At 42.4% G+C, this 72,089-nt stretch overlaps 1 protein-coding gene across 2 annotated transcripts; it reads right to left on the bottom strand.

Annotated features, from left to right (window-relative positions):
* Window positions 1-17,000: 17,000 nt before the first annotated feature.
* Window positions 17,001-45,572, bottom strand: MYB (MYB proto-oncogene, transcription factor). Of its 2 annotated transcripts, XM_068279489.1 has the most exons (16): window positions 45,374-45,572; window positions 41,649-41,763; window positions 39,199-39,270; window positions 38,575-38,667; window positions 37,188-37,408; window positions 36,514-36,751; window positions 34,650-34,718; window positions 33,795-33,899; window positions 32,891-33,133; window positions 31,807-32,124; window positions 31,262-31,404; window positions 30,238-30,352; window positions 30,024-30,149; window positions 29,077-29,175; window positions 27,058-27,165; window positions 17,001-18,269 (listed from the first exon to the last, which is right to left on the bottom strand). In XM_068279489.1, exons 1-16 carry the CDS (start codon window positions 45,394-45,396, stop codon window positions 18,159-18,161), a joined length of 2,199 nt encoding a protein of 732 aa, XP_068135590.1. In that variant the 5' UTR covers window positions 45,397-45,572; the 3' UTR covers window positions 17,001-18,158. The 2 variants fall into 2 exon arrangements, with proteins under 2 accessions (XP_068135590.1, XP_068135591.1); XM_068279490.1 differs by lacking the exon at window positions 31,807-32,124 and having other exon boundaries at window positions 45,374-45,569.
* Between the last annotated feature and the right edge of the window lie 26,517 nt (window positions 45,573-72,089).

The raw sequence follows: 72,089 nt of genomic DNA, 5'->3' as shown, positions 1-72,089 counted from the left end.
ATTTCCTGTTTGGCTTCCCCCATCGCCATGGCGACAATCTGGATGACTTCATCGACGTCATGGCGTTGGAGGGAATCCCGATCCACCCCTTAGTGCTGCCTGGCGGTTATTGGCCAGGCTGCGCATGGGGTATCGGGGGGGGGGGGGCGCCCTCTAACGCGGCGGGTAGCGGCGAATCGGCGCGGAGGCGATCGGCATGTACACGCAGCTAGCAAAGTGCTAGCTGCGTGTAACTAAAAAAATATGCAAATCGGCACACTAGGGCCTGAGAAATCCTCCGCGGCGGCTTACCCCGAGCTCAGCTCGGGATTATCTCCCAGGAGGTTAAATCCTCATCAATTAGAACTCCCAGGCTACGCACATGCTCCGAACTGTGTAGATCTGTGCCTCCAATTCCCAGTGGTGAAGACTGCAAGTTAAGTTGTTTTGTTATCATGCTCTGCCCTCCGATCAGAAGGACTTCAGTTTTGTCTGGATTTAGTTTCAGCCAGTTGTCACTCATCCATTGCTGTAGTTCGCGTAAGCAGGCGTTTATAGTTAGAGTTGGGTCTGTCACACCAGGCTTGAAGGAAATATATAGTTGGGTGTCATCCGCATAGCAGTGGTATGTCAGGCCATGTTTTTGGATTAGTTTTCCAAGCGGTAACATGTAAATTATGAAAAGTAGAGGAGAAAGAAATGAGCCCTGGGGCACTCCATACTTAAGTTGTTGCAGAGGTGGACAGGAAGGGCCCCATAGACCCTTTTTGGGTTCTGCCCCTCAAGAAGGATTGGAACCACTGAAGAACTATGCCATCAATGCCACAGTATTCCTGTAGTCTGTTTATCAACATGTCATGGTCAACTGTATCAAAGGCTGCAGAAAGGTCTAGCAGTATCAGGATGTCCCTCTCTATGATTCCTCCAGTGCCATCTCTCATTTCAATCCCAAATAAGCATTATTGGCAGGACCAAATACATTTAGCATTGGCAAAGCACAACATTAGCATTAGAATGTGGGGGGGTTGGTTGTGGGGATAAGGAAAGCATATGGGGGTTGGGGTATATGAGTCCATAAGGGTGTGGAGGATATAAGAGACAGTATAGGGGGATGGGTGAGGCAGGTATAGAGGGCAGTATAAGGGGTATACAGTCCATACAGTCTGTGGGGGTATCATGTTCTTCTCAGTTGTGGCAGACATATCGGGCAGCTATTAGCACGGTTGTTTCCTCTTCCCCCAGTAGGATGTAAAGTTTCCTCTCCTCATCTGTGGAGGTAAAATCCTGGATGTGGTCGGAGAGTCTCTGGAATTGGGCAGTCCTCACAGGTGCATATTTGCTTCAGTGTAGCAGGAAGTGGGTCTCATCCTCCAGGACCCCCGGTCACATTGTCTGCACAGACTCTCCTCCCGGTGCGTTCATGTCTGTCTGTGCTGCCTTGTCTCTATCTCCAGGCTGTGGGCGCTTAGATGGCACAGGCTCAGGGTCTTTCTGTATTTGGGGGTGGTGTAGGCTCTCCAAATACGGGGCCATTGTGTACTCCCTCTACAGAGATTGGTAGACGGTGAGTTTATGGGAGATCATTATGGCAGTTCTCCATTCCTCTAGGTATGATTCCTTGCAGCTTTCTATAGTCCTTTTTTCGGGCTTTTGTCAGGCTGTGTTGGTGGTCTTGGCTTGGCTGGATGCAGACGCTTTGCTTCAGAGCGTGTGGTATGGCCTCGGCCCCATAGCTCAGTGAGGCTTTATGGTGGTAAGTGTCAGGGCTGCTGCTCTGTATTTGCACCCAGCATGAGAGAGCCCTCTGCTGGATAGTTAACCATAGTGGGAATCTGCCTAGCTCTGCCCTTGCAGGCTGAGTTCAACGTTCTGCAATGGACTTAAGAGAAGATACTTGAAGAACTCTAGATGGAAGACTTCTGTTGAGCTGGAGTCCCATTTTTATTGATCAGGGTAGGTGACTGGGCCTCACGCCTCAATGCCATAGAGCAGGATTGGGGTGATGATGCTATTGAATATCTTTATCCAGACTCTCACCGGTGGTTTTAAGTGGTACAGTTGCCTTCTGATGGCATAAAAGGTTCTGCAGGGCCTCTACTGCTGGCTTAAAGCTGTCTGACTGGTTAATCTCCAGCCCCAGGTAGGTGTAACTGTTGGTGGTCACCAGTGTGGAGCCATTTAATGCACTGTATATTTTGGACTATAAGACTCACTTTTTCTCCCCCAAAAGTGGGGGTAAAAAAGTCACTGCCTATTATAGTCCAAATGCAGGGAGTTCCTGACTAGTGAACACCTGCCAATACGAACTTCCAACCCGCTACAGCAGCCCTGTCCAACTGGCGACCCGCGGGCCGCATCCGGCCCGCCAGGCCTCCTGTTGCGGCCCGCTCCTCTCCCCGAGATGCAGGCATGGCGTGCGCTATGGGCGCCATGCCTGCTCCCTCTTGTGTGGCCTCTCCTGTGTCCCCGCTGCCTCACAGCTCAGCTCAGACCTCACAGATCGCGGCGACAGGAGGCAGACAGAGCGCGCGCATAACACCCGCACAGAGTACGTCACATGCGGAAGTGAAATCAATCACTTCCGCATGTGACGTTCTGCCGCGCGAGTGTTATGCGCGCGCTCTGCTTGTTTTAGTCGCCGCAATCTGTGAGGTCTGAGCTGCAGCGGATCACAGGAGCGAGGCAGTGGACGCTGACTGGGGGGGCACCTGTCACTTACTGGGGGGCACCTGTCACTATCTAACTGGGGGGGGGGGGGAACCTGTCACTCTAACTGGGGGGGGCACCTGTCACTCTAACTGGGGGGGGAACCTGTCACTCTAACTGGGGGGGCACCTGTCACTCTAACTTGGGGGGCACCTGTCACTCTAACCTGGGGGGGAACCTGTTAGAGCTCTCCACCATGAACCTTCGGCCCTCCACCATGGGGTCTGAAAAAAAAATGGCCCTCCATGCCCATAAAGTTGGACAGCACTGCACTACAATGTCAGGGACTCCCTGTATTGTGCCCATGCAGAGGAGGACACAGGAAGACTAACGGAGGACACAGGGGTACACAAAGGGGCATAGAGGAGGACACAAGGGGGACAGAGGATGACACAGGGAGACACAAGGTACAAGGGGGCATGAGGTACAAAGGGGGCATAATCCACAAGATGTCCCTTCACCATGGATGCACCAGGTTTAGTATTTTTTTTCCCCTGGTTTTTGTCCTCTAAACATATGTGCGTCTTGTGGTCAGGAGTGTCTTATAGTCCAAAAAACATGGTAATTGAGCCTTTTAATGTGATTTAAAGGAGGTGGAGTTTTTATTTAGATTTTTCTTCTGGAACACCACCTCTTTTGTCTTCTTTGGGTTGATAGGCAGTGTCCATGTGTTGCAGAAATTCTCCAGTACTGCCAGGCTATCTTGTAAGCCGCTCTCTGTTGGGGAGAGCAGCAGGAGGTCATCTACATACAGCAGGAACTTCACCTAGTGGTCATGCAGGGTGAGGCCTGGTCCTGGGGAGGATTCCAGGACTACAGCCAGTTGGTTAATGTATATGTTAAAGAGCGTTGGGCTCAGACCGCAGCCCTGCCTGATGCCACTACCAGGCTTGAAGAATGCGCTTCTCTTCCTGTTCACTTTCATACTACATTGGTTCCCAATATGTGAACTCTTGATGACATCATAGGTTCTTCCTCCTATCCCCCTGTCTAGTTTTCGGAAAAGGCAAGGGGGCCACACTGAGTCAAACACCTTTTTACAATCTGCAAAGCAAGCATGTATTTTGTCATGAGCTGTGGACTTGATGAATCTGTGCAGTGTGTAGATACGGTTAGAGTTGCAGTGGTTTGGCATGAACCCGGCTTGGCTTCTGTTGAGTGCAACCTGCTGTGTGAGGAGGGAGAGGATCATTTTATTGCTGATGCTGTTGAACAGTTTCCCCGGTGTGCTGCTGACACAGATTCCTCTGCAGTTTGTTGGATTATATCGGTCCCCATTCTTGTGAATGGGTGTTATGAGGCCTTCAATCCAGGCCTGAAGAAAGGAGCCAGCACTCAGGATGAGGTTGAATAATCTTGTGAGTGCCTCATGTATGTCTGGGGGGCTGTATTTGATCATTTCTGGCAGGATGCCATCAGTACCACTGGCCTTCTTACCTTTTATCAGCTTTATTCTCTCTCTTATTTCCTGCACCGTTATTTGTGTATCCAGAGGGTTTTGAAAGTCCTTTATTGTCCCCTCTTTGTCCTTATGCAAGGCCACTGCAGGAGCCAGAGAGAGGGGCTAAAGAGAGATCCTGGCACCAAGATGTGAATTAATTCTGTAGCACACTCCCCTTGCGACTCTGCATATTGGGGGCTACCTCATGCTGGAGGCACATATGACTGTGCCTATTGTATACTATATCTGTACTAGGGAGAGGGCTGCCTACCACAGGGAATATCTGGTTTCCTATTCCTATATACTGTATATATAATTTAGTTTCTTTGTCGCAAATTGTGTAACTCTAGGTGCTGAAATTTATCTTCTTTACCGCATCTCGCAGCCATTATAAAAGACGTGATTCGCGGCAAAGAAGGTAAATTTGAGTGCCCAATTGCGGATGGCGCTGCCTGCCCAGATTTCTGTTCTTTGACAAAAAATTGCAGCTTTTACAGTAGGCTCCTATGGCAGTGCCATTTTTGCCATAAGGGCTCCTGTGCACCCTTTTTTCCTGATTCGACCTTGAATACCTTCTACCTATTCTCTACACTCAGTTTGCTCCCCTCTCTTTCTGGCCTTGTTTTCTACATGCAGCTTAAAACTAGACCAATTAAATGCACTTCATGACTAATTTGATTGTCCCAATTTTAAGCTGCATTCAATCTGCATAGCAAATCTACAAGCAAGCTTTAAATATTCACATCTCACTGACCATCACTAGTGCCCAATAAAGAATAAATGGTTTTAACCGCTTTAAAAAATAATGGTGTTAATTGCACTTTAGAAAAATTAGTTTGCTTCCTGCTTCCTCAGCTCTGTAGTAGTAGCTACCCAAAATGTACTAGAGTGCTTCCAATGATCTCAGGCTTCTATATACCTTAGTAAATAACATACAGTATTCTGACTCCTGTTCAGACTATCTGCGTATGAAGAATGCGTTTAAAATCAAAGAAACGCAAGTTGAAAAACGCATGCGTTTTTCTTGCGTTCTAATGCGTATTCTATTGCGTTTTGCACACACACGTGACCCAGGGGAAAAAAAAATTATAAGAACCGCAGAGGAAAACGTACGCTAAAAACGCAATAGTACGCGTTTTTGATACGCGTCCATAGACTTTCATTGCGTCCGTTTCTATGCGTGACGCACAGAACTGCGTGCAGCAATACGGATGAGAAACGTATGCGTCTCATACGCATACATGTGAACTAGCCCATTCAAAAGCATTAGGAGCCGTTTCTATGCGTTTTTGGTACCCGTACGTGTTCCCTGAAAACGTCTAGGAACGCGCATAGTCTGAACAGGCCCTCAGAGTGAAAACGTATTTGTGACTAAATGAAATCGTACAAACCAGTATCACGGGTGTCTTCTTAGATAAAATAATGATTTTGATGGCACATAAGTGTAAAAACACCTTACTCCTCTTCCCCTCCTTAAAAATAAACCAAAGCAGTGTCAACAAAAGCACGGATAGTGAACTTCCAATTCATTTCACTAGCCTCGAGAAACCATCTAGATACTTCCCTTCCCTTTCTCTCAACCCTTATATTCGCACGTTTTGTGAAACTGTCTAACGTGATTTAAAGTCCGTCAACTGGCACCCTCAGATAAAAGATAATTTTCCCTTTGAAGAGCAAGAAACCCTTAAACAATTAATAGATATGGAGGGTGCAGTGTTAGGCCCAAGTGACAAGGGTGGTAACTGGTGCTATGGGGGAACAACTTAATATGGAAGAGGCCAATAGACAGTTGACTGGTACTGAGGTGTATTTGAAATTGTCCGCTTATCCCTTACCTGAGATAGTGATGTCTCTGAGGCTAAGTTTGCAAAATTACAACGCAACAAAAATGTCTTAACGCACATAATCGCCGTGTTAACGTTACATACAGTAGGTACAGAGAAGCATACAGGCAATGAAAAGTATCCTTCCCTGTATCTGTTAACGTGTGCATTTAGAGGTAACGCACTGCAGCAGTGTGTTACCATAGGTCAACATTTACACCGCAACGCTAAGATCGTACTGTGAACATTGCATACACTTTGAATGTCGCATACACTTATCATTGCAGTGTGGTAAGCAGTGTTATAAAACTTTATAATGCGCGACCATAACATCTCACTGTGAACCTAGACTGAACCATAAGCTAGACAAGGCATTTGCAATGGGGTCCATTAGCTGTAAGGAGTGGCACTATGTGAAGATTATATCCCTACAGTGCACATGTAGTATAGAACATACATGCAATATCCTGGAAAATCTTCTTTGCAGGAAATTTCAGTTACATTTACTACTATGGTGACTCATTTAGCAGACACTGTATTGGCCATCACTTTGTGGTGTTCCCCTTCATAAATATTTTTCACTGATGTATTTATTGTCTTAGCATTGGCCTTAGTTTCCCCATGCTTCCTACTCCATTTGGGAGGAAAAAAAAGTTCCCCCCCCCCTAACAAGATATCTCTTTAATTACGCCTGTAGGATGTTTGCTTAGTAAATTGCTGTGCACTGCATGTCAGGGTGATTACTAGTGACATGCATGCCTCCAGATGAAGAATGAGGAACCATATTGTCATAAAATAATCACCTACTGAAAATAAATCAATTATTTTATAACATCCAGCTGCTGCCGCTCTGAAACTGATTCCTCTTCTACTGATAAAGTCTTCCTACTTGGGTGAATGACCAGCCTATGATAGAAGTTGTGTTACTTCACTCGAGGTACCATGGAGATAATCTAGAGATGTGCAAACTTGGAAAAATTCAATAGCTCTACAACAATATATGTTGTCAAGCTTGATATATAATAGCGGAAAAGCATTTGCTTTACATGAACATACGTGTATATAGAAGAGAATAATATGCTATTATGCTGAGTAGAATAACTGAGATAATGCACACACGCAAGGTGTACCTGTCTCTTCTTAAAGGGACACTTAAGTCAACAACAAAAAATTAGTTTTACTCACCTGCGGCTTCCAATAGCCCCCTGCAGCTGTCCGGTGCCCTTGCCGTCTCCCTCCGATCCTCCTGGCCCCGCCGGCAGCCACTTCCTGTTTCGGTGACAGGAGCTGACAGGCTGGGGACGAGAATGATTCTTTGTGTTCCTGGCCACAATAGCGCCATCTATGCTGCTATAGCATATATCATATACCATATAGCAGCATAGAGGGTGCTAATGTGTCTGGGAACGCGAAGAATCACTCGCGTCCCCAGCCTGTCAGCTCCTGTCACGGAGACAGGAAGTGGCTGCCGGCGGGGCCAGGAGGATCGGAGGGAGACGGCGAGGGCATCGGACAGCTGCAGGAGGCTATTGGAAGCCCTAGGTGAGTAAAACTAATTTTTTTATTGACTTAAGTGTCCCTTTAAGCTTAAGTGACATGTGGCAAGATGAGATAGACATGCGTATGTACAGTGCCAAGATAACACAAATAAATATGCTGCATTGCGTTTCTTTTTTTCTCTGCATAAAAGTGTTAATATTTAGGTATGCAACTGACAATTTTTCTCCAGTCAGAATATAACACCCCTCACTGATAAGGAATTATAGATTTCCTGGCAGAGACCTGAGCTTCTGAGAGAGGGGAAAGATAAAAAGGTAAACAGTTCATATATTTTAGCACTCAGAGATAAGGTACAGACTGTTTCAATTAACTGAGACAAAACAATAAATCTATTTTTTTTTTTTTAACCACTTGAGGACCCACCCTTTACCCCCCCCTTAAGGACCAGCATTGAATTATGTGATCTGTGCTGGGTGGGCTCTACAGCCCCCAGCACAGATCAGGGTGCAGGCAGAGAGATCAGATCACCCCCCTTTTTTCCCCACTAGGGGATGATGTGCTGGGGGAGTCCGATCTCTTCTGCCTGCGTGTGGCTGGCGGGGGGGGGGGGGGGGCACCTCAAAGCCCCCGTCCGCGGCGACATTCACCCCCCTCCCTCTCCTACCTGTCCCCCCGGTGATCGGGGCTGCACAGGACGCTATCCGTCCTGTGCAGCCTGTGACAGGACGTCCCCTGTCACATGGCGGCGATCCCCGGCCGCTGATTGGCCGGGGATCGCCGATCTGCCTTACGGCGCTGCTGCGCAGCAGCGCCGTACAATGTAAACAAAGCGGATTATTTCCGCTTGTGTTTACATTTAGCCTGCGAGCCGCCATCGGCGGCCCGCAGGCTATTCACGGAGCTCCCCGCCGTGATTTGACAGGAAGCAGCCGCTCGCGCGAGCGGCTGCTTCCTGATTAATCAGCCTGCAGCTGGCGACGCAGTACTGCGTCGCTGGTCCTGCAGCTGCCACTTTGCCGACGCACGGTATAAGCGTGCGGTCGGCAAGTGGTTAAACAAAACATAAAACCATGACATATCTAATAGTCATCTGGCCATCTGGCAGTAGTCTCTGAATAACACCAGAAACAAGCATTCAGATAATGTTGTCATATCTGACAATAATATCAGAAACACCTGATATGCTGCATGCTTGTTTAGGGTCTATGGCTAAAGGTTCATACACCCCTACCAACTATATGTCCAACTATCTACCAAACTTGTCTGTTAAGCCCCATACTACGTTTGTTGTGAAACAAGTTGAAACAACTAAGTCTTTTGCCATTGTTCAAAAAGCTGATAAGACTGATAAGAAGTCCATCCAACAGTTGGATTGACTTCTTATCAGTCTTATCAGATTTTGGAACAATAGCAAAATACTTTTTTTAGTTCTTTCACAACAAAAGCTGTTTAACAATTGTGCTGCATAAAAGACCGCTGTTGAGTGTGTGAATGGGGCTTAACAGACACGTTTGGCAGATAGTTGGTAGGTGTGTATGAACATTTAACGTATTAGTGGCAGAGGATCAGCAGGCTAGCCAGGCAACTGGTATTGTTTAAAAGAAAATATATAAATGTGGCAGCCTCCATATCCCTCTTGTTACAGTTGTCCTTTAAGTATCACTTTAAACTCTGTCCCAAGCAGACCAGGTGCCTAACTCATGCTACTTGAATCCATTAGAAAGCACAGCTTTGCCTTTTTAACTATGCATTTTTATTGTATTTTGTTTTAAGTATTTAAACAAAATAGATGAATGCAACAATAAAGTTAGACAAACACTATCTCTATAGTACTGTAAACTGTGTTGCCATATTCAAAATCAGCTGTTTTCTTGACCATACACTAAGGCCCCTAAGGCAATGAGGGCTTGGCCACAGACGGAGAACAAGGACCAACTAAGCACCTTATGTTATCCAAATTACAAATTGAAAATTGATAGTCTTAGGTCAATGCATAGAAACAGAAGATATTTCAAGATTTCTGTTCACATAAGTAGTGAGTGCTGGTATGTAAGGACCAGCACTCTGCACAAAGTCTTTTTTTTTTTTTTAAAAATAGACTTTCTTTATTCAAAATCTTAACATACAAAATAGTAAAATTGTGACAGGACCAGAAGAGATCCACAGCAATTAGATAACCATCAAATATAGTCAAAGTCCATCAAAAAGCTTACTTTCCCAGATCTAAGATTCAAGAGGCTGTCAAAGTGGAAAAGCGGGTAGGTATGTCCCAAGAAAATTGGAGACAGACACCAGCCTTGAGCTAGTTTAGGCTTTACACCCATCCCATCTGTTGATCTTTTTGGCTGCGGTAGTATCTGAATCACATTCCTGAAACAAGCATGCAGCAAATCTTGCCACATCTGACAATAATGCCAAAAACGCCTGATTTGCTGCATGCTTGTTCAGGGGCTATGGAAAAAAGGATTAGAGGCAGAGGATCAGCAGGACCGCCAGGCAACTGGTATTGCTTAAAAGGAAATAAATATGGCAGCCTCCACAGACCTCTCGCTACAGTTGACCTTTAAAAAGTTTAGCAAGGACTTCTTGAATAAATCCTTGACATCCTGGATCACATAGAAAACACCTGCTGATTTTATGCAAACTCAAGAGGACAGGTCTTAAAGCAAAATAAGCATAGCAGTCTCCATATCCCTTTTACTACAGGTACAACATAGAAATACCAAGTAGATACACTTACTGGCTTTTCCGTGGTTGTTAGGTAGAGCGGATAAGGAATAGTTTTGTGCAAAGCACGGTAATCCATACCCATCAGATTTCAGCTTTCTGTATTCAGATAAATGAATGAGGATTTGTGAAGGGTTGCTATGGATTATTGCCTTTGCACATCATTGCTCTCTGTAGTGTCTTGAGCTCTACTGCTGGAATGTCCTTGTTACATATACAAATGCAGATCTATCGGAAGTGAGTTAGAATTACTTTGAATTACCGTAGTGCTGAAAAGCAACCAAGTAAAACCTTACACTATTATCCCTTATGCAGGTAAAGCACTTACTGCAGCATGTAGGCTACATGTTCTTCAGCTCTATATCTTGCAGCACTCACTGCCTCATCAAGTGACATTGTAAAGGAGTGTCATAGAACTGACAATTAAATAGAACCAGCCTTTGTGGTTGAGGCCTAATCCTTTTTTGGGTCCTTCAAAAGGTATCAACACATAAACCGTTATAAAGACACCACTCCTAAAAGGTCTGCCAGCTTGGAAACAACACAATATAATCTCACCACATAACAATCTTGTCATAATTTATATTAGAAAACAGTTGTAAACACAATCTTCAAAAGGAACACTTCAACCTTTAAAGGAATTGTCAGGCAAAAAAAAAAAAAAATTAGTTTCACTTACCTGGGGCTTCTACCAGCCCCATGCAGCCATCCTGTGCCCTCGTAGTCACTCACTGCTGCTCCAGTCCCCGCCGCCAGCTAGTTTTGTTTTTGCCGACCTCGGGGTCAGCGGGCCACATTGTGTACATTTTTACGCATTCCTGCTGGTGCAGGAACATTAACACATACATTTGTATGCGTTAGTGGTGCTACGCGGCGGCGGGGGACTGGAGCAGCAGTGAGTGACTACGAGGGCACAGGATGGCTGCATGGGGCTGGTAGAAGCCCCAGGTAAGTGAAACTCATTTTTTTTCTTTTATTTTGCCTGACGATTCCTTTTAGGCTGCATTTCCACTTGTGCGGTGCGAATCGCCGTGGTAAAAATTCGCATGCGGATGCGAAATTCGCATGCGGGTCCATGCGAATTTTCATGCGTATTCGCACGCGAATTCGCATGGATGACGATGTATGCGAATTTAACCATGGCTGTGCCGGTGTGCTTTTCCATTGTTTCTATGCGAATTCGCATAAAAATTCGCATGAAAATTCGCATACCCAAACCTCATGCGAATTTCCTATTAAATACATTGTATGCGATTCGCATAGCGGTATGCGAATTCTGATGGCTCTGCCATGCGAATTTTTTCTGCACAGAAAAACGCAAAGGAATCTTGACAAGTGGAAACAGTCCCATTCACTTGTATTGCTATGCGAATTTGCATGCGAAAAACGCATGTGAATTCGTGATAGTGGAAATGAGCCCTAAGAGTATAAAATGCTTAAAAACAATGATTCGCCTGCTAAACTGACTAGACAATATACTTAAAATCCCAGAGCCCAAATAATTATAGAAGGCTAACCATATCCAAACATACAGTATATAAAAAGCACAGTGCAGAGAAATGTTTAAAACATATGTAGGTTTAGTTAAAGTGCCAATTAGAGAATGAGTTATTGTTGAGTAAAGCCTTGTACTCAGGAAGGAATTGCTGTTGCCCAGCAGTGATTGGGACGTCATCCTTTGCATATACTGTAGATAATGCTGTATTGGTGCATAACTAGCCTCCAGGCTAGCGAGGTGTCTGATGCTATGTGGGGGGGGAGAGAACAAGTGGCACATGACAGAGCAGTGTACTGTGGCAGAGTAAGTGGGGAGAACAATGTGATCATTGCTCACTCGTGCGTTGGGAATAGCTAAAAATCATGCATGGCGGATATTTAGCAGAGGTCAGGTGGCCGCTGTACACACGTTGGATTCACTGAAGATTGTAGGCCACGGTGGCCTTTATTCTCCCCTTCCACTACATCCGAGTTCATTCCAGTGTGTGTATGTAGCTTTAAACGTAGTGAAGTCAACCTGTGGAACAATATATTGCCTGGAACAGCTTGATTATCATTGTTCACACAGCAAGCAGAATAGGAACATAGACTGTTAAGTTATTTAAACAAAAGCCAAGACACAAACTTTTTAAAGGAAAAGAAAGCCTCCCAAGTTAGCATTCATATTCTCATGTTCCTATTCAAACCTTTACAGTAGATTCTAGAAGAGCCACCATGACAAAAACATAGGCATTTCCATTTTGTTCAATTGCTCTATGTTTTCATATGGTTAACACTAATTTAAAAGAAATTAGTTTAGGTCAAAAATAGTATAATAAGGAAAAGTTAACAGAAATGTCTCTCAGCATTGAACTGACCCCACTGGCAGTGTGAAGCAAGAAGCAGAACTGAAGTGATTTCAATAAAAAAAAAGCTAGATTTCTCAGTGGTGGGAATCCTCTGGATGGCCCAGGGGTTCCCATGTCCTCCTACAGCCCACTGTTCCTGAAAAGGGTCCCCTTATACCCATTCTACTCATGCCAGTGGAATAGCTTTCTTCTTGCCAGGCTCCTGACAGAGCGCATCTGGGCATGCATGAGTGTGGTCTGCACATGCCCAGTAGAATGAAGCACACATGTACATACGTATAAAAAGAGGGCTCAAGCAGCTTTGATCTACTGGGATTGCACAGACCTTACTACCAGTCCTCCATCCATGGGTGGAGCCAGAAGATAAAAAAGGGCATTGCACTGGAATGATGGGATCTACCAGTATTTGGGTAAGCCTCTGGATCATCCAGAGGCTTGAAAATACTGAGGTAACCAACTTCTTTTTTTTTTTTAATCAGTTCTTTGTCAGCACTGCTTCTGCCTGCTTTGAGGGAAAGTTGGAAACGTAATTTTGTTTTGTACGGTTTCTAAAATAAAGACAAATATCTTCATGATATACTCACCCCGATGTGTGTATCCTCCCTGCCAATCACAGCTGTCTGCCTCAGCTCATGTCTGTGAGATTTTTGATAAACTCATGACCTGTATTTAAACTAGTATAGAAAATGCTCCTAAAACCTCTCTTTCTGATCCTATTGTGACCTATTAATGACCTCCTTTCTCATATAACCTCATCTTGGTTCAGATTCTGTGGCACTCACTTCCTCACTGCGATAGACTTAGATATGAGCATGCCATAGCATCACTGTCTGATTGTCAGAAACATCAAAATATACCATTCTGGCTACTAACAGCAAATAAAAAGGATGTAATAGTTGACTTTTGTCTTGTTGTTGTAGTCTTTATCACTTTGGTGCTGCTTCCCATCTGGGTGGTTCCAGGAAGCGCTAGCAGTAAATGGAAAGGGGAGAAAGCACTCCATTCGTGCATTACCTTCTTTATTTATTCTGTTACACTCAATGTATATGCACTTATGTTGTTTCAATGATAAAACCTCTTGTATGAGGCCACCTGCCCAAGAGCTGTACCTGCAAATTGTGATCACATCCCACCCAATGAAGCTGGCAACTGGGTGCTGCTACATGTGCACCAGTCTCCTAAAGCATCCACATACCCATTGTGGAATGCTGCATATGTCCTCAAATTTCTAGTCTGGTATATCCCTCTAGAGTGAATTTGCATGGTATACTGCGGCTTCCTATACAGATGCTACTGTGTTTTGTAGCTTATTCGTCCCCAGCATCTAGTGGTTCCCAAGCAAAATTGGGCTGAAAGACCCTATGGCAGTGATAGCTAACCTTGGCACTCCAGCTGTGGTGGAACTACAAGTCCCATGAGGCATTGCAATACTCTGACAGCTCTAAGCATAACTCAGGGAGGCAGAGGCACGATGGGATTTGTAGTTTTGTTACAGCTGGAGTGCCAAGGTTAGCCATCACCCATGGTCTCCCATAAGTCTGTGATTAGGATGGGTAATATGGATAATGAGAACAAAGTTGTGATGTTACAATTTAGAAAACAGTAGCCAGATTAGAGTCCAGATGATTAATTATACCCTCGTAGGTTGAAGAGGAGACTGCTAAAAAGACCTTATTAAGAGGGAAGCGCAAAAGATCTAAATTTGGGGACCTCGTGCCCAGGTGTCCTAAACAAAGCTTTGATTTCAATGTTTGTATGTATGTAGTTGGGGCTGTGATATATAATGGAATATGTAGTCTAAATTTTCATCTTGAAGGAATGTAGGTGCAGAGAGGGAGGGCTTAGTTCTATATTTAAGATCCATTTAGTTCTGAATTGGAGATAGGATTTAGAATAAATCATTATGGGGAATTCCTTTGTGGCCAGCTTATTGTAGACCATTGGGTTGGACAGTATAGCAGTTTTGTTTAGGACTAATATGAAAGGCTGAGGCAAGCCTGCATAACAGCCTAATTACATCAAATAATATATGACTAGTGTGGGGAAACAGCCGTAAATACCTTAGCAACTGTCTGGCATACAGTGACGTAGCAATAGGGGGTGCAGAGGTTACGACTGCACCGGGGCTCTTTAGCCAGAGGGGCCCTCCCTGTAGTATTATCTCTTTATTGCTCCTGTGCTGGTAATAATCATCTCTATAGATGCTTTGAATATTGGTAAACATTAACAAGCTATTCCCCATTCCCTTCTTGCACATCTGGCAGTGTGGTTGTCCTTGGCAGGTTATGATACGCCGTATAAATTTTTATGTATAGAGCGCTGGGGGAGGGGGTCGGCCCTAATGTAAAAATTGCACCAGGGCTGATGGCTCCTTAGCTACGCCACTGTTGGCATCAGGGCCAGTTCTAGACTTTATGCTGCCTGATGCAAACTTGTAGGGATGCGCCCCCCACTCCGATTTAGAATGATTTTTCAGCACCCGACAATTTACTCTGCTTCATTTAATGTTCTCACATGACATGCTGCAGCTCAACATAATCGCTCATTGGCTGGCTGTGAGTCTGTGACAAAACAAACTGCTCACCCTCAGCCACTCCATTGCTCCTCAGGAAGGTACACACAGTACAAAAATGCTATCCCTGAAATCTCTGAGCCTGATGCAAATGTTTCACATTGCTTCATGAAAGAAACTGGCCCTGGCTGGCATAGCCTACTTTGAGCTCATGTTAATAGTTTTGAGTGGCCATATTTAAAGGGAACCAGAGACGAAGCTACTTAAAAAATAGGAAAAGATTTTATACATACCTGGGGCTTCCTCCAGCCCCATAAGCCTGGATCGCTCCCACACCGACGTCCTCCGCTGCCTCTATCGCCGGTACCGGGTCCCGTCACTTCCGCCGGACGCAGCCAATTATACGCAAGCGCAGGCACTCCCTCCGTATCTTTACGCATGCACCTGCGCAGTACGTAGGGTGCGCACTGCGCTTGCGTCGACTGGCCGAAATGATGGGACCCGGTACCGGTGGATAGAGGCAGTGGACGCCGGCGTGGGAGCGATCCAGGCTGATGGGGCTGAAGGAAGCCCCAGGTATGTATAAAAAACTGTTAGTTAGTTCGTTTCTGGGTCTCTTTAAACAAAACTGACTTTTTTACTTTAAAAAAAAAAAAAAAAAAAGATTTGAGATTTTATATTTGTAGCAATTTTACTATAAAAACAAACAATGCTTAATTCATTATGGCTTATACCAATACCCCATACTCAGGGCAGCCATCAGGGGGGACAAGTGACACTGCAGTGAGGGGCCCAGGGCTGCTGGGGGCCCTGGGCCCCCCCAAATCGCTGGAAGGGCCACATGTGCTGGCCTGTGGCTCACTATCCAGCACACCGCATTCCGGTACTGAGTGAAGAGTGACATCAGCACTTGAACGTGAGGAGCAGATGAGTGAGCCCGCTACAGCGGACTTTCTATACTGGGGCACCACCTATATCTGGCTACAGGCTACCTATACTGGGCCACCACCTATACCTGGCTACCTATACTGGGACACCACCTATGATTGGCTACTTATACTGGAGCACCTATACCTTGCTACCTATACTGGTGTACCACACCTATACTGGTGCACCATACAAGGCTACCTATACTGGGGGCAACTATACCTGGCTACCTATAAGCACCACCTATAGTTGAATATCTATACTGAGGCACCTGTATCTTGCTGGCCTATACTGGGGCACCAGGATACCTATACTGGGGGTATCTACACCAGGCTACCTATAATGGGGCACCACCTATAGTTGGCTACTTATAGTGGGGATACCTATACCTGGCTACCTATACCTGGATAGGGCAGGGGGACGCACTGAGACAGAAGGGGACAAGAGGTAACAGAGGAAAAAGGAGGCACAGGGGAACAGAGGTGGACAAAAGAGGCACAGGGAGAAAAGAGGTGAGATGGGAACATGAGGTCACACAGAGGGACACAAAAGAGGCACAAACTGAGGTGAGACAGAGAGGGACAAAAGAGGCACAGGAAGAAAAGAGGAGGACAAAAGAACGGATAAAGGATAAGAATGGACCTACAAGTCCCTATTTCATTTGTTAACCAGGGACTACCTGTATTTTGCTGGTATTTGGCTCCACCCACAACATGCCATGGCCACACCCACTTTTTTTGCTGCATCACGCTGTGCATGCTTTCTTCAGTGTCGGAGCCATGCACATTTTTCGCTGCAGCACACTTTGTGCACGGACATGTGGGTGGCTAGTGGGCAGGAACAGCAACCAGTAGGTGGGCCCAGGGAGGGGGGGGGGTCCAGGCCTGATGATGTTTGAGGGGCCCCAAAATTTCTGGTGGCACCCCTGCCCATACAGAACCCAGCTTTGGGGGTACAGATTTATTTGCCCTATGATATAATGCAGAAACAAAAACAACACTGGGCATATTTATAAAACGTTTTATTTTTTAAAAAAGGCAGTACAAAATAAGTGCAGAAATGCTGCACCAAATGCTTTAAGGCAGCAAATATAAAAAAGGTACACAGTTATGAACTCCAAGCAAAACAGTGTTCAGTTTGTTAAAGTTTAGGCAGAAGGCAGTAACTGTACAAAACAGAAAAGCATAAAAAAACCCTAAGATTTCAAAATCTCAGGTGGAACAAAAAACAAAGATATAAAATATGGACATATGAAAACAGTCTTCTCCAAAACTGAAGGTGCAATTTTCAAAACAATCTCCCAGAAAATGTACAAAAAGGATCTTTAGAAAACAATAAATGTTGTGAAATGCTAGTGCATAATAAAGCAGACAACACAGCAGTCTATTGTCCTTATTCCAGTGATGGTTTTACAATGCCAGCATGTCTACATGCTACAGTCATAGCAGCAGGGATAAGGGGTCAGAAAATATATAAAAACAATCCAAGGATGTTCTTGGCATTATGTATATTAAAACAAATTTTTAAATTAGTGAATAAAAATATAATTTGCTTTTTTTAATAAAAAAAAAAATTCCAGTCAGTAGCCTTTAAAGCAAGATATTTTTTTTATAAAATTGTAAGAAATAAAAATAATAAAAAACAAATAAAAAAAATCAGTACTCATACAAATGTTTTTTCCTTACAAATATGTATAAAATATAATTCTCAGCATTCACAGAATTGAGACATTTGTGCTTGTGAACATTTGTGAATGATGTAGTAATGCTTGCTACAGTTTTGTGTATCAATGCATTTTGTCAATAGTGATCAGACGTAAAATAGTAGCGCTCCCAATCTCAATGAAGAAACAAAAACGGTGTGTATGCACACGTATATAAAACACAATACTGGTATTATATTTACTTGTTCTTTGACAACTGTTCAGACTTTGTAGATGCAGGAAGTTACAATGCAACAAACACAGGCATCCTCCAGTTAATTGTACTGGAAGGATAAAAGTCCGACAAAAAACAAAACAAAAACAAATAGCTCAGATATTAGGTCAAAATGCACTTGGTGCTTCTCCCAACTGTTGTACCACAACAAAAGTCTCCCAATTAAAAACTCCCAAAGTTTAATGTAAAGGAATTAACAGAATTCCAGATAATCTTGAAGTGTTTCCAGAATGATAATGCTCGTTTAGGTCCACCAAGCCATCACATGACAAGAGTGGATACAGTTTTCATACTTTTATGGTACATCTCTGCATACAGCGTGTGTTCTTCTATCTTCCCACAAGACACCGCTTCCAACGTACTGCCCAGATGCTGTTGGAAGACAAATTCATTAAGTTGAAAACATGGCATACAATACAATTTATTTTTATGCATGCTGGAAACCATTTGAATCATCAGTGCCTGAAGTGTCAGACATTTTGATAAAATTAAGCAAGTAAAGCCTGTTTAAACATCAAGAGATGTTTTAAAAAATACAAATGTATTATAAGCACTGCATGTATTATCTGTCCTAAACAGTGATGGACAAGTCTAAGCATGTGATCATTTTGGTCAGGTGATGGATATGCAAGTCCTCGATTGGCTAGTTATGATCATGTGCTAAAGCAGGATGTGATAAAACAAATTACATGCTTCTCCATGAGTTCCCCCAGACATGACCATCACTAATCCTAAACACGGCTCACCCAACAATAAACTAAATCGTTTTTTGATGGAGTTCATCACTAGATAAAATGCCCACAGTATTGGCTTGTAACATTCAGCTTGGACTTTAGTGGTAAAGGGCGCTCACAGTAGTTTGTGTCCACAATGAAGTCATCCTTCTGTAGAAGGAGGAATATCATTTATTATTGTATAGTACAGTGAATGGCTGAACTATTCATTCTTGGTGGTTAGCACCACTGGAGTCAATTTCGGCTACAGGCAACAAGCATGTGATTCAGCTTCAGAGACCATACAAAACTGAATTGTGGGAGGTTCTTATTTGACATGCGTTTCTTGAAAAAGAAAAATGTGATCTGCACTTCAGTCATATTGGAAAAAAGGTGGAAGTAAAATCAATTGTAGTGTTTATTAGGCCCAGTTCACAGTGCTCAGTTGTGTTGCATAATAATTCTGCATATCATCTCACTGCCCATGCAATTCTATAGGCCTTTTCACAGTACTACATTGCAACTGATCACGTTATTGTAACTCGCTGAATGCAGGCTTTGCATTAAAGTCTATTATCTATTGCAGTTCACACACACATAATGCATACGTTATGCAGCTAACCACTGTGACCCTAGCCTCACGCTTTACATGCTAACAGTGGTGAAAGACTTATGTGGAGAGCTGGTGTATAGAAACAATTAGGAGTATGGAGCAGTGTTTTGTGTAGAAAGGACTAGGCTACACACGGTAGCTTTGTTAATTTCTACAGAATATTTCTTCAGGTATTCTGTGGAAATACATGAGGATGCTGTACAACATATATTATGTGCCCTATATTCTGCAAAGCTTGCTTATCTGCACGCTACCCTGGCCCTGCTAGGATTACCTCAAAAGCACCAGCTGGTGAGACCTGTGCTTTCTGGTGCGTTGGCTACGCTACAGCATAATTCGGGCTGCTCAGAAATCTGCACTGAGGAGCACACTATAAGTACTGTACCTGCATTAACTGGTGACACCTATGCTTCTGGTGCAAGCTGCTGCATGATTATTGCATGCAAATCCCTGCTTATTGAACACTGTATTTTGATTTAGCTTAGACGCTGTCTTTGCTTACTTGCTGAAGCGTTAAAAAAAAAAAAAAAAAAAAAAAAAAAAAAAAAAAAAGGCTCCCAATTATTCACTGAATTAAGATACAGTACTATAGTATTCTTTATGAGCTTGAGTATTACAATTTCTGATATAGTAATATCGCCTGGTCCCTTGGAGTTTACTATAAAGAGATTCTAATGTATAGTATTTGTCTGCACATTGCATTTTCACTCATATCAGTTTAACCACAGGGTTTTTTGCTTAAAAACCAGAGCAATTTTCACATTTCAGCGTTCCTCCCATTCATTCACCAATAACTTTATTGCTACTCATCAGATGTAAATGATCTATATCTTGTTTTTTTTGCCACAAATTATGCTTTGTGAGGGTGATATTTGCTTTTAGTAATTATGTTATTATCTGTGCATTTTAAAGGGAAAAATTAGAAAAAAAAAAAGAAAAAATACACTATTTCTCCATTTCCATCCACTATAGTTTTCAAATAAACAATGTTACCATAGGTAAAACTCACACATTGTATTTGCTAATTTGTCCTGGTTATCTCAACATTTAAATAATGTTCCTAGTACAATGTATGGCGATAATATATTAGTTTCTGGTTTGTGGTTTTTGTTTTCTCATTGTACTCTATCAGTAATTAAAAGCCCTTATCTTCATGATTAACAGTAATACACTCTCATGGCATACATATTTTAAAAGCTAAGTCCCTAGGGTAACTATGTATTCTCTTTTCAATGCTGTCACTTTTGTTTTTTTTTTACAAGTATTTATTTAGGGGTATAGAGTACATGAAAATAACAGTTTTATTGCTTTTCATTCAGTTTTCCGGTAAAAAAAAAAAAAAAAAAAATCACATGACTTAGCCCTCAGTTGTCAAACACAAAATCTATTCTCTCACTTGTCACGGTAAAATGATACCCTATATACATAATCAGATAGCTTATTGGGCATACAGCACACGGTTTACCACAAGTACGCATATCTACTCCCCTGAGCTTCAGATGAAGTTTTGTGGGCAGTAGATAAGCGTAGCAAGGGATTCAAAGTGGTTAAAGAGGATATATTTCAGTGTTCAGATCGTGTTGATATTACCATTTTTTTGTTCACCTTCAGAAAAAAGTAGTAGGGGCAAGAATAAACCCCTGCAACACAACTATGATATTTTGAATGGTAATCAGTGTTTAATATAAGTGAAACTGGATTTTCATATGCCTGCCAAAAATATAACCATAGCAAAATCGGAGAACTCTTAAGGGTATTTTAGCCTGTTAGCCATAGTTTAAAACAGGGCCGTGGAGTCGAAGCAATTTTGGGTGCCTGGAGTCGGAAAATAAATGCACCGACTCAGACTCCGACTCCTAATGAATTTAAAGGGAACCAGAGAGGAACGGGGGGGGGGGGGGGGTGAAAAAAGAAAAAGATTTTATACATACCTGGGGCTTCTTCCAGCCCCATAAGCCTGAATCGCTCCCATGCCGCCGTCCTCAGCTTCCTGGATCCGCCGGTACCGGACCCGTCACTTCCGGCGGACGCGGCCAATTGTCCGCATCACAGGGGCTCCCTCCATACATGTACGCATGCGGCTGCGCAGTTAACAGCCACATGCGTATCTGTATGGGGAGAGCACCCTGTGATGCGGAGAATTGGCCGCGTCCGCTGGCCGACTTGCGGCAATGACGGGACCCGGTGGCGGCTGATCCAGGCAGCGGAGGAGTGCGGCGTGGGAGCGATCCGTGTGTATGGGGCTGGAGGAAGCCCCAGGTATGTATATTGCATCCTCTCTGGTTCCCTTTAAACTGTAATTAAAATAGAAAATATGATTAAATGTTCTATTTCTCAGATAATAGTCATCATAAATAATTTATATATACAGTAATAGCTGTGCTTAGTCCACAAAAATGAAATAAACCAATCAAAATTAGTTACTTGTGCTGCTTCAATAAAGCAGTCCCCGTATTTTTAAAGTCAGATATACACATCTGATGTGTACACAGGAATCTCTTATATATACTAAACAACATCTATGCTGTAAGTATAAAGCCTGATGTGTAGCCGTGTCACTAATAGAGATGGTCAATGAGATGGAAATAATTCTGCATTGATTCTGATTTATGCAAATGTATGTATGGGGTGCCCCAGGACTCCTCATGAAATCAAATTATTTGATATATTGTTAAAATTTGGTTTGGTGACTACAAATTAAAGGGTACCTGAGACTGATGAAAAGAAAAGTTTTATACATACCTGGGGCTTCCTCCAGCCCCCTTCAGGCTAATCAGTCCCTCACTGTCCACCTCCACCATCTGGATCTTCTGCTATGAGTCCTTGTAATTCAGCCAGTCAGCGCAGTCCGGCCACATGCCGCTTCCACAGCCATGAGCGTTCTGCACCTGCGCAACAATGCTGCGCAGGTGTAGTACGCTCCCAGCGGCGGAGTGTGTGTGCATGCGCACTACGCCAGACTGGCTCAAGTACCTGGACTCATAGCAGAAGATCCAGGTGGCGGAGGAGGTCAGCGAGGGACTGATTAGCCTGAAGGGGGCTGGAGGAAGCCCCAGGTATGTATAAAACTTTAATTTCATCTGTCTCAGGTTTACTTTGTTACACAGTAGTACTATACTCTACATATGCACACTCCACAGAGCTGCAGGGAATCCACTGAGAATGTTGTGCACATTGAACACAGAGGTGTTGTCTATCACCCATAAACCTGGTTCAAATTGTGCATGAAGAATGTGTAATAGAGGAAGAATCTCCTTATTCCCCTGCAGAGCACCTGCACATCACTCTTACATGTACCCAGTTACATTGCCTAGGGCCTGATAGATGTTCTTTGTTCCGGCCTGTACCTTTTACAAGTACTCTTACCAAGGACTAGTTTTAGTCTATGACTAAAGGGAATAAATATGGCAGTCTCCATATCCTTCTCACTTCAGTTGTCTTTTAAAATTCCTAAGCATTGGCAGTTAAGAGACAAATTTCATGTTACATACTTTCAATCAACAAGATTGTAATATGCAAATTAGAGGAGTCGGAGTCGAGGAGTTGGAGTCAGAGGAATCCTAAACTGAGGAGTCGGAGTCTGAGTCGGTGGATTTTTGTACCAACTCCACAGCCCTGGCTTAAAACTAGCAAACTTAAAGGTAAAAGTATATAAATATATTAAATCTGCTCCACATTGATAAAATAATGATTTTGCTATGGAGAGAGTATGAGGGACTACACATAGCCCATGACAAAGTGGCTTCTGGTGAGCAAAACGAGGAGAACAGTATGCTGGGGAGGGGGGTTCATCAAGTACTGTTTTCCTTAAAGATTCTGCATGCCAGATGTTTAGGCAATCACAGGGGACACCTATACACACGCTAGAGCACAGGTGTCAAACTCAGCCCTCGAGGACCAAATCCATGCCAGTGTTAAGGATGGACTGAGATATAAAGAAATGTGTTCTACCTGATGAACCACGCCTTTCCTGATTAAGTCTCATCAATCAGTTTGAGCTGAAACAAAAATGTGTGAGGCCTCTGCCTAGTGCAGCCAAACGCGAGGTGTTATATTTACCTGCTCTGGATGGCTTCTTCTCTTCCTCCACCTGTGGCTCTGAACTCTCCGCAGCTCTTGTCTCAGCGTTACAGTGTCACCCCGTGGTAGAAGAGGGCTGATGGAAGAGACATTTCCATCACTGGGTGGCGCTGTACAGCTGACATGGTCTCCAGGATCCCGATCACATGTAATATCATGTGATTGGAACCAAGAATAGCTGCTGGGAGTTCATCGACGCGGTGGGGGAGGAAAAAGAAGACGATCCAGCTAGGTATGTATCAGCTCTCCCTGTTGCCACCCCTACCCTGCCGAACCTGCCAGGCTGGGGAAGGCACACTTCCCCAGCGGCAGGAAAAAAGTCTTTTTTGGCTGCTAAAGGGTTAATGGCCGCCTGAGCCGAGTGCTGTCTGCCATAAATCTAGCTCAATGCCTTACAATTACTTGATTAGGAAACAACTACATTTACTATATTTATTTTACAAGTACACACCCTTTAATGCAGGACTCCATTTAGTCTCCCACAGCTACACTTATCAAAACAGAATTTATTATAGAGGAACAATACAAACATCTGAAATTGAGCATCACAAACACGCTCCTTGAAACTTTCAGTACTATCACGCAGGGGCATAACAATAGTTCTTACTATCACTATTGGGGGTCCTGTGAGGGTGCAGAGCAGCGGTTGCATCATACATTACCTTATTCCGACAGAGTGTCAAGTCCGTTCTCTCTTAACTGTAGCAGCCTAGTTCCTTGCAGCTCTCATCATGTGACATGCATCAGAAGCCACACGGAGATTGGCTGCACAGTAAAGACAGCAGTAAGGACATGAATGTATGATGCAGTCACTGCTTTTCACATTGCACAGGACTGGGCCCCTAGTGCCTCCATTCCTGTACACACTGCAATCTTTGGGGGGCGGGGGGGGGGGGGGGGGGGTGTCATGCTAAACAGACTAAACAGAGAGGGCCCTGCTGGCTGTATTTTGCTGGGGGGGGGGGGGCTTTCAGGCTCACATTACACCCCTGAGGAACTGCAACCTCCCATAGCCCAGGAATAAAGCATGATCTGCAGACCACTCAGGCGAGGTTCGGAGCCACAGAGAAATACCGTAGTCTGCTAAGGAGCTCTATATTAAGTCTTGGCTCATTTGTTACATTCATTAAATTAGTTGGGTAGGAAAGACAGTTTCAGTGACTAGGCAAAATAGTTTGTCCAGATTTCTTCTCTAATCAACAGTGGTTTTCAGGGTGTGGTAAAGATATCAGAAAAGGGTGTAAGATATACAGTATACCAAATAATTAAATAATTCTCTAACTACTTAATGTCCAGCTTGTCTACATTTACAGTACTTTAGACCTCACTATCCTCTCAGCTTCCCACATCTATATATCATTGTTTGTCATATCACCTATACTCCTTGATAAAAGGTCTGAGAACCTTCCTACATCCTGTTCCCAATAACCTCGCCTAGCCTCCCCGCTGCAGAAAATGATTTATTAATATTCATTTCTGAAATATTAAGCAAACACCCACTCCACGTAAAGTGTGAGAAAATCAGAGATTTTCTTCCTAATCAGATCTGGAGTAAAAGTAAGGTAAACTGCTTTTCACTTTCTCTTTCCCCACATGGATAAAACACACAGTAGACTGCTCCCGGGAAAACTATTGTGTCTTTTTGTAAAGTCAAATACTTCACTTTTACTGACGTCATGCAATGGTGTTTTAGAATAAAGCAAATACATCTGTGACCGGAACGTTTTCTACTAGTTTTCTAGGATGTTACTATTTACCGAGTAAAGCTGAAAGAAAGATAAATGTCTATGGAGTTTAACTGAAGGAAAAATATGACTAAACTAACATTTTGATTGCATGTGCTCTGGAACTAGTATGACTAAATATGGTTTGAACAGCATTAGTATACATCAGACTACACAATATCTGCGCAGTAATAATTAATCCACTGGAGGGATCAGCCTAAACACACAATATTGGTTGGTTATCGTTCACATTTTAAGACATTGTGTTACAATTTTTTAACCAATTGCTGTACAACACAATATTTCTCTAAGATGTGGAACAACCTTTATCTGATGTGTGAACAGGACAATTAGACTGCATAATGTATATCTATCATACAGCATTGAAGGACACCTGAAGTGAGAATGATAAGGAGGCTGCCATATTTCCTTCTTAGCAATACCAGTTGCCTGGCTATCCTGTTGATCATCTGCCTCTAATACTTTTAGCCGTAGACACTGAACAAGCATGCAGCAGATCAGGTCTGACACTTGTCAAGTCTGACAATATTCACTGTATGGTCAATTCTGGTGTGATTCAGACACAACTGCAGCCAAATAGATCAGCAGGGCTACCAGAAAACTAGTATTCTTTAAAGGGAAATAAATATGGCGGCCTCCATATACTTCTCGCTTCAGGTTCCTTTTAAACAGAGTACTAAATGCTTCCAGACATAAATCCTTCCTAAATTACTCATCCCACTTCTCAATACTTAGGCCCGGTTCACATTAGCGGTGGCCGTCCGGAATCGCCGTGCCGGAGCCGGACCGCTTGCAGAACGGACGGAACGGACGCACGGCATAGCAATGAAAGCCTATGCGTCCGTTCACATGCGTCCGTTCTGCCGGACCGGAGCCGGACCGGACTCCGGCGTCCGTTCCAACATGCACTATTTTTTGGTCTGGCTCCTCCGGCAGCCGTATCCGGGGCGGAGCCGGACTGCACCATCCGGCCAATACAAAGCTATGAGAACCGGAGAGCGCACAACACACTGGCTAAAAATCCGGATGTTCTACCCCACTTCCTATGCGTATTGAAGCGGCGATTTTGGATGGGGACACATGGGCAAGCATTTTGGAGTGGAGCAGCAGTGATTTTAAACGTGCTGGAGATGTTGGCAGTATGTCGGAGGTGGAGGTGAGTGCTAAACAGCGGAGGGCCTGATTCCACAGGTCCACCTTCTGCTGACCTCCCAGACCCCAACATTTTTATTCCTTTTCTACTATCTTTTGCCAAACGGCTCCGGATCGCATCCTGATGAACACCTGATGCAAACTGACCGGATCCGGATCGGATCAGAACCGTACGGTTCCGATCCGGTCAGGTCATCCGGTCCGTTTGGCAGAGAACCGCAAGTGTGAACCGGGCCTTACATTTCAATCACAATGATAATATGCAAACATATCTACATTATTCAAAAGTTGGATACAACTAAAAAACATTTTATTCTAAACACCCAATAATAGATTAAAATGTCAATTTCCATTGTGATAGCCCCAGCCGATTAGTCATGTGATCAAACTACAGGATGGCTGTAAACTGATAACCAGCTAAACCAGTGTGCCCCAGCCGTGTCCTCAACTACCACCAGAAGTGCATGTTTTGTGAAATTACACAGTGGTGATCAGCTCTGCTGAGGATTACCTCACCTGTGAATGTTTGTAGTTTCCTGCAAAATGTACTGTTAGTGGGCCTCGAGGACAGGGTTGGGGGAACTCTGAGCTAAACAGTAGTTGAATTGTCTCTAAAGGATATTATTGGAAATCTCCCTTTGTAAATGAGCTTCAGTGCGCCCAATACATTTCACAGTACTGAGATACTTTCATAATTGGCACTTTGTTTCTTCAGTTACTATGTTCAAACTTCATAGGATTGTTAATGCCTTCCCTTAGCAAAAATTTACCAATCCCTGATCAATAATGCATCCAAACAGGGAAAAATATGAATGGATGACTCCCTGTCTGAGCCGTTTGTTATTGTAACTAATTACCTGTAATGGGCTTGGAAGTGATCTGTGTCTTTGAGCAGTCAAAGATTTCAGTCTGTTATCATCTTTTTCTGACATGGGTTTCATCAGCAACGAGCTGGTAAGAAGATTCTAAAACAAAATTGATACAAAAAATGATGATATAAAGAAATCCTGGTATAGTTACAATATAATCTGCATTGAATACAATGCCCAAGTCTACTTAGAAGTGGTTATCTGGTAGAAGCTAAATCACATAATTTGCTTTCATTTCCCAGTGAACCTCCAGCAGTGAGATACAGTTCCAATCTCTCACCACCTGCCACACTATTACAAGTTTATGCATTTCTGTAGGTTGAATATAACAGAAAAACTCTCACATGGCCATGGAAAGAGAGAACTTGGCCCCTATTCAATTCACTTTGTCTCCTATGTCTTCTCCTAGGTGATATTTTCACATATGCTTTTAAAGCCACCAGCAAGGAAAAAAAATTATTGACAGTACTTTTTCACCTATTTTTGGTACTTTAATTGCAAAGTTCTGAAACGTAATTTTAAATAGACGATAAAAAAAATGATCTCCTACAAGAAAAAGTAAATTGAATAAGGGCCCATGTCTCTAAACATTAACAAAACCCCCAAAAGACAGGTCATAGCCAAATCCCAGCCTTTAAAGTCCATGGTCGGGAGGTGAAAGTGGGCATCTAAAAAGGTGCAACAGTGACAGCCTACGCTTCACTTTGGACTTATAGGTCCATTTTAAAAGGTGCCCAATTATGATCCAATCTTTTTTGTCTAATCTTACCATTTCTATGTAATGGAAGAGACTGCCGTAAGAATCCATTCAATACATTCACTTAGTTTACCATTGTACATAGATTTGGAAATATTGGACATTAAAAAAAAAATGGATCCTTAGTGGCCACCATAAGCCTTCTGTTTCTAAGCCCAGGGAATATCTGTCATACCAACAAAGGAGCAAAGACAGCATTTAACCCTGAAAGCTTTTTGTAAAATCAAGACCGTGTTCCCCAAAAAGTTTAGCCGGGAGCTCATCTTCTAATAGCATATTTGGATCCAGACTATAACTTAGGCTAGTGGACATGTAAACTGGAGCAGAGACACATTTATTAGGGAATAACAGCTTTGGTATGTTTACCTTTTGTTGACTACATAAAGTCAGGCTTTCCAAAGTGTGACTTAATGCTAAACAGAGATGGTATCCTTGTAGTGGTCATGTGACCACAAGCTGCAAATAATGTGCCACGGGAATCACACATACATGATTTTTATTAGGAATAACTTAAGTGTATATGCTCAGTCAACTGTTTTTTTTTTTTCTGGAGGGGGTGAGGTTTATCCTTCCTAGCGGTATTAACAATTATGCACGTCAATACAAAACATGCTGTAAACAGTACTGATTTGCATACATGTTAATACTCTCCTGCACTGTATACTAGACCCTTGTTTGACACATTTTGGCAAGTTACAGGAAAAAAGTTATGAAAATTAATTGGATCACTTTTTGTACAGAAATCCTGGGGTAATGAATGGCAGAGAGGTTAAAGCACACGTGAACAGAGAAAGATATAGAGGCGGACAATTATTTCCTTTAAACAATGCAGATTGCCTGGCTGTCCTGATGATCCTCTACCTCTACTACTTTTTGCCCTAGGCCCTAAACAAGCATGCAGATCAGGCGTTTGACTGAGTCTGATTAGCTACATGCTTGTTTCAGGCGTGTGATTCAGACACTACTGATGCATTAAAGATCAGGAGGACTAACAGGCCACTGGTATTGTTCAAAAGGAAATACATATCCCTCTCAGATTAGGTGTACTTTACCAGGACAGCAGTTTTAATCATATTAATCAAATGCTATACACTTTGGCCTCTAACCATTCAATGTTCAAAAATAATGCAGTATTCTGAAGCAGTTAACACTTAAGAGGAACTCCAACTGGGTTGTGAGTCCTGTTAATATTTACATAATTCCACACAATGTAAAGAGAAATCTTTATTGGTAAACATGAAGTGACTTACTGGAGTATCTTCCAGAACATTATGTTGTGTAAACAGCTGAGCCATTAAGTTGTCGTGTTCCCAGTAGAAGCTGCCAGTCTTATGAGTCGGTGAATCCACCTGAAAAGTATACCAATGGATTTTAATGACAATTTATATGCTGTTCACAGCACTTTATACTGGGGCTGAAACTAAAAAAATTGCTGTGCCCGAGAAAAAAAATCCTTGCATGTTTTTATAGGATTAACTTGCTAACGGGGATTTCCATCAATACCCTGATGATAGTGGGAATAGGTTGCAGGCTTACAGCTTGAGGGAAGCCACCCTTAAAAAAAAATAAAAAAATGCAAGGCTACACTAATCATCCTCAACACTGAAACCAGTTCATTTTATCATTACGTCACCAATGAAGGGTTTGGATAGATTAAGTAGCAAATAAGCAACCTGTTCTTGATGGTAATGTGTTAGAAGCAGGAAAAATGAGCAAGCATAAGAATTGGACTTGGGCCAAACTGTGATGGACAGATAGTTATTATCTACAAAAGTATTCAATGGAATGACACACAGATTTTGTGGGATCCATGGGGGAAATTCCCAAACCTGTCAAAGTTGTCAGATTTTTACTACCAACTATGAGTAACAGCTACATGGGAAAAAAAAGACATTTATAGTGCATTTTACTCTGTGAGATATGAGCAACTGACATGGTCTTAGTGTTAGATCGGTGAAAGTGGTCTTAGCGTTAGATCTGTGTATATTGCTGTCTGATTTTATATCCCTGTAACAACCTATACAACATACTACCTTGCAGTTGTGAGGATTCTATTTTATGGAAGAAATGCATTTTCCTCCCAGTTTAAACACAAGGAAAACGTTAGAAAGTCACGAGAATGTTTTACAGCCTTCTAGGAACAAATTATAAAAGATATATAATCTTGGAAAACTTGTGCGAAGATTGGCTCACTTACCTCTTGTTTAATTTTCTTTAATAGTGGTTCCTCTGTCTCGTGGAAGTCAGGTACAATGCCAGACTCGTCAGTCTCCTGTTTAATGACTTCCTGAAGGTCCTCTGCAAGGTGTGAGGGGGTGTGATGCTGAAAGAATGTCAAAGAATGTTGAGTGATGAGGCACATTCCGCCTACTTACTGTATCTGTTGAAATCAGCACTGTCATTCCTCTTACCGAAAGTTTCAGTGGCCCGTATTTGAATTCCTGAGCTGCTAATGCATTTTTAAAAGGAGTAGGCGTTCTTGGAGTGCTGTCCATAATTGATCGTTTTATGGCCGGTGTTCTAAGCCTATAATTATCGGAAAATAAAAGTATGTCATTCCTGAATGGCCGCACAAACCCAAGAGTAAACAGTCTACATAAAACAAAAATGTACTGAGTGGAATATGGAGGCTGCCATTTTCATTTCCTTTTAATCAATGCCAGTCTCTAATTCTGATCTTTTGGCTTTAGTAGTGCCTCAGTCACACTCCTGGAACAAGTATGATACCCGTTGATCTCATCTGATCTGCATACCTATTCTGGGTCTGTCATTTTTTTTAAGTATTGAAGGCAAAGAATCACCATGACAGACAAACAACTAATGTTTATACAAGGGATTTAGCAATGTATTTTATTCCCCTCTCAACTTAGGTTTCACTTAAAGGTTTTCAGAATAGGCTTGAACCCAGAGCATACATCCCAGGAGAAAAAGATATACTAAATCTAAAACCACTTTTGGCAATGTGCAATGCATTACAGTGTAGTGGATTTTTATTGTAGTTTTTATAATTATTAGATACAGTAAAGTACTGCTTTACAGAATAAAGTCGCATCACCAACTGTCCCTCATAGAAGCACACAATCGAATCCATAATAGTCATAGTTTAATATTCCTACCATAATTTAAAGCCAGTTTGGAGGGTATCCCATTAACTTATCAGCATATTTTTGGGAAGTAGAGTGCAAGAACGGGAAGAACATACATTCTCCTTGCAGACAGTGTCCAGGCCAGGAACTGAACCTGAGACAATTGTTGCAATGTGAGAGTGCTAACCCTTATACCCCCATGTATATACCACCAGACAACTCTACCCACCAAATCTCAAAGGAAAAAGTTTGTAGAAATGCTGGTCCCTTTAAGTTCCCCGTTGCTTTCCTTGTAGTCAACATGGACAGAAGGAATAAGGAGATCATATAAAAGTGTAGGAACACTTACATGTGATTTTCTTTATGAAGTCGTGGCGTGTGGTCCCGGTGGAGCGGCGTATTGATTGTAGCCTTGTGAGAGGCACACAGTGGCGTGGAACTAAGTGGCTGCTCCATGCCCAAACCCTCATGTGCTGAGCCTGGGTTCAAGAACTGCAAAAGGAAGTTAAATGTGTAAATGGTTATTTTCCTCACAGAAATAATGGGACATCACATTTATCATAGCACTGGTTATTGCAGTATTGCAGTGTGGAAAAAAAGAAAAACAGTTGCAGAGAGTGTTATAGAAATCCATTACCAAAGTTATAAGGTGCAAAAGCTAACGGAGTGAAAGCACCAGCAATTTAAACCTCCCCCAGATTGCAAAACAAAAACACCAGTTAGTTACCGGCAAACTAATTTCAGACTTCCATATTCAAGAGTGATTGAATCACAATGTGAAATCGATGGGTGTGAGAGGAATTAGTCATTGTTTCCAAACATTTAGTTTCTATATTGTTAATTCTTTTGTGACTTATAAGAATTAGTGAGAGCTTTACAGAAGTCTTCATCTACCTGAGATGGAGAGAAGGGCAGGCTTTTGATAGGGGAGAGACCACACTCTCCACTGGCCAGGCAACTGAGGCGCCCTCTCTTTTTGCACAGGACGATCTGCGACGACAAGGTGCACTTTGAGGAATCTAGGGAACGGGGTGAAGTGGATGTACCCATATACAGCATACATTTGTCTGCAATGTGTATAACCTCTGGGCTGCACAGGCTGCCCGCCTCCTCCGGAGGCTCAGAGTCTTGGCATGAGGGAGAACTGCAGGGTGAGCAGTCTGCCTTCTCATTGGATTCATAACTGCTGACTTCACTCCATGAAGAAGAATCCTGAAACAACGCAGGAGGCACGCAACTTTAACATAATGCAAGGTGCCACCATATGTGGTTCCACAAAAAAACATAAGCAGTAAATAAAGAAAAAAATAATGCAGAAAACCTGCATGCGTTATGTACCAGTAAATAAAAATGCATGTATACAACTAAACTAGAATTTTAGTGACCTAGAAGCTAGAAGCACGAGCTACGCTCTGAAAATGTTAAAGCGGCAGTTAGGGAGTAGAGGCTATAAAATATTGTAGGACAAGCAATGGTTGAGAACAGATGACCTGTAGCAATGGCCACATGTTTTTGCTAATGGGTACATAATATGTATCTTTGTTCGCGGTCTTGAGTAGTAAGACTTGTCATTTCTGCTCTCCAACATCCATTTCATTCATAAAGCTGAATATTTAGTAATGCTTCATAGAATGGAGTTACAGTAAGTCTGTAATAAGTACCAAAGTATTAACCAACGTAAAACATGCAAGTTTTAAGCTTGGAAAAGAAAAGCAAGCATGTTGTTAACAAAATAAGCATATGCACGGTCATATACAATGTCCTTATATTCTAAAAACAAGAATGCAAATCAGTTGCTAAATGGTTCTACCACAGCTTAGGTAATACAAAAACAATACAACTCCGGCTTAACTAAACAGGCTGAAATGTAAACCATCTAAAACAGTAACAAATGAACATAATCTTCTATAGACTTTACTCTAGCTTAGAACATAGTTTTTTTTTTTAAAGTTTCACTTAAGACATAAATTATACTTACGGAATCTATATACTGCATCGCTTCTGAGTACTCTGGCATATTTTTCATCTGAATAAGCAAATTTACACCGAAGCAGCGGGCTGGGGAAGCACTTTCTTCAGGCAGGCACCCATGGTCCATTGGTGGAGAAGGCGTACAGTTATGGGGGTCCCCAAGATAGGAAGCAGAAGCACTGTCCCCATGGGGCCTAGAGTTGTCAGCAATGGTTGTGCTCTGCCATACGGGATAGTCTTCTGCTTGATTCTGTATTTTACAGAAGAAAGAAAAAAAGAAGGAACTTACAATGAAAGTAGTCTGACACACAGCTATGGCCCAGATAAAATCTCTTGCATCACCTAAAGCACTTGCACTTCTGAAACAGTTGTCAAGATGTTTCCTTTCATCAATGCCAGACAGAAATATGCTGCTATGTGTTGTGTCATCATGAAATTACAAGTTCTTATTGCAGATATGCCCTCAAAAGGCAAGATGCCCTTATGTGCAAAAAGCAATAAGTATGTTTAGAGACAAATCTCTTTATTGGGTTAAGCATTCACGATTGTGGGGTATTATTGTTTAAAGTAGGCTTCAGATCTCGTGAATACATAACAAGGAGATGTTTAGTCACCTTTAAAAATAGGATTCTTATCTTCGTGATGTTCACATGCATTTGTTTACAGTTTAATTATAAAAAAGCAAAGCCTATAAAAATATTAAGGTTTAATGAAGCACTGTTGTACGACGCATCTAGGGGTTAGACTGCAGCTAAGGTTGTTGATCCTTTGACAACTTTTGATATTGTAGACATGATGACCACATGTTGAGGTCTACATCATCACATGGAAAAGAGCAAATGACAATACAAACTACTGATGCAGGGCAGAATACACATGCAATTAGGAGCCAGCATGGCTCTGTAGCTTACTGGTATTGCGCGATGCCCCTTTAGCTCATTTTCTGTTGACATAAGTAGAAGCTCTAATTCTTTTATCCTCTTCTCTTTTTCTGGATCTTCATCATTATAGTGTCTCTGAAGATAAAAATAAAAGTCAATCAACAAATCAAGAGAACAATAAAATTCTAGACTGTACTCAAAATGCCTAAAAAAAAAAGTCTGTGTTCCAATAATTCCCCATCATAAAATGATTATCTCCAAATCTAAAATATGTGATAACAATAGCTCACGCTAGCAGTGACTCCACTAATCTTGCTTAGTCATTACTTCCCCTTTCCCTAGCTTTTCCTTCCACCGTGTATGTTTTCACACTGACCACAAATAAGCAATGTATGGAGTCTCTTTGACATGTAAAAAAGAAAGATCACAGAGATTAAAGCAGAACTTCAGTCTTAAAAGAATAACTGCACGTTCAAAATAGAGCCCTTCCTATTCCCACCACACACACACACCTCTACTTTAGTATTGTAAATGGCAATCCCAACCTTGGAACACTGAACACATTTGGACATAATCAAGTACCATATAAAAACCTGCCTGACCTTCTCTTCATAGGAGAGGTCAGAATAAAAAGGTGACTATACCGCCTATAGCTGACTGTGGGTTGATAGAGTGCAGAAATGAACTATTTGTCTGGAGCACTCATGTGCTTTTGGAAGATATACAGTACATATCATGACTGTCAGTTTGTAAGAATAGTGTGATTTTAACGGCCTAATTTGTGATTATATTGGCACAGATTGCTTAAAAATAGAAATCTACCAAATGAGAAAGATGGCTAGCTAATAAGTACGATTCAAAATAAATAGATTGCAGTAAAAGTACCTGGACAACAGCAGTGGCTGGTTGAGGGACATTGACAATATTTACATGAAGTGCTACAGGGTAAGGTGCCTGTAAGAAAACAAACATCCATTGTTATTATTTGAGAAAATAAAGCTGCAGTCTCCTACAATTTACAAATCATCTCCTGTAGGGTAGTAGGTTATGTATACATTGCTGGTTACACCTCTGTCATTTGCATGCTTAAGCTGAATCCTGCTTTTCTCTCCTGCTACACATATAAGCCTACAGATAAACTGTAAACAGCACCCATTGTTACTATACAATAGTTATGGCTGGACTCCTAAGTAAGTGAAAACCTCTCCCTATTTCAGGAATAAAAGGTTTGCATGAATGTTTGCATCACTTCTCCACATATTCAAATGAGGTGGAATGTGTCCTGAGCCTCATGAAAGAGCTTTTCTGATTTTGATGAAGCACTTCTGCCACCATCACAAAATACCCTAAACAGGATTTGCATCCTTCGCATTTAACTTCTCATTTCATTACTTAGAACACATATATGCTTCTTATATCCTTTCAGACTGCAAATCAAAAGGAAGCTTAACAGCTGTGGTCCAGCGAACAATAGAACTGTATAAAAGCAGGGCTAAGTTCACATTCAGGCATTTTAAGGAAGAAAGTCGCATTAATAGGTAGTCTATGGGACGTTCAGAATGCATCCAGTGCAATGCAGTAAAACAGACGTCCGGAACCCTCATGCAGTACATACAGTGTGTCACCACATAACACACAACTTTTCCATTGTGTTCCTGTTTTTACAGGGAACATATCAGTTCCTACTGTAAACCTAGCCTACTTTGTAATAAAACTCAAATATTTTGTAATAACCTAGAAAACTATGATCATTTGGGAGAACCAAAAGAAAGGGACTCAAAGCAAACATACAATTATGTAATGGCATTTTGCATTTCTTAGTTTACTTTTGTATTTAGTGCTTCGATAAATAGAGGACTGGGGCAATTTACTAAAGGAGGAGCACAGGGCAGTCAGGGCAATTATGTTAAGCCTGGTACACACATCAAATTTTGATTTGCCAATTTTACCACTTACACATAGTATGAGAGCTTGCCTCTACAATCTGTTTATAGTGCTGTTGGCCGCCATGCTACATGGAGGTGGTAAAAATGGCCAGTCAAAATTGCATGTGTGTACCAGGCTTTAGTTCTTGAATTTTGCATGTTTGTTACACCTTCAGTAATTTCTCTCCATGTTAGTGGATGCTTGAAGTGAACACAGCTTCCCTTCACCCTCAGGAAATCAGCATATTACAAGTAGAAACGATTTGCAAATTTAACTCATAGAGACCCATCTACAATGGTGATAGATCACCAGGAGACTGGCATTATTTTTGCAGAAATTATGCCACTTTAGATGCCAAACACCTGATCACCACCTTTATAAAAGTGTGATCCCCAAATAGCATTGGATGTTTTTAAACACTCATTTGCCATATTTCCCATGGATTGCAAGTCCAGAATGGAAGCCTCCTGTTTTGGTGAATGGATGTTCGTCACTTCCAATTTGAGGCTCCATCCAAGTGAATCTAGATTAATTACAGTTGCAGATCAGATCACATCTGTATGACAGCAATCTTAAAAGGACATTAGCTCTCTATATGGTGATGCAGAACTAAGCAAATGTTGTATGCAAATTCTTGCAGCAAAGTTTGCTTAATCCTGCATCAACTCAGAATTATTTGCAACTCACTGACACACAAACACTAAATAATTACAATTATACACCTTCACAAGCCTGTGAAGAAACTTGTCGTGAAAAGCTAAGCAACAATAATGTAGAGTTTAATTAGTGTGGCACGCATAGGTCTGTAGGTTGTTATACGTACTGTGCTTAGATTCTGTGGCTCAGGCAAGTGGTAGTAGAAATGGTCTATTGGGACTTGGGTATTCGGAGTGAGCTGTGCAGAAGGGGCGTGAGCTGTAAAGCCCAGTAAGTGGTTGTTTTTTGTAAAGCTTGTGGCTACAGAAAGCTGGTTGGTTTTGGATGATTCCTGCAGATAACCTTCCTGTTCAACCTTGCGTCTCATTGTAGAGTTCCAGTGGTTCTTGATAGCATTATCCGTCCTGCACATGAAAAGGCAATTCATATAAATGCTTACATAAAAAAAAAAAAAAAAAAAAAAAAGTGTGAACTAAAGACGAAACTGAAAAATAGGCAAAGTGCATGTTCATTACATAAAGTTAATCTGAGTGTGAGTAGATAAAATGCGGCCTCTAGCTGAGGAGACAATGCAGACCTTGCCTCTTCCAAAGCAGTTCTGAAAACAGATGACATTGTAATAAGCATAGTTTTAACGAAAGCTCTCTGTACTACCTCAGTGAATATTTTACGCAAAAAGACATTTTATTGGGTTCTAGCAGATCAAGTTTACAGCAGAAAACATTTTTGGAAAAGTGAATAAAAGGCTTGGAAAGCAATTGTGCATGCTCATAAAGAAATATGAGTAACAAACAAAAGAAAGCCCTGCATAATCTGCCAACAATACTATTTTATGGTTACCTCCCGGGAAGAAGCTTGGCAATTTCTGCCCATCTATTCCCAAGACGTTTGTGTGCTTCATATATTATCCTGTCCTCCTCTTCTGTCCAGGAGGTCTTCTTCACTTCAGGATTCAGGTGGTTGTGCCATCTCTCTCTGCACTGCTTGCCAATTCTCCCTTTCAAGTGCTTGGCAATCACCGACCAACGCTTGGGGCCATATTTTTGTACCAGTTCTATCACCTTTAAATAGAGTAGATAGCAGATTAAAATTTTTATTTCTTATAGAAATGTCCTGAAATCTCTCTTTGAATGCACTTTGCATTTCAATCTAACTTTACAGTGCATCTTCACTTTCTTAAGCAACAATATAATTATCGACAAATCCACTCTAGTTTATCGTAAGTTCAAGGGTTGGGAAATAAAGCATTCTGGCATCTATAGTCTGTACATGTTTTACTATGTTATATTTAAAGAAGGTCTTTTTTGGAAATAGTGAGGAAGGATAAGAAGCTTTTAGGGTCCTTTCACTCTGTGTCAGTTGCAACGTACAATATAATGGTATTTCACTGTAAAGCAATTATATTGAATATGGTATGTTCACATCGGGTTCAGTGGGTTTAGTTGGAGTAACGTACAACATGTCCTTAGTTTACTGGACATGAGCTTTTAAAGTAGAAATGAAGCATACAGGTATTTTCAATGCACTGTATGCATCGCAGTTCTAATCTGCGATGCTACTTTTCACCACCGCTGTGTGCAACACAACGCGTATAGCATAAAACATGGCATCGAAGTTCCTTCTAGAAAGATATTCCTCATGCCAATGAAACAGAAGGACGTTTAACTTTTTCTGCTTTGTGAAATAAAACTGGATGCTGTGTATGGCATCACGTTTCAAAAACCCTGTCCAGCCTAAATTTTAATTTGTGAACTCCCTCCTTGCCCTTCCAGCACTCATGTAACATAACAATAGCAGTTTTAAAAAGTCTACATGTTCCTTAATTTTAAGACTTGCAACATGTTCATGTGACCACTATTGTCACAATGCTTTCTCCAGAAGTCTGTCTGGCTCTATGACTTTCCCCTGAAGCCTGCCAGTTGAAACTGTGCCCCTGTCTGCAGCCAGAAACACCCCCTCTATTAAATCCTGTCAGAGGGGATTGAGTGGTGTCTTTGCCATACCCCTACCACATCCTGATTGTGTGAGGTGGTACATGGCAGTCTGGCCACACCTCTTCTCCCAAAAGTCTGCACTCCTCCACTAGAACTCTGGCAGAGGGAGATAAATGCAGCAACTGCTGTCACGTGACCAGGGTGTAAGTCAATACAATTAAAGTATTTACACACCTGTCTTCATCGGGAACATAACTCCCCCCCCCCCCCCCCCCCCCAAACAGTAGGCTTACCCGCTGGTCCTCTTCTTTGGTCCACGGCCCCTTAATAAGTTCAGGGTTTAACACTTTCTGCCATCGATGCTGGCACTGAACATCAGTTCGGTTCTTTGAAAGGGAAAAATATAAGTGAGTTACCGTATTCCTTTTTGATAGAATTTCATTTTGCAAACTATTAAATTTGTTTTTATGTTTTAATATATAGCCATTTGTGTATACATGTACCTCTCCATGAGAAATCAACAGTTACCACCCCCCCTCCTCCCCACCATAATTTTTTACTCTCCCTCAAAAATGAACATGCCTCTTCAAGAATCAGTAACGAAGGATCATGTGACCTGTTAGGCAAATTAAAGTTCTTGCCAAGATTATTATAATATTTTGATTGTCTAAATTATTTATACAGAGACTTTTTTTATGTGTCTGGCTTGCTACCTGGAGAATATCTAAAAGAATAGCAAAATCAAAATACATTTCAAATGTTTTGTTTGCCATGGACTTCCAGTACATCCATGGCGGTGACATTTATTGTTACAGGTACATGTTTTGTAGAAAATCCCATACTACTGTATCAGGACTGTTTCAACTATATGAATACAGCAGCCTGCTTTACACATACAGACAAGTTGCATGACTTACAGGAAGGAAACTAGCAATAACCTTCCAATCTTCTGTGCCATTCTGTTCTACCAGTTTCTTTAGCTTCTCATCCTGGAATACAGCAAGGACAAGCAATAGTAAGTAATAGTACGGTGTCACTATAATGCAAATCTAAGAAGATAACAAGACATCTACAGGTAAGGAAGTATTAGCATTAAAGAAGAGAGAAAAGTTGTAAAGGCAGAAGGAAGGGAAATAACACCTGGCAAGTGAAGATTCTTATAGGGGGATACATTTTCATAACATTGTGAAGGAACAAACTGCCAATATACTTTAATGGGTCTGAAATGGCTAGTGTTTCACCATGCTAAATTGGAAATTATACCCCAGAATAAGGTTACAAATGAAGTTATTGTTGCTTGCAAAGCCAAGTTTTCATCTTTATTAATTAAAATAATAATAAAAAAATTAGCAGTAACAACATTCCTCATCAAATCCGGTCTAGCACTCCAAGGATACTCTGACAATATTTAGCGATGAATGTATTTATTGTTAAAACCCCAGTGCAGGCACAGATATTGTAATATACATTTGACAGAACGTTAATTTGACTGAACTATGCATAAAACATTGTAGTAGTGTTTGCAAAATAAAACTGGAAACCTGCTTCAACAGTTTCTAGATCCTTGGTAACTGACACCTGACTGCTCACTCACACTAGATAACCCTCCCTTCCAAAAGATGGGCATATAGGGGGTGGAATGACAGTGATTGCTCTGTACGCTGAAGCCATGACTCCATACATTTGACAGCCTGTCATAACTTCAGACTGACTGGAAGAGGCAGGCAGCTGGGAGATAGATGAGAAAGAGTATTTACTTTTTTGAAAGAGGAGGGGGGCTTTGCTTGACTAACTACAAATATAAGTGTGCTGGAATTTGAGCTTTAAGGTGAAATAAATTACAGTAAACTCTGTTATGCAGCATGGACAGAGATTGGCTGATGCTGAATAAGTGTCGTTTCTGGATGCTTGAAAGTTACTATTAAAAATAGGCCTGACTAATATTATTACTAAGCCACACCAAGAATTCTGTATTTATGTTAAAAACTAGTTGACCTATGCCCGTTTAAAAACGGGCTCTAGGTCTCTTCATGCCGCCAGTCAGTGCGCACGCACACGTCTGCCCGCCCTGCGTCCTGTCCCAACGGCTGTCAGTGCTTGACATGCACAGTAGCGCAAAGCACTGACACAGGGACAGACGCAGGGACACTCGTGTTTTATTGTATAAGATACCGTAATTGAAAACAAATTAAGACAAGCTTAACCACTTAACGACATGTTGATTTATAAGAAAATCCTGCTAGAGCCTCTTAATGGCTCCAGGACGTTTTTATAAGTCAGACAGTGCTGCTGCTGCTGTGCGCGTGCACGCTCCCGCGCTTGCACGTGAAAAAAAAACCCACCCCCAAAAAAATACACCTTTATTTCCAAACGATATATTGTCACCATACTTTGTACTAGGGACATAATTAAAATCTTGTGATAACCAGGACAAATGGGCAGATACAATGTGTGGGTTTTATGTACAGTAGCAGTGTTTATATTAAAACCATAGGGGATGAAATTGGAGAAATAGTGTATTTTTTCATTATTTCCTTGTATTTCCCTTTAAAATGCATAGAAAATAAAGTAATTACTGAAAACGAATATCAACCCCAAAAAGCCCAATTTGTGGGGAAAAGAAAAACAAGATACAGATCCTTTCATTGTGATTAAACTAATGGCAAATGAAAGGGATGAGCACGGAAAGGTGAAAATCGCTCTGGTCCGTTAGGGTAAAAACCGCCTTGGGGTGAAGTGGTTAATGTAACACCGCTTTGTTGTTAAAGTAGGGAGAGTGCTTCAGGGTGACTGAGCAGGCAGATGTTATTCACTATGGATCTATGAACTTGTAAACATGCTGCAATGTTTTTTCTTTTTTTTTCATAAAAGCTTTATGCATAGTTTATTCAAAATAGAATTCTGTCAAATATATGTAACAATATCTGTGCCTGGGTTTTAGCAATAATTAAATGTATACTGTACTGTATTTAATGTATTGTAAAAGAAATGAATGCATCCTGCAAGGCTGGTATATTTTTCCTGGTTGCTTGGGAGTTCTGGTTTTACTGTATTCACTGCTTTCTCTAAAGTGTGCAAACAATAAAAGGTTTGGCTAACGCTTGCATTTATTAAAAGTAGTGTACAGCTATGATTGCTCCACTTCAGTATAACTAAAGATGACATTACATCAGTAAACAAACAGCTCAGAGGACTGGTTGCCAGTTGACATAAAATCTGTCACTCCCTTTCACTCTCTAAGCAACCTCTCTACAACAAACCTAGAGCAGAGATGAGCGATTAAGTCACTGCACTTATAGTCCATGATATGAATTGCACAGGAAACAAAGGAACTTTAGAGATCACCTATGATAAAGTATGAAGTTACCTCTTCACGTGTCCACCGCGTTTTTCCTAAGTGCCGTTTTCCCTTTGACAGCATGCCATCATAATCATGTTCATACATTTCTATGTCATCATCGTCCTCTTCCGAGCTGTATATGCTGTAGACACACACAGACATGACATCAGATAATTTTTAGCCAAGTTTTCTAAATGATTCTGCCACAAATTTATATTAAAACTATTGAGAGTTCTTCCTGAAAATCTTGCACAAGAAGGTTTTGTAGCTGGTTCCTTTGCTGAGCTGATCCTCTGAACAGGTTCTACTGTTTTTGGTCTCCACAGATACAAGAGAAAGGTCCTGGCAGCCTGCTCAGTGCTCTGCATGTTCAGACCTGCTTGTGCTGTCAGATGAGTGGCAAATTGCACATTTGGCAACCTTTCCTCTAATAAAGTCAAAATAAACTTGAATGTCTAAAGGATAGTAAAAAGAACCTGATATTGTGTGTCATTTACTCAAGCCAACCCTGAGATTCTTTATCTGCTTTATGAAATCCTTAAACATTTGCGACTCTTTGGAGACAACCCAAAGTTTTGTCTTAGTGCTCTTGTGAATTTCAGATGGGAGAAGCTTTGACCTTTCTGTAGAAGAATACATCTGCACGAAGGACACCAGTACATCATTTCCTATATTTCTTATGACAATGCTGCAAACTAAGGGGGTAAATTGGCTGCTGGCAAGTAGATCTATAAGAATAATAGGTCATGAAATGTGACCACTACTGCTTGAACTTAAGCATCACTTTGACTCACTATGACCTTCTCCATGGCTTCAGGAAATCTATACAAAACAAGGGCCTGTACCACTGGAAAGTTTTGACAGGCCCATGCATAACAGATATATATATATATAATATATATATATATATATATATATATATATATATATATATATATATATATATATACCATGCACAAACCCAGTTGAAAAAAAAAATGTGCCACATTCCTTGCTTCTTTGCTTGATGGTATGCACTAGCATGCAACTTCGATAACAGTTTACTCCAAGCTAAAAGAAGGGTGAAAGGAGGCTGATTTTCTAAAGTTATGTCACCCAACATGGGTTCATAATGGCCCAATATGGCAAGTGAACAATTGCTGCCCATTTGAACCACTGTTTAAATACCAATGATCTATTTTACCACCTTATCCACTCGCTTTCAATTATATTTCAGTAGAAGATGAAGAGAGAACCAATCACACTGCTAGCTTTGCCTGCTTGGATCAGTACAACACTATGCAGCCATTGTATGTGCCCCATTACTCCATAGCTGATCAACTGGGCATGTTGTAGGGAGCAACATGTCATCATTCTATTTCATTAAGGTGATTGACATGTGTATGGCCAGCCTTGCTCTGCATCACTGCCAATTCTACACTTTAAGGGGGAAAAAAAAACTGAGACTGAGGGCACCTTATCAGTCCAGTATTAGCTGAGTAACAACAAAAATGAAATGCTTACGTAAAATAGGCTGAAGCTGACCCAGAAATAAAATCATATACATCTTTAAGATGTCTTTTTGAAATGTTTGGCCAGATGCCACAGCTATCACATTGTTTTGTAAACAAACACACTTGCAAACACACCCACAGTTCATGGTCAAAGAAGGCAAAAGTTGTTTTACCAGAGTGCTGCAGAGCTATCAAGTTTAAAGTCAATAGGCACCATACTGGATAATTTGTATTGTATTTTTTTTCTGTCTGCATCTGGCCTGATCTTTTTAAGACCACTAGCCAAAATAGCTTAGGCTGTTTTAGAATTACTAGGTCAGACTCATTTATGCCTATGGGACTTCCCCACTTGCAAGTGAGAATGCTAAATGTTCTCACAGAATGTTATCGTGCCGGTCAAAAAAAAAGTGCATAAAAGTGGATAAAATGACCTGTAATCAGATGTTAAACAAGTTTCATTAAATAGGAAGGCATATTTTCAAACAGGAAACTCCTTTCAGGTGTTTCAAAGATACCCTGGTACAACATGTAGTTAAAAAAATGAAGTTTTAAAACAGATGGGTCTCTATGGAAAGAGATGATGTCAAATGAAACTGCTATGAGAGAGATCATCTGTCTTGATAGTGCAGACTTTATTTAAAACAAAAGAGAGATGCAGCCTAAAGACTGCTGTAGACAGCTGCACTTCTCCAAGTCTCACTTCTCCAGCTGCCATCCTAGGCATGGGTTAATTATTTTGACCACTTTCATAAGAGTGTGTGGTTAGAGTAAGGTAGGCTGCAAGTTATGAGTTTTGAAGGAACTTAGTTATGCAATGGCCCAAGAGGTGAAGAGGGAAGATAGATGGGGAGATGGGTGGGGGCAGTTGTTTTGTCACTTTTACAAATAGGCCAAGCTGTGGATACCCAGCTAATACACAAGTAAATAACCCCTTCCACCTAGCTGTCCATTGCATTCTACCAGACTAAATGACAACCACAAAATGCATCAAACTCACAGGCACAACTCACATCCAGAATGAACTTTGAGTCATGCTGACCATTGAAGACAAGTGGTTGTAACTGAAGTAATAAAAACAGTAGAACCAAGTTCAAAGCACTTCACCTTGATCTTCCTCCTTAGAAGTCCACCAACTACTTTCAATGTATGAGTACACCCATGGGGTAAGCAGATAACTGATATATAAAACTTTCTAGCAGTGCAACAGCCACACATAATGTAAAAAAACAAACAAAAAAAAAACAGTGCAAGCTTGCTGCAAAAGACAAAACTAGAGCCACATGACTGTAGATGCCTGTATGTTCTGCATCAGCCAATTCTACAACTTGGACCTTCTAGCACAGGACAAGTGCCTCACCCAGAGATGCTCTACAGCAGCCCTCACTCACTAATGCAAAGAGCATAAATTGGAGATTATCTATTCTATACAAACCCTACAGAAGTGTATTTGTTATTTATTTATTAATTCTTTAGAAGAAAAGTTGCGATAGTCAGTCATGTGCTGCTGAAGACCTGGTGCAGCAGCTGCGATTGTCCTCGCACAAGCAATGGGTTTCCCCGGGCAGCGCTTCCAGTAGGAGTCCTGCCTAGTTTTAGCATCCGCATAGTTGAGCCGACAAGTGACAGCCCGAGCTGATGGCCGGGATCTGATGCCCGACACACACACAGGATAATCACACCACCGCTTATTTTTAAGAAGGAAAGTCCCCTAATGAAAAAGAAGCCACCGGGACCATATGCTCGCAGTCATCCCTACTGGCGGGGACAGCAGTGACTGAGTCTGTGACCATACTGACACCTGCTAGTGGTGCACTACAAGCAGTCTGCAGCACTACTTGCTGCAGGTGCAGCCCGATGCACTTCAAGCAGCCTGGTGCACTACTTGCTGCAGGTGCACTACTTGCTGCAGGGTCAGTCCGGTGCACTACTTGCTGCTTGCACTACAAGCTGCCCGGCATGCCAGAGAACACCTGCGAGCGGCTGCTGAAGTGACACACAGCACAAGGATGAATGACATAGCGCTTCTCCTCCACCTGCCATATGCTGCACACTCTATACTGGCAATGAGGAGGAGGTCATCCTGGATCAGCAGCCAGCAGAGCCAGGGTCCTGTCCCGCAGGGGTGACATCTGTAGGCTCCCATTGCCTCCTGTGGGGAATGTTCCAGCAGATGTGTGCACCTGTATGCAGAGCAATGGCAAGGCAGCAGAGAGTAAGTCCAGCTTGTGTGAGTCCAGAGAAAGCCTTGGGATGAGTTACCTGTTGCTGAGTCTCCTGGCCATCCTCACATGAAGGTCAGGGCAAGCTGTGCAGGAAGGTGAGTGTGCTGCTATCAGGAGACAGCGCTCTCTAAAGTCTCAGCAGAGTTGCAGAAGGGGGGGGAGGCTGCTGCGGGCGGGGAGGAGACTGTAGGAGGGAACAGGTTAATAAGAAACACACTGTAAACAGAGATTCCCCTCAAACAAAAGCACATTGGGACACTCCCCTCCCGCCAAATCTGGCGCCCTGCGCACGCGCTCTGGCCCCGGGGCAGCAGCAGTGATAGGAGGGCAGCGCCCGAGCGCCGGGGGACAGGCGCCTTTTCGGACACAATCCCCGCTCTGCGGGCACGCTGCGAGCGCACAGAGTAAATAGCATGACAATGGTGGGCAGCCCGGCCATGTCATTCATGTGTGCGGGAGCCCGTCCTGCCTGAGCTGTCAGGTGTGACAGGAGCAGGACCCACATGGTGCGAGGTGCGGCAGCTCCATTCATACCGGGACATGTCTATAGCTGAGAAATGATGGCTTTACCTAAGCTCTGAGGCGCGGAGATAAGCGGTGGGACTGGGCTCCGCTATTACTAGCTGGTAGCTATGGAGGCTTATCGCTAGTGCAGGACGACACATGCCATGTGTTCTATGCAGTGCGAGGAGGAACGCCACAGATTCTAGTACAGCTCTGGCTGCGCATGCTTGTCATTCCAATCGCTACACATTTACATCAGTGCACCACAAGCCTGTATTCAAGGTTGCTAAAAAGTGTCTTGTTTGCAGGCAGCCATATGGTTCTGCAAAAGTTAGGAGTTTGCACTTTTAAAATTGTGGAATAAGTACTGCCCTAAAACTTTTCCATCTTGGCTTTCTATGAGAAAAGGGAAAAAGCTTTGACCATATTTCATCCATAGTATTATAAATAGAAAAAACAACACTACCTAGCGCTACTGCTCTTTAAGTCCATTATATAATATATTATGATAGCTCATCAGGGCTGGGCCGAGGCATAGGCTGGAGAGGCTCCAGCCTCAGGGCGCAGTGTAGGAGGGGGCGCACCATTCAGCTGTCATTCCTAATTGTGTATGAAGCAGAAAGAAATAAAAGGGGATACATAGCAGTGACTGCAAGCCAGATAACTAGATATTAAGGTGTTGGGGAGGTTGTGGGCCCTGTGGCCCTTTTAGTCTAGAAGCAATCAGTGTGTGATGGGTGGGAGGGATGGAGGGGCACACTTTGCTGTCTCAGCCTTGGGTGCTGGAGGACCTTGTCCCGCCTCTGTAGCTCATATAGATAACAAGTCCTTGTGCTGAATTCCTCCACCAAATAAAATGTCACCTCACCTTTTGAAGTGGGCACTCAGCCTTTGTATCTGACCCTCTGCTAGATGGATCCACAACGCATTGGGTCATCTAGGCCGGCAGCACCTCCCAGGATGCTGAAACCGCTTCCTCTTGTACAGTTCACATGTATCCATAAACCTCAGATTAATACATTCAGGCCACCATAGTGTAAAACCATATGGGAAATTTGATAGGAATAAGAGTGCACACATACAATAAAACAATTAATAAAATCACACACAGTTTTAATGCACTCAAGCCCACGTGTGGGCTGCTGGACTGGCTTTGCGACGTTTATTTTCTCCTTTGTGTCAATGTGCAGATGATGTGGAGAGATTTAGACATGACATTGGAAGTTGATGCAGTAGGGAAATCGGTGGAAGCCAACCCAGCGGCCTACATACGGTTAGAACCCGCTAAAACTCTGTGATTTTATTGTAAGTGTTCACTCTTATTCATATAAAATTTCCTATACGGCTTTACGCTCTGGTGGCCTGAATATTTGTTTTTTCATCTGAGGTATGGCTACGTTGAGCTGTGCAAGAGGAAGCGGGTTTTTTTTAGAGTGTCCTGAGTGGTGGGTTGGCCTAGATGACCTCAATACGCTGTGGACCCATCTAGCAGACAATCAGATATAACGGGTGAGTACCCACTTCTGAGGGTGAGGTGGTGGTGTCTCGTTTCAAAATAGGTCTGAAGTTTGCCTTTTCAGATGTGGACCTCAAATCCGCTTTGGTGTTATTTGGTCGAAGAATGCTGCATTTTTTTTAGCATAAGGACTTATGTAATCTATTATTTTGGAATGTAATACTCACTTTTTCTTCCCCGCATTATGTAAACTCTTCAAAGGGAGGGAGGATTCAATTACCTTCTGGTCAGTGTCCCTTTCATATCTGAAATGGGAGGTCTCTGTAATTTGCATTTTGAGATAACCTTTTTCCCACAGCTAAAAAAAGTACTTCCCACAATCCTTTTGGCACTGTACAGTTCAGCACAGTTCAGCAAAGTACCACAGACCAGGTAAAAAAAAATTAGGGTCCTATTTTAGGAAAAAAAAGAGGTTTACATATATATTTGAAGCACTAACTATTTTTAGGCAATTGTTATATTTTTGGATGTTGTGACAAACACCTGCCAATCTCTTCTTACTATAGGACAGTTGCCATTCAGGTCTCTTCCACTAGAGGCTTCTGAAAGAGAATACAGTGTGAGCAAAGTAAACTTTTAAAATTGGTTAGGGTGCCCATACATTGTACAATCAGTGAAAAAAAAAATTATTGATTTTTGTGCTGAATATCTGAGATTTTGCTGCCACCACTCTCCATATTGAAACAATGTGGAGAGAAAAAAAATGGTACGTGTGTTCCCCTTATACCACTTGTACCCTTCTCTGTCCGTCCTGTGTCCACCTTTGCTCCATTTGTGACATCCTGTGTCTCCTCTGTCTCCGTTTCCTCCTCTGTTCCTTTGTGTCTCCTTTGTCCAGTGTCCTCCCGGGTCCCATCTGTCCTCTGTGGCCTCCTTTGACCCCCACCTGTGCCGCTTGTGTCTCCCTGTTGTGCAGCCTTTTGTCCCACATTGCACAGCCTTCTGTCCCCATTATGCAGTTTTCTGTCCCAGTTGTGCAGCCTTCTGTCCCCATTGCCCCCCCCCCCCCGCCTGTGTGCTTCTGTCCCCCATGTAGCTCTATATTTACGTACTGAACGGCTTGGGCCTCCATCATTGGGCAATTACTGCACTTGCTCAGTAGCAGCGAGTGCAGTGATAGGCTCAATGACTGAGCTTTGCTCCCTCCCTTGACACTGTCGGATCCAGTTAGAAGAGAAGGCGGTGGTTATTGGCTCATTTAATGCAGCACCCCCCACCTGATTGGCCGCACCCGTCTCTCTGCTGAATCGAGTCCTGGGAAGTTGGAGCCGGGGAGTGCACAGATGGAATCAGTGCATCCACCCTGCTCAGAAGCTCATCCTAGGTCTACACTCCTGCCCCTCTTCAAGCCTATCAGTAAGTATATATAGGTCTACACTGGGGACAGAAGGCTGCACAAGGGGGGGCAGAAGGCTGCACAATGTGGGAACAGAAGGCTACACAGGCGGGGCAAAGGAGGCCACATAGGGACACCTTCGGACTATAAGACCCCTGCACGTTTGGGGGAGAAAAAGTCTTATGGTCTGAAAAATACGGTATTTGCAACATAACTAGAAAGAAACAATTTTTTAAAGATGAGACAATGCGGTAGAGAGCCTCTTCTGAGGCCAGAGTTCTAGCACGGATCACAATAATCAGGTAACAAGGGTAAAACTGGAACGATTAAATCGTTAGTTTTATTATATAAACTGTACACAAAAAATATACATTAGAACTGCCGAATAAATATACCTGGCAGCTGAACAAATTAGTTGGATAGAAATACAGATAAGAAAGAATGATGAAGAATGTCTGAAAATTTCAAAATACCGTGTTTGCCTGTGTCCAATATGTCTTTTTGCTAAATAGTTCAAGGGACTGCGGTTTGGCCAGAGTCCGGCTAGACTGTGGATAGATGGAATTCAACAAAATGATGAACAAAGGACCAAGAGATCTGTTTGTTCCAGACCCGTATGCTAGGTACACACCATACAATTTTCTAAACCTGCCAGATCGATTATTTCCAATATGTCCGATCTTAATTTCGATACATTTTTCGATTTTAAAATTTTTTAAAATAGTTTTTTTCGATTGATTTTAGTAAGAGACACCGAAGCCTCTTAAAATCCCACTTTTTATTCAATTATTAGCCCTGCTAAAATGCCGCATCCCAGCGGCAGAAAGCTGTTTACAAACCTCCTTAATACCGGGGCAAAAATCCACGACTTTCTTGGTCGTTGCTTTTGCTGCCCAGGGAGGCAGAGCTTTGAGCTGTAGCTCTGCCTCCATTAGCGTCAATCTCCCACGGATCTTTGCCTCTCCCCCGCCCCTCTCAGTGAAGGAAGACTGAGAGGGGCGGGGAGAGGCGGCGATCAGTGGGGACTGATCCGAGTAGAGGCAGAGCTACAGCCCTAAGCTCTGCCTCTACTAGGAAGCGATCCCCGCATTTAGACCAGGAGATTTAGGGGGTTTGTAAACAGCTTTCTGCCACGGGGATGCAGCGTTTAAGCAGGGCTGATAGTGTTGAAGTTAAATGTTAAATAAAAAGTGGGATTTTAGGAGACTTCAGAGTCTCTTTAAGTTCTATGAAAATCGATAAAAAAATCGACTAAATGAATAAAAAAGGATCGAAAAATCGATTGAAATTCAGAATGGACATGATGGAAATAATCGATCTGGCAGGTAAATCAGAAACTTGTATGGTGTGTACCTAGCATTAAAGACCACAACCTGATAAGAGGGGCTGACATAAGAGCCGATGGCCTTCTTGCCAGAGGGGGAAGCCCCAGCCCCCTTTCAGAAAGGATGAAATCTGGCAGAAAACGATCTTTCAGTGCACATAAGTCCCATCAATAAATGTATTACATATGAGCATTAGTAAGGTGTTATGAATTCACACTTGTCAAACATGAGTATCAAACTGTACAGTGCAGCTGAAAGCTTGTATTGCTCAGCTGCTGTAGGTCCAATCCACCTGGCAATTTCCCAGACTGAGCTTAACTTCTGTAAAGACAGGTCACCTAGCATATTCCTTGCGGCTAGAAACACGTGAAATATAAAGAAATATGAACTTTTAGGTTTATAGGGAGTTCATCTGTGCCTTGTCAGACCAGCTGTGTGGGAAAACACAGATAAGAATGTATTTAAAGCTGCTAGCAATGTTTAGAGGTGTGAGGTTTGGAGACTGTCAGGCTGGTAAGAGCCTGCTTTTATGAGTTCTGACAACAACTCATTTATGGTCAATCACCAGGGGTGCTTGACACAGCTGAGTTTACTCTGTGTTCTGCTGAAATTGATAGCTGGAAAGGTTTAACCCTTTGCCAGGCTTGGACACTGTGACACTGTTGATATGAAATATATTGAATGCATTACAGATGTCACAACCCCCTTTAAACCCACCATTGGTTGCCAAGACCCTCTTCTTTGCTGCTACACTCCCATCTGTGAAGCGCGGCTTATGAGAGAGGTTAACGCGGCCAGGCTCCCGTTAGTGTACAAGCGTGGCCGCACTGCACAGGTGTATGGATGCCAATGCCTGCGCAGTAACACAGAGTCGCTCATGCATGGATTTTTCCCCCATGCACGAGCAGCTCCATGTTGCTGCATAGGCTTGGGCAGTCCGTGCACCTGCGCAGTGCCGCTGTGCTCGTACCCAGATGAGCTGACATGAAAAAGAGGAGCGTTCTAGTGAGGATCCAAGGGCTGCAGGAGGGTTTGAGAAGCTGAGGTAGTAATCTAACTTGGTGGGCGGGGCCATGGCTCGAGTGTCACACCACACTGCAAATGGACTCTCTAGGCCAGCGATCTGGTGAAATACTGATCCCATGTTCACACGGAGCTGCTCTAGCACTGGAGTATTGCTGCACAGCTGATATTAGGAGTGGGTACCCACAGAACTGATTGCTTGGACTGGTCTTTGGACTGGGTGAGATCCATCTTATTATTTCAGTGTGAAACTGCTTCATGAATATGCAGTGATGAGCATTCATCAGTCTCAATGATAGCTATAGACGGCTGCTCTGTTGATGTTTGTGGGACATTGTATTACTTCACCTACATGGCTTTATGGGAGTGAATGTGGTGGGTCTGTGTATGTATGTACTGTATATGTGTGTGATGCTAGTTTAGCTTTTTTTTATGCAGCACAGCATGTTGGATTTTTTCATGCATCTAGAACTTTAGCCCTAGGCCCTGTGGTTTTAATCTATTGGCAGACCTCTGCATGCAGCTGTCATGAGTGCCTTTTTTTTCTGATATAATAAATTTTATTTTATCCTATAATTGAGCTGCGAACCTTTGTTTTTATGTATTTTTGTAGCATTTCAATTAGGTTGCTCAATGCCTGAATAGGTAAGGGAGATAATAACTATCAAGTTATTATGTTCAGGGGCCCATACACTGGTCGAGTTCAGTCATCGATTTGATCAAATTGATCGATCAACTGCAAATCGATGCCCTATCGATTTGTGGCCGATTTTGATCGATTTCATATATCTGACAGGATGGAAAATCTAGGTGGTGGCCCATAGAGTTGCATTGGATCTAATGGTGTAATAATGCATTTTCAATAGATTTCCAATAGATTTAATTGTGAAATCTATTAGAAATCTTTTCCTAGTGTGTGGCACACATTAGATAGATTCCTGTCAGAATCGACCTGACAGGCATCTGACAGAAATCTATGTAATGGTCGAAATCTGCTGCCAATCTATCAGTGTATGGCCACCTTTCATTTAGTGGTGTTATTATTTTTAGGAATCTAACTTTTGCCTTTTTTTAAACTCACAGGTTTGCTTTAAACTGAAAATACAAAAGAGACTCCAGGAATGTTCTATTTAATAATAGAACTAAACATAGAATTAATTATCTCATAAGTTCCAGGAATGTTCTATTTACTAATAGTACTAAACACAGAATTAATTATCTCATAAGTTCCAGGAATGTTCTATTTACTAATAGTACTAAACACAGAATTAATTATCTCATATGTTTATTTTTTATTCAAGTTTGCTTTAAAGCACACCTGACCCAATGACAAGCTACCTAATGTAAACTCAGAGGTATGTTCATACTGGCTTCATACTGGCTCCACACATCTCTGTGTGTTGTCCTTTGCTCTTCTTGTCCTCCATCCCCACTTGAATATGCGTAAAGTCATTCTCAGCATTGCCACAGGCACAGACACTGTATTGACCTGAACAAGTTGGAAATCTCAATGAAACGTAAATGTGTTCAATTAAGTTTTAAACAGTATTGTTCCATTATCCATAGTCCATCATTGAGGTAAGCCACCTCTTGCTTATTTTAAAGGACCACTATAGCAAAAAAAAAAGGAAGCAGTTAAAAGCTGACAGAACCGACAGGTTTTAGACTAGTTCATCTCATCATGAGGGATTCTCAAGCTTTTCTTTGATTTCAATAGCATTTCCTGAAAGGCAGTTGCTAAGTCTAAATGCCCAAATAGTGTGCAAGTGAGTAGGGAGGCTGACTGGTATCTTACTGTTTTGGCAGTTAAATTGCTGTTCAGGAAATGCTGTTGAAAACAAAGAAAACACTGAGAATCCCACATGAAGAGATGAAATAGTCCAAAACTTGTCGGTTCTGTCAGCTTTTAACTGCTTACATTTGTTGCGATAGTTGTCCTTTAAAGAGGAACTTTAACCAAGGATTTAACTTCATTCCAGTTAGTAGATGATATCTCCTTTCCCATTCAAAATCTTTAAGTGGTTTTAAACTCTGACAAAATATTCAATAAAAATGTGTATTCCTACTTTTTATAACCAATACAATTATCATATTTGCTTTTGTGCACAAGTATTATTATTCATTTAGAAATTATAAGTTCCAAAAGTTCAGTTTATTTATTTTGAAAGCTGCTGGTGCATTTTATTCATAACTGTTGTATTTCTATTGTAAGTGCACCCAGTAATGATTTCTGAGCAGTGTTTCAGTTCAGGACTCACTAGCAGAAGTTTCTGCACAGTCAGAGAATGTTTACTTAATTGTATCAAGTGACGAATGTAAACACAATATAAGGCTATCACCAGTTAGGATGCGGCTGCCCCTGCAGGAGAAAAAGCCAGTCCTGTAATTTAACCCTTTGAATGCTTTTTTACTTATAAAAACTGTTTTAGTATATTATATGCTGTAAATAATCTTTTAGAGCTAAGAAGAAATGCTGGGTTTCATTCCACTTAAAGAGAACCTGAGGTGGGTTTGAAGAATATTATCTGCATACAGAGGCTGGATCTGCCTATACAGCCCAGCCTCTGTTGCTATCCCAAACCCCCCTAAGATCCCCCTGCACTCTGCAATCCCTCATAAATCACAGCCGTGCTGCTGACAAACAGCTTGTCAGAGCTGGCTGTGTTTATCTCTATAGTGTCAGTCTGCTGCTCTCCCTGCCTCCTGCAGAACTCTGGTCCCCGCCTGCATCCCTTCCCTCCCTGCTGATTGGAGTGAAGGGACAGGGGCAGGGACTGGAGCTATGCAGGAGGGGGGGAGCAGCTGAGACTGACACTACAGATGTAAACACAGACTCACAGCACGGCTGTGATTTATGAGGGATTGCAGAGTGCAGGGGGACCTTAGTGGGGTTTGGGATAGCAACAGAGGCTGGGCTGTATAGGCAGATCCAGCCTCTGTATGCAGATAATATTCTTCAAACCCACCTCGGGTTCTCTTTAAACCTTTTCTTGAATAGATCATCAGGGGGGGATCTCCCTCTGTGCATACTGTAGAACTCTGAGTAACAAACATTACGTACAGATCACCTGGCAGAACTGCAGATGTCATTTGAGAATGGAGAAGAAAGATTTTACAATAGGCAAACACGGACTATATAATCTATAAATTAATATTATAAACAATAAGCAATTTTATCCATTATGCTATTTTCACTACAGTTCCTTTTTACAGGACCTAGGCTGTAATCTTCAAAACCTGTAATGTAAAGTTCTTTTAAAGCTATACCAGAATCAGTGGGTGTCAGCGGCAGTTGCTCACTTGCTCACCTGTAAAGGATTACTCTTTTGAAACTCCACCCCCTCCATTGGCAAATTTGTCATTGGCATTTTCTCCAAGCGAGATTGTTCTAGCCTGCTCAGGCAATAGTTTTAATCGATTTTTGGCCAGAAAACAATCAAAACAACAATCAGACGGCCGCATTGGGACATCGGTCTCTGCCAGATTCTATAATATTGATCACATCTGCCAGGAGAATCGGGTAATGTATGGGCACCTTCAGGGAGGAGGAGGGACTTTATAACGTAGTTTGGCAGAACATAGATATTTGAGAACTAGTGGTCTAGAGCAGGTTGAATCATAGGAATAGTTGAAAACAGTTGTGCATCTTTTGGTACGTTGGACAAATCATAATAAATAGCTATTTGTCTGGATTTCAGCTGCAAGATATTAACACCTGTAAAACAATATTTGCCTAAAGGGAAGTAGAAGGAATCATTCTGTTCTATTCTTTATAAACACAGTATGACTACAATTAAGGATCAGCGTGTCTCATTTTTGATTAGTGCCACACTGTTAATTGAGTTAGATGTGCAATCAGCCTTGTGCTAGCAGAGACTATTGCTGGACCTTTTTGGAAGGGTGCATTCCCTATGAAAGTCCCCTTGTGTCCTATCAACATGCCTGTGCTGGTCCAAACAGGTGGATCCAGTGTCCGATGTCAGGTGCTTGGTTGTCAATAGAGACATAAAGTGATGTGAAAAACGATTTGCCCCCTTCCTGATTTCTTATTCTTTTGCATGTTTGTCACACTTAAATGTTTCTGCTCATCAAAAACCGTTAACTATTAGTCAAAGTTAACATAATTGAACACAAAATGCATTTTTAAATGATGGTTTTTATTATTTAGTGAGAAAAAAAAAACTCCAAACCTACATGGCCCTGTGTAAAAAAGACATTGCCCCCTGAACCTAATAACTGGTTGGGCCACCCTTAGCAGCAATAACTGCAATCAAGCGGTTGCGATAACTTGCAACTAGTCTTTTACAGCACTCTGGAGGAATTTTGGCTCACTCATCTTTGCAGAATTGTTGTAATTCAGCTTTATTTGAGGGTTTTCTAGCATGAACCGCCTTTTTAAGGTCATGCCACAACATCTCAATAGGATTCAGGTCAGGACTTTGACTAGGCCACTCCAAAGTCTTCATTTTGTTTTTCTTCAGCCATTCAGAGGTGGATTTGCTGGTGTGTTTTGGGTCATTGTCCTGCTGCAGCTCCCAAGATCGCTTCAGCTTGAGTTGACGAACAGATGGCCGGACATTCTCCTTCAGGATTTTTTGGTAGACAGTAGAATTCATGGTTCCATCTATCACAGCAAGCCTTCCAGGTCCTAAAGCAGCAAAATAACCCCAGACCATCAAACTACCACCACCATATTTTACTGTTGGTATGATGTTCTTTTGCTGAAATGCTGTGTTACTTCTACGCCAGATGTAACGGGATACGCACCTTCCAAAAAGTTCAACTTTTGTCTCGTTGGTCCACAAGGTATTTTCCCAAAAGTCTTGGCAATCATTGAGATGGTTTTTAGCAAAATTGAGAAGAGCCTTAATGTTCTTTTTGCTTAAAAGTAGTTTGCGCCTTGGATATCTGCCATGCAGGCCGTTTTTGCCCAGTCTCTTTCTTATGGTGTAATCGTGAACATTGACCTTAATTAAGGCAAGTGAGGCCTGAAGTTCTTTAGATGTTGTCCTGGGGTCTTTTGTGGCCTCTCGGATGAGTTTTCTCTGCGCTCTTAGGGTAATTTTGGTCGGCCGGCCACTCCTGGGAAGGTTCATCACTGTTTCATGTTTTTGCCATTTGTGGATAATGGCTCTCACTGTGGTTCGCTGGAGTCCCAAAGCTTTAGAAATGGCTTTATAACCTTTACCAGGCTGATAGATCTCAATTACTTTTGTTATCATTTCTTCCTGAATTTAGTTGGATCTTGGCATGATGCCTAGCTTTTGAGGTGCTTTTGGTCTACTTCTCTATTTAAGCGATTTCTTGATTGAAACAGGTGGGGCAGTAGTAAGGCCTGGGGGGTGACTACAGAAATTGAACTCAGGTGTGATAAACCACAGTTAAGTTATTTTTTAACAAGGGGGGCTATCACTTTTTCACACAGGGCCATGTAGATTTGGAGTTTTTTTCCTCACTAAATAATAAAAACCATCATTTAAAACTGCATTTTGTATTCAATTATGTTATCTTTGACTAATAGTTAATGTTTTTTGATGAGCAGAAACATTTAAGTGTGACAAACATGCAAAATAATAAGAAATCAGGAAGGGGGCAAATAGTTTTTCACATCACTGTACATATTGTCAGAATTTTATTAGCATAATGATGGATGTTAAGGGCTGTAGAAATTTGGGTAACTGAGTGATATTTAACATATTTTAATAATTATAATTATATGTCTGTAACTGGTATGTGCTTAGTTGCAGATGATTTCACCTAGTAATACTTGGATGGTTGGCAGGTGAAAGTATGACGGCCCTGAACACAGGTAAATTACCTGTGACATAGGCTGAATATTGTATTCTGTACAGTATCTGTCCTGTCTACAATCCAGGCTTCTGGTTTTGGAGGCACATCTGAAAACCTAGGGCATGAAGGAATGCTTTGCATCTTTATGCATTATTTTTGTTGTGAGTAAAAACTTGTGAATTACTTATTAGAAGTAAATGTTAGGTTTGACAACTGCCCAAACTTTTTTTCTTTTTAGCTTTAGATTGTGTGATAAAGAATAGAATTTCTGTCAGATTTATTTTATGGTCTGTTTGTTTTATGATGAAAGATTCCTCTCACTTTTTTGCTTGTAACGCCAAGGGCATGATTTAGAGCTAAAGTTCTTGTTACTTGCTTGTAGAGTACTGTAAATATCAACATAAATCCATTGGAGAATGGACTTGCGCTTGGATGCCATACCTTACCTGATATAATTTCAGAGCTTCAAGAGAACCCGAGGTGGGATTTACTTATGCTAGTGGGGCACAGAGGCTGGTTGTGCACACTAACACCAGCCTCTGTTGCCCCATGGTGTGCCTCCAAGACCCCCCTGCGCGCCGCTATACCCCCCGCAGTGCTGGCGACACGCAGCGTGTCGCCAGCACAATGTTTACCTCTCGCCTGTCTATTAGCGCCTCTCCCCCGCCTCCTCCGTATCGGCGCTACTCGCCCACGTCACTTCCCTCCAATCAGCGGGAGGGAAGGGACGCGGCGGGTAGCGTCGATACGGAGGAGGCGAGGGAGCGGTGCTAACAGACAGGCGAGAGGTAAACATTGTGCTGGCGAAACGCTGCGTGTCGCCAGCACTGTGGGGGGTATAGCGGCGTGCAGGGGGGTCTTGGAGGCACACCATGGGGCAACAGAGGCTGGTGTTAGTGTGCACAACCAGCCTATGTGCCCCACTAGCATAAGTAAATCCCATCTCGGGTTCTCTTTCAGCCTGAACACCTTTAGCAGACTTGTCCAAGTGTTTGCATTAGCAGCTAATGATTAGCTGATCAGCACTCTCTCAAACCACTAGAGGGAGCTGTTTGGTGACATTGAGTCAGGGTCTGTGAATAAGGCTACCAACAGCTTTGCTGTTTGGGTTGATGTTCTTTTTTTTTTTTTTTTTTTTTTTGGTAGTGATGAGCCACAGCACTGGTAATCAAGGCTGGCACAAGTGAAAAGCACAATCCTCTTCTGAGGTCTCACTGACACACCTGTGTACGCACTCTCAGTGCAAAGAGAGATTGCAAAGAGGAGGACTCTCAGTAGATTTCAAATGTGTCCAAATGTATTCTATTAAAAATATAATGGCCAGAATCGTAAAGGTACACTCACATCTCAAGGGTCCCAATCCTCTTAGTACCTTCCCTGGTATACAGCGTATCCCACCGCGGTGGTACTGATCCTTCACACTAGCAGTCTGCAATGCTCAGTGTGTAGGATCTAAAGAGAAGGACCAGTCTACTTATTATCAAGCAAACATCTATCTTGATATGGTTTGACATGGGCAGCCTGCCCATCTGGGAAGGCACCACTAATGCTGTATGATATATGCAGGTTTTCGAGTAATATATAATGTCATCCAGTGAAGGACTTGCTTATTTCAGTTGACAATGCCAAACTGTATTCTGCATGTGTTACAACAACATGGCACTGTAGTAAAATAGTTCAGGCACCCAGCTTGCCTTCCTGCAATCCAGACTAGCCATCCACTAACAATATCTGGGGATTATGAACTGAAAAATATGACAAGGGAAACCCCACACTGCTGAGCAGCTGAAATCCTATGACAGGCAAGATTAGAATAACATTTCACTTCAAAACTACAACACTTGGGCCCATATGCAATTTACTTCTCCTGAGTTTTCTCATAAGTGATATTTTCGAACTTGTCAATAAAATGCCTTTTGAATTACCAGCAAGCAAAAAAAAAAAAAAACTTAAAATAGTTTTGGAAGTACTTTCCCACCTACTTTTTGGTACTTTTTCAGTTGCAAAGTCCTGAAAAGGTATTCTAAAAAGAAGATGGAAAATTATCACCTAGGAGAAAACACGGAAGAAAAAAACTAATTGCAAATGGGCCTTGGTCTCCTTAGTTCCCAAACATTTACAGAGCATTGATACAAGAAATGATAAACATGCCAATATAACAACTTCTTTGAAATGTGTCACATTCAATGTGCATATTTTTTTAAAAGAAATAATATTTCTCAGTTTCAGCATTTGCTGTATTGTCTTTGTACTATTATTTAAATATAGGGTTTATATGATTTGCATATCATCACATTGCATTGTAATGTTTTATTAATTCAGTTGTACAATGTGAACAGCTTGAGTGTATTAAAAAAAAAAAAAAAAAAAAAGGAAACTTCCCACTACAGGCACTTATGGTATATAAGACCACTAATTTCCTACAGCACCTCCTACTATGTTCCAGGTGAGAGCTGCAATATCTTATCACACAATAGCAGAAATCCAGGCCAGGTGTTCTGGATCACGTTTGCTATCCCCACTGCAGAGTCAACAGAGATGGCTTCATAAAACAGAGTCTTTATATTTCTATTTATTTGAATGCTGTATCCAGGCTTTCTTTCCAGCACTTTTCATCTTTAAAGTACATGGTAATCCATGAAACTGTAAAATATAAACCAAAGCGCTCGCTATAATTTACGTATACAAAGTGAATGAACAGATAAAAGTGTATCCTATAGTAGTCACTTAACCACCCTGGCGTTCTATTAAGATCGCCAGGGCGGCTGCGGGAGTTTTTTTTTTTAAGTAACAAGGAAGGCTGCAATGGGCAGCCTTCCTTGTTTGGCTTTCCTCGTCGCCATGGCGACGAGTGGAGTGACGTCATGGACGTCAGCCGACGTCCTGACGTCAGCCGCCTCCGATCCAGCCCTTAGCGCTGGCCGGAACTATTTGTTCCGGCTGCACAGGGCTCGGGCGGCTGGGGGGACTCTCTTTCGCCGCTGCACGCGGCGGCGATCAGGTAGCACACGCGGCTGGCAAAGTGCCGGCTGCGTGTGCTCCTCTTTATTTCATCAAAATCGGCCCAGCAGGGCCTGAGCGGCAGCCATCGGCGGTGATGGACGAGCTGAGCTCGTCCATACCGCTAAGATCGTTAAAGTGGACCCAAATGAAAAATACAAGATTTCAGAAATAAAATCTATTTTCTAAATTATAATAATAAATGGCAGCCTTTTTCAGCTGGATGATGATATAAAATATTTTACATTTATTGGAGGAACCCCTCCCTTCCTTTCATATTGCTGGGACAGAATCCAGCAAACTGGTGGAGTAGGTGGTGTCCAGCAAAGGAGGAATTGCTAATGGCTGCCACCTTTATAACTCGTTCGAACGAGCAGCGTGTCAGCGTGCCAGCATACCTTGCTGGTTTTAATGTCTTGGCTGACAGCAGCGATTTAGGCAGCAGATGGTTATAGAGAGGCCACTCGGGGACTGGGCCCACCTGCACCTTTTTGTACGCCTATGAGACGCTCGTCAAATTTGCTGTAAAGTTTTTATTGAAGAATTTTAAAATTTTATAATAAACAATTTGCACAATTGGAAGTGGTTTCCCCCTTTCCCTTTCTTCTTTTTGGTTCACATGTGGATGTATATGGTGGTGATCTGAACTGGGAAAACGAGGAAATACGGAGGAAAAAAGCAGCTTGCCAGAAAGGCGATAGGGGGGGGGGGGGGGGTGAACCATACACCCCGGAGGCGTGATTTGGTTGGTCAGACCAGAGGATCTGCTGAGTCATACCCTGAAGGGGGGCTGCATTGTGTTGTGCATAGAAAGATTGAAGAGTCCGAGAGCGCAAACCTTGAATGTGCAATCCATGAAACTGGCTGAAATACTGTATGTAGGTGTGCTAGAATCTTTTCTATACAGGTATAGCTCTACTACAGTCCTTATTCTTTTCTCACTTTATTGTACAAGACACAAAGACATCTGTACTTCAGGGAGAATTTGCAGTGTGTTCTCTATCATTAAGAGCGTTGCTTTTTGTTATGGGGAAAACATGACCAAAACATCATGGAAATGAGATCTGCATGATGTGTGCACCTACCAGACCTGTGTAAAGAGCATGAGATGACTATCAAATAAAGCATTTTCATTTGCATAACCAGATGTCTATTTAAATGAAAATCAATTATGAAAAATGTTTTCTGCAGGCTGGCACAGGAGAGCGTTGTTGTAGAGTGCACAGCTTTCTGGTATTAAAGACATTGCAGTGCTGAAAGAATAAGCATGCGTTCTACGCACACAAACTATCAAATTCATGCAATTGCATATTTGCAATACTATTTTAGATGTTTTCCCATTTCTTTTGTTGTATTATGATGAAAATTTGCCAAGTTTTCATTTCAAAGTACAGTGCTTATGTGCTTGCATACTTGTAATGTAAATCTATTAGAGAAAATCTCTAGTCATTGAAGTAGGACAGCATTGGTTTCCATGTGGCTAGGCTAAAATCCAATTGCCTATTATGAAAAATTGTATTAATGATCTCCCGATGCACACATTTCTTTTGTAAAAGTGGCCTCTCTCCTCTTATATCTGCTTTTTGAAGCAAACTACCAGAATCCTGCATGTCTAGATTCATCTCTCCTGTCTAAACATTTCTCGTTACTTGTGTAATGTGAATCCTCAGTATGATTATCATTAGACACCCTAAGAGGCAGGAGCAGCATTCAAATGGCTTAATATTAACCAAAAACAAGCTTGCACTGAACTTCACCCATGTTCCAAATGATCTCCATATGATTATCATTGTGCATTAACACTCAGCTAAAAGATTATTAGGAACACTTGTTCAATTTCTCATTAATGCAATTATCTAATCAACCAATCACATTGCAGTTGCTTCAATGCATTTGGGGGTGTGGTCCTGGTCAAGACGATCTCCTGAACTCCAAACTGACTGTCAGAATGGGAAAGAAAGGTAATTTAAGCAATTTTGAGCATGGCATGGATGTTGGTGCCAGATGGGCTGGACTGAGTATTTCACAATCTGCTCAGTTACTGGGATTTTCACGCACAACCATTTCTAGGGTTTACAAAGAATGTTGTGAAAAGGGAAAAACATCCAGTATGCGGCAATCCTGTGGGCGAAAATGCCTTGTTGATGCTAGAGGTCAGAGGAGAATGGGCCGACTGATTCAAACTGATAGAAGAGCAACATTGACTGAAATAACCACTAGTTCCAACCGAGGTATGCAGCAAAGCATTTGTAAAGCCACAACACGCACAAGCTTGTGGCTGATGGGCTACAGCAGCAAAAGACCCCACCGGGTACCACTCATCTCCACTACAAATAGGAAAAAGAGGCTACAATGTGCACGAGCTCACCAAAATTGGGCAGTTGAAGACTGGAAAAATGTTGCCTGGTCTGATGAGTCTCAATAGAGTCAAAATTTGGTGTAAACAGAATGAAAACATGGATCCATCATGCCTTGTCACCACTGTGCAGGCTGGTGGTGGTGTAATGGTGTGGGGGATGTTTTCTTGGTACACTTTAGGCCCCTTAGTGCCAATTCGGCATAATGCCCCGGGCTACCTGAGCATTGTTTCTGGCCATGTCCATCCCTTCATGACCACCATGTACCCATCCTCTGATGGCTACTTCCAGCAGGATAATGCACCATGTCACAAAGCTCGAATCATTTCAAATTGGTTTCGTGGAACATGACAATGAGTTCACTGTACTAAAATGGCCCCCAAAGTCACCAGATCTCAACCCAATAGAGCATCTTTTGGATGTGATGGAACAGGAGCTTTGTGCCCTGGAAGTGCATCCCACAAATCTCCATCAACTGCAAGATGCTATCCTATCAATATGGGCCAACATTTCTAAAGAATCCTTTCAGCACCTTCTTGAATCAATGCCACGTAGAATTAAGGCAGTTATGAAGGTGAAAGGGGGTCAAACACCGTATATGTATGGTGTTCCTAATACTGAATAATTCAAGCAATTAACTTACAAACAAATGCCCATTATGTCTAGAGCCAATCTGGGCTTGGGGATAACAATTAACCTACCAATATACAGTGTGTTGCAAAAGTATTCGGCCCCTTTGATGGTTTCCACATTTTGTCATATTACTGCCACAAACATAAATCAATTTTATTGGAATTCCACATGAAAGACCAACACAAAGTGGTGTACACATGAGAAGTGGAACGAAAATCATACAAAATTCCAAACATTTTTTACAAATAAATAACTGCAAAGTGGTGTGTGCATAATTATTCGGCCCCCTTTGATCTGAGTCCAGTCAGTTGCCTATAGACATTGCCTGATGAGTGCTAATGACTAAATAGAGTGCACCTGTGTGTAATCTAATGTCAGTACAAATACAGCTGCTCTGTAAGGGCCTCAGAGGTTGTCTAAGAGAATATTGGGAGCAACAACACCGTGAAGTCCAAAGAACACACAAGACAGGTCAGGGATAAAGTTATTGAGAAATTTAAAGCAGGCTTAGGCTACAAAAAGATTTCCAAAGCCTTGAACATCCCACGGAGCACTGTTCAAGCGATAATTCAGAAATGGAAGGAGTATTGCACAACTGTACACCTACCAAGACAAGGCCATCCATCTAAACTCACAGGCCGAACAAGGAGAGTGCTGATCAGAAATGCAGTCAAGAGGCCCATGGAGACTCTGGATGAGCTGCAGAGATCTACAGCTCGTGTGGGAGACTGTCTATAGGACAACTATTAGTCATGCACTGTACAAAAATGGCCTTTATGGAAGAGTGGCAAGAAGAAAGGCATTGTTAACAGAAAGCATAAGAAGTCCCATTTGCAGTTTGCCACAAGCCTTGTGGGGGACACACCAACCATGTGAAAGAAGGTGCTCAGGTCAGATGAGACCAAAATGGAACTTTTTGGCAAAAATGCAAAATGCTATGTGTGGCAGAAAACTAACACTGCACTTCACTCTGAACACACCATCCCCACTGTCAAATATGGTGGTGGCAGCATCATGCTCGGGGGGGTGCATCTCTTCAGCAGGGACAGGGAAGCTGGTTAGAGTTGATGGGAAGATGGATGGAGCCAAATACAGGGCAAACTTGGAAGAAAACCTCTTGGAGACTGCAAAAGACTTGAGACTGGGGCGGAGGTTCACCTTCCAGCAGGACAATGACCCTAAACATAAAGCCAGGGCAACAATGGAATGGTTTAAAACAAAACATATCTATGTGTTAGAATGGCCCAGTCAAAGTCCAGATCTAAATCCAATCGAGAATCTGTGGCAAGATCTGAAAACTGCTGTTCACAAACGCTGTCCATCTAATCTGACTGAGCTGGAGCTGTTTTGCAAAGAAGAATGGGCAAGGATTTCAGTCTCTAGATGTGCAAAGCTGGTAGAGACAAACCCTAAAAGACTGGCAGCTGTAATTGCAGCAAAAGGTGGTTCTACAAAGTGTTGACTCAGGGGGGCGAATAATTAGGTACATCCACTTTGCAGTTATTTATTTGTAAAAAATGTTTGGAATGGTGTATGATTTTCGATCCACTTTTCACATGTACACCACTTTGCATTAGTTCTTAATGCACCTGTTTCACTGCAATGAGCACACTTGTGCCTTTGAGAGGCTTTTTAGCCCTATGCAGTGAGTACCTATCAGGTGCATCTTGGTTAGATGCGCGACCATTTCATTTTCTCCCCATTGCATAGTATTGTATTTCTTTCGCTTTGGGTTGTGGTTGTGGGTGGTGTCCCCGAGCAGTGAGAGTTCCTGGGGCACCGCCTACGCCACACCCCTTCCCCTTTATATGGCCTGCTGCTCCCAAGTCAACGTTGCTAGCATGTTCCCATAACGTTGGGTGATTTTAAACGTATATAGGGTGGGGACCCCGAGAGAAGGCTGCACGAGCCGTCCCTGCTAACATGCTCTGCAGCGTGGAACAGATGTCTCAATAAGAGAAGGGTAAGGTCCCCGGATAATGTGTAACGCATGGATTTGCTTCCATTGTTTGTATTGTGAGATGCATTAGTTCTTAATGCACCTGTTTCACTGCAATGAGCACACTTGTGCCTTTGAGAAGCTTTTTAGCCCTATGCAGCGAGTACCTATCAGGTGCATCTTGGTTAGATGCGCGACCATTTCATTTTCTCCCCATTGCATACCACTTTGTATTGGTCTTTCACGTGGAATTCCAATAAAATTGATTCATGTTTGTGGAAGTAATGTGACAAAATGTGGAAAACTTCAAGGGGGCCGAATACTTTTGCAACCCACTGTATGTTTTTCAGATATGGGAGGAAACTTGAGTAGCTAGAGGAATCCCATGTTAACCCATAAAAACTTAGATAATGTCCAGGATAAAGCTGGATTCATACTGTACCGGATATAAACCTAGGTCTAGAGGGCAAAGGCCAGGGGAAAAAAATTATATAGTAAACCTGGTGCGTCCATGTTACAGTAGCGTCTTGTTGATGTTCTCCACGTGTTGGTGTCCTTCTGTGTTCCCCATGTGTCCTCCTGTATCCTCTCTTATCCCTCACTTTTCCCCTTCTGTCCCCAGTGTGTTCCCTTCTGTCCTTCCTCCCTTCTGTCCCCAGGTGTCCTCTTCTGTACTCAGGAGTCCCCTTCTGTCCCCAGTGTGTAGCCTTCTGTCCCCAGTGTGTAGCCTTCTGTCCCCAGTGTGTAGCCTTCTGTCCCCAGGTGTCCTCTTTTGTCCCCAGGTGTCCTTTTGTCCCCAGGTGTCCTCTTCTGTCCCCAGTATTTCCCCTCCTGTCCCCAGGTGTCCCCTTCTGTCCCCAGTGTGTCCCCTCCTTTCCTCCCTCCCTTCTGTCCCCAGGTGTCTCCCCTTTTTTGTGTGTTTCCACTCCCCCATGTCTCTTCTTCCCTTCCCCCATGCAGAAGAGAAGAGGTTGGCGATCCCCACGGGAGCTGCTGGATTAGGTAAGACAGCTGCCGCTACACTTCTCTACTTATACAGGGAGGGCAGGAGACATGGGGGGAGGGAAGCAGAGTCATGGGTGAGCGAACATAAAGCGGGGACAGAGTGGACACATGGGACAGGAGGGACAATGCAGGGAATCTCCGATGTGTCAGCAGTTCATATCGGTGGGCATTCGTAAGTTGGGGATTCCCTGTATTCAACGTATAAGATGCAGGCACTTTTTCTCCCCATTTTTCTGTTCTTATAATGCGGCAAATATGTTATATTATATATAATTTGTGGGAATATATTGGGTCTTTTGTGATCCCTACTAAAGTATTTACAATTTTAAAAAGTATAATTCTAGCCATTTTTTTTAAGTTAGATTAAATTTTGAAAGCTTAGAACATCTAGTATTTTTTTTTTGTTTACTTTCACCCCACTAAACAATTTTCCTCTTCATATTGCTACATTCACCTGGACAGAAATTGAATGTATGGGCCCTTTATGTTCTGTCACAGTATGTTCTGTCGCACAAAAACGCCCCATCCCGTCACAAAAGTAGTTATAGCACTATTGTCCCTAATACTATGACGCAATGGGTCTCAATGTGGTGAAGCAAGAGCTGTAGTGCATCGTGTGCATTTAATACAGAAGTTAGGCATACATTTATTGGAAAGTATGCCTCACTGTATGGTCGCACCGCAGCAGTAACTTGCGTTGCAACCTTTTGGGACAGTTGTGGTACTGTTGCACTAGCATCGCACCGCAACAGACAAGCAATGCGTGGAAGGGGCCTTATGCCACCAATTGCTGCCAGCAATGTGGGAAATTAGTGCTGGCCTGACGTTGCTCTGGTTCTCTTACTATGGGAAGGAGGGGAGGGTCTATGGCGGATGAGGGAGGGAGGGGAACCATGCTGTAACGATCGGTGTAACACAGAGAGAATCTGATTACCGGTGATCTGCAGTATCACTGAGAATGCAGATATATACCAGATTATTGATGATCTGCAGTATCACCGATAATCAGATATATCTCTAACCTCTGGACACCAGAGTGATAAGAGTGTTTTGGTACAACAGTAATACTTTGAGGATCGCACCTGGAGGACAGGTGCAAGAGCAGATAGGAATACTGCTCGGCAACTGGTTCCTTCCGTAGTCTGGACTCTCCACAGGGAGGAGTCAGACTGCCAGTGGGAAGGACAGAACGTGAGTGACACCAATGGAGAAGTATCACTGACAGATCTGCGAGCTATCTCCTAACAGGAGAGAGAGTTCTCGAGGTCGGACAAGCCAGGTCGTAAACACACGGACAGATAAGGTACAGAGGCAGGTGCAGAATCCAGAGACTAGCCGAGGTTTGGCAACAGAGTATCAGAATGACAAAGGTACAAATCAGAGATCAGAAGAATTGTCAGGAAAGCAGAAGGTCATAACAAATAATCAACAATGCCTAAGCTAAGGTGTGAGTTCCTTGGCCGTCAACACCTTGGAAACTGATCTAGAATTTAATACAGATAATAACAGACTTCCTAGACTAAGGTGTGAGATCCTTGGCCATCAACACCTTGGAAACTGTCTAATAACACAGATACTGACAAGGTCTGAGTGCTACCACGTAGTGATCGCAACGCCAGACACCAGAGGAATGACCAGCACCCAGTATATATACACTAGCGCCTCCCCTAAGTGCTGGACCATTGGAAGTTGCTGAAATTGTCAGCTGACCGGCTTGGTCAGCTGACTCCCTTCTGACTGTCATAAAGGCCCTGCCTCTCTGCGCGCGTGCGCGTCCTCCTGAGCCAGTGTGGACTATCAGTCCCAGCCACACCAGACATGTGTTGTAATGTGTCAGCCTGTTTGAGCGCGGGGGCAGCCGCACCGCCAACTGAGCATGCGGCGATTTCCCCACGCTCAGCCACTGTGTCAGTAGTAGGCCTATGCGTACCGACTGCCGCGTCGGACGCGGACTCCGCCACCCTGACTGCTGGGCATGCGGCGGTTTCTCCGCGTTCCGTCCCGCTAGTGGATGCGTGCCTAAACACTCCAGATGCCTTGCTAGACGCGGAATCAGCCGCCTCACTCTGAGTATTTGCGGCGGCTCTTCCGCGTTTTCTCACACATGCTCTCGGAGGTTGCTGTCATTTTAAAATCTGTTGTGCTGGATTTTTAAAAGAGCTCAGTGGACACTTGTACACGCGCTAGATTCTTGGCTTAAGCGGCCACATCATGTGCGCATAACTTAAGACTAGAAATTATCTAGCAAAGTGTTACTTTAGCAGGGGCTGCGGCAGCATTAAAAGCGAAATAGAAGTAATAACCCCTCCCCACACTACTATAAAGAGATTTATTGTCCAGTGTATGTCTGCACACATTGGGGATGATGCACTTACTGCCAGTAATATTGCCATGTGCAGGAAACACACAGCAATATTACTTTTACTACCGCCAGCAGTGTACCATGCATTACACAATTATCGTGACCGGCAGTACATGATTAACATGAGCATTATTATGGTAAGATGCATTACCATAACGACACTCATGCTACATGTACAGCATGTTGCGCTAATTTCGTAACACAAGGTACACTGTTGACAGTAGTAACAATAATAGGTAAGCAGCATTACCAGCTATACCCACAGGGTGACTATGATTAAGGGCAGATTTTGAGCCCGATACGCGTCAGTCATTCTGTGGTCCTTTTTGTGTCATTTTTGTGGCGTTTTCCAATAAAGAATATCAGCTTTTACAACTTCGCTGTGACTGCGGATCCTCCTTTGTTGATGTTACCCACAGGGTTTGAAGTTTTTTAATAGGAAAAGTATTACTACATCCTGTGTCTGTAATGAAAGTTATAAAATAAAGTTGTTGTTGTTTTTTCTCTGTGATGTATCAGCCAAGGCTGATTAATATCTGTTTCTCCTGCATTCTACATTGCTACGCACTAAGAAGCTTAGATTGTAAAGCCTTTCTAACACTGAGCTCCAAAGGTTAGGTTAATGTTAGGCGTGGTGGTGTGTGTGTGTGTGTATGTTGGGGGGGGGGAGGGGGGGATAAGTGCCAGGAAAGATTTATTTGGGGGAGGAAAAAAAGCTTAAAAGGTACATTTTGCGAAAGTTTTATTTTGAGCCTCTAAAATCACTGACAACAGTATTAACATAACAAAAGTTTGCCTTCTTAAAACATAATGTATTTGTGATAATTCAGGTTGGAGTGAGCATATGATTAGGGATGGAGTGAACTGTTTGACTGTGAACGGTCCATGGGCAGCCTGCCTTTGTATTACTTACAGGTCAGCAAGGTCCCTCCGTTGTACATAGGCAATGGCCCGGCGGCGCACGTCCTCGATCGTGTGCCTGTGGCATGCTCTGCACATGTGCATGACATCACGACTATGTAGGCGTGACGTCATGCGCAGAGCGTGCCTGGCCGGAGCAGCGCCTGCTTACTACTGAGGGACCTTGCCAACCCGGAAGTAGTACAGAGGCAGGCTGCCCATGGACTGTTCCCAGTCTAACAGTTTGCTCCATCCCTACATATGATGTCTCCCATGATGCATCACTGCTGAGTATGCAAATTATCCTTTGTTGTCCCTGCAAGCTAAACACACCTCCAGATCTGCTGGAATGCAATGATGTGTCAGCTTGTTAATTGTACAGAGCCACAATAATCCAACATGCATACAGACTGTTTTGGATTGGTTGATCCTCATCGGTGCATGGCATGGATTAATGTGGATCTATGGAGTAGGACTTGAAACCCCCATCTTTTCATGTTTCATCTTTTCTATCTTTTGAAACAATTAAACTTTCTATGGAGGCCCTTTTTACCTATTTCCTATGAAGGAGGAACTTTACAGCACAGTTAAATGTGGTTTGCCCTCTCTTGTTTATGGTCAAAACAAAGCCCAAGTACATCTGCTGTAATAGCAGGATGAGATAAAACACTTGCATACGCTGCTACTTTTTATCTCCATCATAAAAATTTCAATGCAGCAGCTGCAGATTGACAAATAAATTAATAAAATCCTGCCAGTGTTATCTAGATGGCTCCACTTCTTTTTCAGTGGGTTGGCTGTCTCATAGTAGTAGCATTCAGCTGATATTCTTCTTGGGTGGTGGGATATCTCTTACCTTTTTTATTTACACCTTAGTGATTTTTTTACATGCTGTTTTCACTTCAGACAACTTGTATTATATGTTTTTATCATATGCTTTGGTTTCTGGATTGCTCAGGTTTGTGAAAGTGTATGTTAAATAAGGGGGATAAAATACACATGGGAGAAAAACTATTACAAACATATGACACAGCAGGAGTGGCATGCCCTGTCTAAAAGAGCTTACAGTCTGTAACAGCCCAGAGAGCTCATCCCTTCAGAAACTATCCTAGGTATGGAAAAACTCAAGAAAATAGAAAAGGAAAAAGCTACTTCTACTCTCACAAGCAGTAAGGAAACTGAGCCTACTACAGCTGGCCAATTCCATATGCACAATATAAAGGTGGCCACATCATACACTTTTTAAAAATATATTTTCAATTCAAGAAATGAAACAATGCTTGGGTTTGTACATCAAGAAATTGTCAATCTATCCTACACCATTCAATTTTCATATGAATTGATCTGAAAAATACAGCACTCCTGATCTTCTTTTATCGAATAAAAATGGGAGATTTCTGGAATGAATGAAAAAAAGCTTTCCATTTTTCTATACAACCGATCATTTTTATCGAAGTGCTGTGAAATTGGATCATTTTATTTTATGGTGTGTGGCCACCTTCAGGCTAGGAATAAATGCCATAAAGAATTTATAGTGTAGATAAAAAATTATTGGAAAAGGGCACGGGGTATCACAGAGAACTAGATCTGTGAAACCATTAACACAATATACAGTACAAGAGATAAACCAAAATGTATAGAAAAAGGATAAGAGCAGGAATGGGAAATGGCATTCTAATTCTAAATATATTTTACAGGAATTCTTTAAGTACTGTGATAATGTGTGATCCCAAAAGTCACAATTCTGACAATGCCCAAGTCACAGATTTCCTTGTCTGCTCAGAAGCAGCCCCCTAGATAAGAGTGCAGGAACTGTTTTGGAATAACCCTTTCCGATTGCAGAAGTTATAAAATATTATTACTTCTTTAAACAAGGGTTAAAGTACTGGCCCAGATGAGTTTACCATCGATTTGTAAGTTACACGAGCTTTGCCAAAGTACAGTGTCTCATTTACAAAAAAATCCCTGTGTCGCTGCATCCAGCTGTCCCTGTGTCCCTGGTTTTTGCTACTGCGCATGTGCGCAGTAACGGACAGCTGGACGGGACCAGGGAGCGAGGCAAGCAAGCGAGGTGGGCGGGCGATTGAGGCGGGCGGATGCGTGCATGCACGGCAGTTGCGTGCGTGCGGCGGCGGCGGCAAAAAAAAGACCTAGAGCCCGTTTTTAAACGGGCTTGGGTCTACTAGTGGTTAATGAGATGCTAATAATTCTGAGCGAACGTGCACCTGAAGCGAAAGTAAAAATTGAAATTGGCAACATATTGTTTAAACTACTTACTGCATTTTGTGCAGTATATTCACGGCACAAAAACTTCACTTGAAGTACCAGGTACATGAATATAAGTATTCACCCGTTAGCGGAGAGATGAATGAATGGGAACACAGTTCCCATTCGTTAATCTAAGTCCCCGATTCAATGAACACAGGCGTCTATGAGATGCCTGCATTCATTGTATTTTCCTTTTGTTACAGTGCCACGCATTACTTCCAATTCACGTACTTACGACACAACTTGTGGCCAAATAGTAAATTACACCAGAATCCACTTTTATTTAATAAAAATCCCAACACTTTTTATAATTACAGTAAATATTTCCCTCCCACTCCCTCCAATAGTACCCAAACTTTTTTTTCTTGTATAGAAAAAAAAAAGTATATAAAAACAAAATACATAAGTAGTTACTTTAGGGACTGAACGGTTTTTTTAATATTTATGTCAAGAGGGTATATTACTGTTAATTTTTAATTTACGGGCTTGTAATTAGTGATGGACGCAAAACTGAAAAAATGCACCTTTATTTCCAAATAAAATATTGGCGCCATATATTGTACTAGGGAATTTTTTTTATAAATGTTGCAATAACCAGGACAAATGGGCAAATAAAATGTGTGGCTTTTATCGTAGACAGTAGAACATTTTATTTTAACACTATAATGTGAGAATCCGCTCAGCTGCCTGCGCAGGCAGGCAGCCTTTTGACCATTCTTTAGGTTTGCGTGCTGCAGGACTCTGGAACAGAGACCTGTCTTTCCATTGCAAGTTCTGGTCTGTTCTCTTGCTGGG

This window comes from Hyperolius riggenbachi, chromosome 4 (genome assembly GCF_040937935.1).
Source record: "Hyperolius riggenbachi isolate aHypRig1 chromosome 4, aHypRig1.pri, whole genome shotgun sequence".
Taxonomy (NCBI): domain Eukaryota; kingdom Metazoa; phylum Chordata; class Amphibia; order Anura; family Hyperoliidae; genus Hyperolius; species Hyperolius riggenbachi.
Note: the sequence above shows the minus strand (reverse complement) of the source record. Positions and strands in the feature narration are given on the sequence as shown.

Excerpts from the sequence above, each read along its gene's own strand:
- MYB (XM_068279489.1), bottom strand. The coding sequence starts at position 45,396 with ATGGCCAGGAGACTCAGCAACAG. Across the intron at positions 32,125-32,890 it reads CGATGCAGTATATAGATTCC|GATTCTTCTTCATGGAGTGA; the intron begins GTAAGTATAATT and ends GCGTTGTTTCAG. Across the intron at positions 27,166-29,076 it reads ATGTTCTGGAAGATACTCCA|AATCTTCTTACCAGCTCGTT; the intron begins GTAAGTCACTTC and ends ATTTTGTTTTAG.